The sequence below is a fragment of the Nyctereutes procyonoides genome, unplaced genomic scaffold, assembly GCF_905146905.1.
Source record: "Nyctereutes procyonoides isolate TBG_1078 unplaced genomic scaffold, NYPRO_anot_genome, whole genome shotgun sequence".
NCBI classification, from domain to species: domain Eukaryota; kingdom Metazoa; phylum Chordata; class Mammalia; order Carnivora; family Canidae; genus Nyctereutes; species Nyctereutes procyonoides.
This window is the reverse complement of record NW_026575040.1, coordinates 23,763,117-23,820,836: the sequence shown is the minus strand read 5'-3', so window position 1 is coordinate 23,820,836 and position 57,720 is coordinate 23,763,117. Positions and strand designations below refer to the sequence as shown.

The following is a 57,720-nucleotide window of genomic DNA, read 5'->3' as shown; positions in this document are numbered from 1 at the left end:
TCTGTGGGGTGTGTGTGTGTGTGTCTCTCATGAATAAATAAAATCTTAAAAAAAAAATCACATAAGCAGAATTGTTTTTCTTGTAACATATTCACATTTCTTAGCTATTTCTGTGCTCAAAACATGTCATAGGTGTTTTTCTGAAGAATGCATGAAAAGATATAGCTTACCAACTTTTTTCTTAAAAGTGGCTGCGATCATCAGAGTTACATTTTATAGTAAGTTTGAAATTGTTGATATTATTCTGTGAAAACTATAATATATTCCTTAGATTTTTGCAGTTTTTAATTGAGATATAATTCACATAACATAAAACCTGTTAATTTTAAAGAGTACAATTCAGTATTTTCTGACATCAACTATGCTGTACGATCATCATCTCTATATAATTCCCATCAACCCAAAAGGACACCCTGTGTCTACTAGCACTTAGTCCCAATTTCCCCTCTTCCTAGCCTCTGCAACCAGTAATGTTCTTTCTGTGTCTATGGATTTACCATTCCTTTATGTTTATTTATTTTTATTTTCTAAAATTTTATTTATTTATTTATTTATTTATTTATTTAATAATAAATTTATTTTTTATTGGTGTTCAATTTACCAACATACAGAATAACACCCAGTGCTCATCCCGTCAAGTGCCCCCCTCAGTGCCCGTCACCCATTCACCCCCACCCCCCGCCCTCCTCCCCTTCCACCACCCCTAGTTCGTTTCCCAGAGTTAGGAGTCTCTATGTTCTGTCTCCCTTTCTGATATTTCCCACACATTTCTTCTCCCTTCCCTTCTATTCCCTTTCACTATTATTTATATTCCCTGATTTACCATTCTTGAACATTTTATAAAAATGGCATCATACTATCTGTGGCCTTCTGTGTCTGGCTTTTTTACTTAGCATAATGTATTCAAGGTTCTTTCACATTGTAGCATTTAACAACACTTCATTCCTTTTTAAGGCCAGATAGTACTCCTTTGTATGGATATACCAGATTTTGGTTATTCTCTTCAGATGATGGATATTTGGATTGTTTCTACTTTTTTGGCTATTATGTTTTATTTCTATTTTTTTTTGAGAAAGAACAAGCTCGTGGGGAAAGGACAGAGGGAGAGGGGGAGAGAGATGATTTTAAGCAGGTGCCATGCCCAGCACAGAGCCTATCATGGGGCTCAGTCTCACCACCCTGAGATCATGACCTAAGCCAAAATCAAGTCAGATGCTTAACTGAGCCACCCAGGTGCCCCACTTTTTGGCTGTTATGAATCATTAATGCTACTATGAACATTTGTGTACAGATTTTTTTTTAAGATTTTATTTACTTATTCATGAGAGACACACAGAGAGAGGCAGAGACACAGGCAGAGAGAGAAGTAGGCTCCATGCAGGGAGCCCGGTGTGGGACTCGATCCTGGGACACCAGGATCCTGGGACACCAGGATCATGCCCTGGGCTGAAGGCAGATGCTCAACCGCTGAGCCACCCAGGTGTCCCTGTGTACTGATTTTTATGAGAATATGTTTTCAGTTCTCCTGGGTATATATCTGGGAGTGGGATTGCTGGGTCACATGGTAACTCCATGAACTTTTTGAGGAACTACCACACTGTTTCCTGTAGTGGCCACACCATTTTACATTCCCACCGGCAATGTGTGAGAGTCAAGGCAGCCCAAGATGGAACATGCTACAACCTAAGAAACCATTCTTTACCCAGGTGAATGACAGTGAACTCACCCCAGGTCGCTGTCACACTTATATACAGCCCTGGCCACCTCCCTCCAGGGTCAGCCTCCTCTTAAACAGCCACCCAGAAATTCCCCAGAAGAAAGAATAATGCCAAACAAAGTGACTACAGTGAACAACTCTTCCAAAGCCCTAAAAGCTGTCGTTACCCAAAATAGCCATCCAACATGTTCATTTATGACTTGCCATAAATACCAGCTCTAGCAATATTATCTTCATATGATGGGTTGACTTCATAGCACTTTAGAAAGTTACAACATCATAAATAATCTATGAATATGTTATTTCATCTGCTCTCATAATTTGTCTGCTCTAACAGAGTTCTGGCCAATTTTAGAAGTTTCCATGTAAATATATAAATATAATGGCAAGAAAAACTTGAAAATTGAACAAAATGAGGTCAAGTAGCACATTTAATCTACAAATATTATGATAGAATATGAAATTGTTTTATGGGTGGCTAAAGTAAATCTGTTTGGGTGGGAGGAGAGGAGATGACATGTGTGTTGCCACAGTCCAAAAAGAAAGGATGCCTAATAGGGAAGCAAGCAGCAGGCCTCTTTAGAACGTCTTTTTCTCTAGTTAATGATGTACATCATTATAAATGATTTGGGGCTGTCCTAACATACTAGGACTTTTATGTACATACGAATTTATACTGACACTCTAAGAATAAGAAAAAATATTATTTTACAACACGTAATGCCCTGTGACACATCTGGAAATGTGCCATAAAAGAAAATTAATTCTGAAATGGAGTTGGTTCCTGTCAATTGTCACTAAAAGTCATTCAGGTGAAAATGAACAGCTTGGACCTGACTCTATGAAGGTGTTAATTAAGGGCACAATTATGAAAATGGGTTAACAATTATTGCTCTCTCTAGTTTTATTAAAAAATATGCGTAGGGTATGATCTGTGGTTCTTCTTTCCTTGAGTCTGAAATCCTTTCCTGCTGTCCTTTTCCAGCTACTTGGGATTTTCTGGGGGAACTTTCTTGATGTCTTTGATTCCCAGATGTGCTGTGAGTTTGGTGCAGGTAGGTTTCAGGTTAAGGAGGTTCAAGACTAGTACTTGGGACACAGTGGGGAGGGTTCGGCTGCTGTTGGAATGTCCATGTTATGTAGGTAAATTGGTGATAGAGTAGGTTAAGAAATCACTGCTTAGTGGTTTGCTGGTAACTCACTTCCTCTCCAAGGCTCCAGGTGGACTCAGTATTATTTCCAGGAAGGTATGGAAGTGGAGGTAGTAAGAGTATTGGTTTGGAGGACACATGGGACTGAGAGGAATTGCTTGGTTCTCTTTCCTCCTGAGACTTCTGTTTATAAGGGCAGGAGATTTGGCTTTGGAGGGCAGATACCTGCCATGTTATCTGCTGTGGAAGTAAGAAGCAACAAAGGGGGAATGGAATGAAAAAATCTGGGCACCTGGGTAACTTTGTGGTAGAGCATCTGCCCCGCATTGGGCTCCCTGTGGGGAGCTTGCTTCTCCCTCTGCCTGTCTCTCTGCCTGTCTCTCTCTGTCTCTCATGAATAAAAAAAAAAAAAGAAAAAAATCAAATGCGTAATTCATCATAAAAGAAACACACATCTTAATATCTCACTGATTCTTTAAATTTACTTTTTTGTAACAGTGGTAGTTCCAGGACCACTTTGGATAGTGAATACCAGTGACCAAAACCTTTTATTTATTTTTAAAAGGTTTATTTATTTATTTATTTTAAGAGTGGGCAGGGGGTGGGCAGGCTAAAGGAGAGGGAGAGAACGAATCTTAAGCTGACTCCTTGCTGATTGTGACCTGAGCCAAAACCAAGAGTCAGACACTTAACCAATTGAGCCACCCAGGCGCCTTGACCAAGACCTTTTAAATACCTCCTGCTGGAGAGTTTTTCTCTCATCCTGGTTTCAGTGGAAATTCAACAACCTCTGGGCCCCTTTATAAAGCACAACAAAGGGCTTACAAGAAAGAGGACAGGGTTAGGAATTCCCACAGGTAGATATATCGGACAGGTAAGGGATGGAGGGAAACACACCAAATAGGAAGGTTTGAACACTGAAAGTGAGGCATAGTGAGCTTTTTATAGAACTTGGTGGAACTCAAGGAACCATCTCTGAGATAAACACCCTTATTCAAATGCCACAGACACACTGTTTCCCTAAACACAGAGGCTTGAGGCCTAGCAGTTTTTATGCTGCAGCAAAAGATTTGGGTCAGAACCAAAGTTTTAAAGACTTTTTATTGAAGAAGTTCAAAGATTCATTGGCCAGCGGCCAAGTGTGGTCTGATTTGTTTGCATTTCCTCTGGGAACTCTCAGGCAAGTGAGGAATTGGCCAGCCACGACTGTGAGGGTCACCCACTCCCCTGTGGGTCCGTCCTTCCTGGCATTTACAATGTAGGGGAGGAGAGTCAGGAGGAACCCATTTCCTACAAAGGCTTGGTTTCAAAAGCCCAGTCAAGCTGCAGTTTTCTCCTGGGTAAAGGGGCTACAGTCTCCCCTCACATCAGCTTGGCATTAATTAGTCCACAAATGAGACCAATATCACTCAGGGTGAGAGACCTAGAGAGGAGAGGTGGGAAGTGAAATGTCACCACTGCTTCCCTCCGATAGTGGTGGTCAGAGGACGTGCGTCTGTCTGGGAGGAATATCCCATAATATCCACGAATGTGTGCTCACGGGACTGGTTTTTCTTGTTTATGTTCTTGGAAAGCCTAATGTCTACCAAGAATCTTTCAACCATTCCTGAATTTGTCAACTGAATTTGATTTCAAAAAATGAAAAAAAAATTTTTTTCTGTTGTTTTGGGAATTTGAAAAGAAGGTGCTTGTGTCCCACCCTTGGATATACATATACATACAGCATGAAGACCCCTCTCCTTCTCTTGGCATTTTGAGCACATTGGTAGGGAACTGGGCAAAAAAATGTGAAAAAGATACCTGATTGCAAAAGAGGAGGAGGAAGATTTAAAGAGGTGGGTCTTTGGTTCTCCTGGACTGATGAATCCAGGAGATTCACTGCTGAGCAGAATTCATAACCTCGTCAGTGGTCTTAACATCCATCCAGGTGGTGAAGCCTGAAATCTGGAGGTCATACATACTGAGGCATGATAGGGCATGGGGTGAGACAGGGCAGGAGACCTAGAGTGAATGTGCCGTTGAGGATTCTAGGAAGATTGTGGAACAAGGAAGCACCAGGAATGTGTCTCCCCAGCTAAACAGAAGTTGAACTGGAAGGATCTGTCTCATGTAAGTATTTTAGAGCCCTGGAGTCTATTGAATAAGACCATCTTGCAACTTCCAGAGGAAGACTTGGATGGTTAATTTTCGCTCTTAGTACAGTAGCAGTTGCCCCAAAGATTCCACAAAAACCCTGTTAGAACTTGTATATGAATTCAGCAAAGTAGCGAGATACAAAGTCAACATGCAAAAGTCAGTTGCATATCTATATGCTAACAATGAACAATCTGAAAAGGAAATTATGGAAACAATTCCATTTATAGTAGCATCAAAAATAGGAATTAACAAGGAGGTGAAAGACTACAATGAAAACTACAATGAAGTGCTAAGAAAATTAACACCAAATGGCTCAAAGACCTAAATATAAGACCTAAAACTATAAAATTCTTAAAAGAAACAGAGGGCAAAAACTTTATGACATTGGATTTGGCGATGATGTCTTGCATATGACACCAGAGGCACAGGCAACAAAAGAAGATATAAACAACTGGATTTCACAAAAATTACCAAAAAAAAAATGTACATCAAAAAACACTAGCAACAGGGTAAAAAGACAAACCTACAGAATGGGAGAAAATATTTGCAAATCATGTCTGGTAAGAGATTAATATCCAGAATAGAGAGAGAGAATTCCTAAAAACAACAAAATCAATTCAAAAATGGGCAAAGGACTTAAATAGATATTTCTTCAAAGATATACAAATGGCTAATAAGCTCATGAAAGATGCTCAACATCACTAATCAGTAAGGAAATGTGAGTTAAAACCACTAAGACATAATATTTCACACCCATTCAAATGGTTATTATCAAGAAAAACCCCAGAAAATGACAAATGTTGGTAGGGCTATGGAGCAATTAGAACCCTCATGTTCTGTTGGTGGGAATATAAATGGTACAGCTGCTGTGGAAGACAGAATTGTGGTTCCTCAAAAAATTAAAAATAGAATTACTATATGATCCAACAATTCCACTTTGGGGTGGAATAATTGAAAGTAGGTCTCAAAGAGGTATTTGTATACCCATGTTCATAGCAGTATTCTTCACAATAGCTAAAATGTGGAAACAACCCAAGTGCATGTGGATGGATGAACAGATAAGCAATATGTGATACATACACGATGAAATATTATTCAGCCTTGACAGAGAAGAAAGTTCTAATACTACAACATGGGTGAATCTTGAGGACACTATGCTAAGTGAAAGAAATCACAAATAGACAAATACTGAATGATTCCACTTATATGAGGTACTCAGAGTAGTCAACATCATAGAGACAAAGTAGAATGGTGGTTGCCAAGGGCCAGGGAGAGGGGTACTGGGGAGCTATTGTTTAGTGGTCATAAAGTGTCAGTTTTACAAGATGAAAAGAGATGGATGGTGGTAATGGCTGTATGACAATGTGAATGTATTTAATACACTGAGCTGTACATTTAAAAATGATAGAGATGGTAAATTTTGTGCTATGTGTATTTTACTATGGTAAAAAATTTGGGGAAAGAAAGTGAATGTGGTTGTCATGGTGTGGAGAAGCAAGACAGAAACACTCTGAATTCCCTGCCCCTGATAAATAAATGATGAGGGAAGAGGCCTCCATCTACACAGAATGGAGGCAAGCAGCCCATTGATTTCAATTAACTCAATTTCATTGATTGAATTTGAGGAATAATCAGCGTATGGCTTCACAATCTGAACCACCGCTTGACTGGTTGGCAGCAGAAATGAGCTGCCATTGTCAGATCAGGGGCAAGAGGTCATAAGCCCTAACTTTTGTAGGGCCTTCCTCCGCCCCCGCCAGTAGGGGCCTACTACACCGGCACGTTAGTCCTATCCTGTGCTAGTGGACCCAGAGGGTACTTGGCTCTTTGGGGGAACCTGTGAGCACTCACCCCCACAAAATGGCTGAAGCTCCCTCATTCCTTTCTTGCTTCATTGGCTGTAAGGTCCCTTTCTGAAAGGAAGCCTCCATTGTTCTTCCTCTGGCAAAAAGCCATCTCCCCTTTGCTGCAAGAGAGCTTGGATGGGGGCCACTGGAGGGGCTGGATAATCCTGATCAACTTGGAATCAGGTGGGACCAAACGTCCCATGCCTGGGAGCCTCACTCTTGTGTCTGTGTGTGCCCTGGCTCCTCTCTTCCTGTCTGGGAGTCCCATGGATGGCTAGTTTGAGCCCATGTTTGACTTTAAGATCATTTTGCCATGACCTAAGAGAAAGGCAGGTCTTTCTGCTCCCTTTACCTCCAGGTTCCAGAAGAACCCTGCCCTTCACCCACATTTCCCAAGGGGGCCTTGGAAAGAAAGGGCCCAAGAGGGGCTGAGCAGAGCATGCCATCTTTAATGTGCCCGTGAGGCACTCTTCCTCTTCTTGGAGCAACTTGGACCAAATATGATTCTGGAAATTACATTTCCAGATCAGCATCCCAAGTCATTTTCCTTAGAAGAAAATCTTCAGAAAGCTGCCTTAGAAGATAATTCATTAATTCAGAGTTGAGAAATAGAAAAAAAAAATGACAAATGTGAGACTCAGAGCATGGTCCAGACAGCATGGGTCGCCTCATGCCACCTTCCCCACAGTTCCCGTGGCTCTTGGCATTGGAGGTCATTGAAGGTGTCTGCTGCAGTGAAGACAGCTGTCCTTCAGGCCCTTGCAGCCGGTGAAGACAGGGCTTGTGAAAGCCCCAGGTAATGGCATAAGTGAGAACAGCCAGTGTCCCTCGTGGACACAAAGGGAAAATGAGAGGGACTCAGTCTCAAAGCTGGTGGAAGAGGTGGGAGGAGAAAACACATCCCCTGAGAAGCATAGAGATGCAAAGGATTGCAAGTCGAGCCCTCTCAGCAAACTTTCTGTGTCTAAAAATCACCAGGCAGTCTGTTCATAATACAGATTCCCAAGCCCCATCTCCAGAGATTTGGCTTAGGTGGTTTTGGGGGTGGACCCCAGGACTGTGCATTTTGAAAGGAACCATTCCCTGTCCCTGGGAATTCTGATGCAGGTGGTTCAGAGTCCACATGTGATACCTGGGCTCCTTCTGCAGCACCCCCAGCACATGGCCACTGACTGCATCCAGGGCTGGGGCAGCAAAATGACGGGGAGCTGCCAACTGCAAGCATCTTGTCAGCCTGCCATCCTTCCACTTAGCTGGATCTACCTCCTCAGGGAGGCCACCCATGAGGAGGCTGCCGAGGCATGTTCTCACTGGAACCGCACCCGTGATGCTGGAGGTTCAACCTGGTTCAGCATGAGTCCTAGCCACACAGGCCACTGGGATGTGCTTGCTCTCAATCCATGACCATAGTGCACTTCCAATATTGAGAAATTATTATTGTGATATTGGGCAGGGGAAGAGCAGCTTCGATATTGCTAGTAAGGCCGGAGTGGGGGAGTAACATGATAGCTAAAGTACCAGGTTCCCTTCTGAGGGGTTTCTAAAGTTGTGTCCTTGAGGTTACACACATCTGTGAATATAGCCCAATCCACTGAATTGTGCATTTTAAATGGGTGGATTATATCTCAATAAAACTGGTTAAAGAAAAAGTTCAGTACACCAGGGTGCATGAAACACATTCTAAAGACACATTAAAAATGTTTTGAAGAGTGCTGTTTGTATATACAAATATAGGGTTATTTTAGTGACACAATGTGTTTACCACATAGAGGGAAATAAAGTTTTACCAGCTGAGGGAAAAAAAAGGTCTGAGAACTCCATAAAATCTCATTTGTTGGGGGAATGGCTTTATTAATATACTCTAAAATAATTCTGATAATTTCTTATGGTACTTGACTCAAATCAGTAATGACATGTTTACAACTTTGCTTATTAACCTGTTATCTCTACAGAGATACATTACCGAGTCTGACACATCTCAATTTGAAACGTATGTCTCTGTAGACAGTTGGTCCTGACATTGACTCCCAGTGGGCCCCAGCTACGCTGGTGACTGACTGGCCTTCGTGAGCCAACGTGTGTGGGCTCACATTCCATTCTCTGGTCCTTTGGAATCCTAAATTTTTAAAAAGATTTTATTTATTTGAGAGAGATAGAGGGAGATTGAGGGATTGGGACAGTAGGAGTGGAAGGGGCAGAGGGAGAGGGAGATAGAGAATCTCAAGCAGACTCCATGCTAAGTGTGGAGCCTGGTGCGAGCCGGTTCCCTGGCCCCTGAGATCATGACTTGAGCCAAAACCAAGGGTCAGACGCCTAACCAACTGTGCCACCCCAGCACCCCTGGAGTCCAAATTTTAGCCTGCATTTTTTAGCTTAAAGCTTTCCCCCTCTAAAATCATGAACTTCTATCTATGATCCAGAGTTCTTTTTTTAATTTTTTTTTTATTATTATTTATTTATGATAGTCACACACAGAGAGAGAGAGAGAGAGAGGCAGAGACACAGGCAGAGGGAGAAGCAGGCTCCATGCACCGGGAGCCCGACGTGGGATTCGATCCCGGGTCTCCAGGATCGCGCCCCGGGCCAAAGGCAGGCGCCAAACCGCTGCGCCACCCAGGGATCCCTATGATCCAGAGTTCTAAAGGGGATCATTGAGGAGTCATTTCTCAGTCTTCTTGGAGCTATTGCTTCATTTAACTAATGAATAGTTTCCATTCTAAGAACCATAGAAGGAAAAAAAATGCCTAGAGCTTCTCTCCTACGATGCTCAGAACACAGAACTCCGAGCTAGAAGGATTCTTAGAGATCTTGGGTGGCTCTGTCTGTGTTCACAGCCTGAGGGAGGTGACGTGCAAGGAAATCACAGGTAGCAGGTGAACTGAGACTAAACCTTCTGACTCATGGCTTGTCCCCTGTTCTATGCTTTGCACTGCCTATGAAAGCCACAGAGAAAAACCTCCAAGTACCTGTCTACCCAAAGCCAAACCCGCAGTCTATTTTTTCTTTTTTTTTTAAAGATTTTATTTATTTATTTATTTATTTATTTATTTATTTATTTATTTATTTATTTATTTGAGATAGAGCATGAGCGAGCTCAAGCAGGGGGTTAGGGGCAGAGGGAGAGGTAGAAGCTGACTCCCCACTGAGCAGGAAGCCCAGATGCCGGGGCTGGATCCTAGGACCCTGGGGTCATGACCCGAGCCCAGGGCAGATGCTTAACGGACTGAGTCACCCAGGCGCCCCCTACCATCTAGTTCTTCTTCTTTTCTTTTTTTCTTCTACCATCTAGTTCTAAAATCAAGTTGTAGCTGTGTCTGATCCACAAAGCACCCATGCCCCATGCCACCACTGAAGGAGTAAGACCCTTTTATTGGGGAAACGCAGCTCTGGGAGGTGGAAGGAGCTCAGTCACACAGAGGGAACCAGCCCCCAGGCCCCTCCTTCCCAGTGACAGAGCCTGGAAGAGTTGCTTTTCTCCCTCCACAACATAACGAATTGCCGCTCCCCGGCTAGCCTCCAGCATTCGCTCCGTGCCAAGCGCTGGCTTCCATCCAGCCCCTCCTTGGGAGCCAAACCCCAGACTCTCTTGTCCTAGGAACTGGTCCAGAAGGGCTTTGGCAGTCGGCAAGGAGGAGCTTTATACCATGGCCTGGGGGGCCTGGCTGCCCACGCCCTGGCTGCCTGGGTGGGTGGCCGGGACCCCTACTCTGTAGAGATCTGCCCCAGTGCTGCAAAAGAAGGATGGGGAGGGGAAATGACAGGTTAGTAGCAGCGCTGAGGGGCTGTTGGGGTGGGCTGTGAGAGATCACTTACTCTGGCTGGTTCTTCCTTCTGGGTGTGGAGGAATTCAGTGACACCAGTACCTGAGTGCCATGTGCCTTATTCTTAAGTTCAGCCAAGGAATTAGCTCCTGGGTTCCCAGAACCACACATCCTCTTCATGCCTGGGATTCTGTACTCTAGTAAAACTGGCACTGGGATAGAATGTGAGTGGGTACAGGCAACTTCTCTTCTCTGCAAGGTTTTTCCTGTTCCCTTCCTCAGAGGGAACAGTACCCGGAGTCTCTCTAGTGATGGCTTCTCTTGTACCTTTGAGTTTCATTATTAGGATTGCCAGGAGATGTAGGAGTCTGCCTCTTTCTGCAGGAGGCCTGTGTGTCCCTCAACTGTTGAAAGTCACCATCAAGGGCAAGGTGACATTAGTTCTCTGCAAGCCTACACTTTCATATGTTTACATTTCTCAAAATTGGAAACCCATGGACCCCAAAGACCTACAGACCCAACCTATTGCAAAAATACATCCAGTTAAATTCTTTCACTTGAGTTGATCATTCAGCATGAACAATGCTGGAAACAAAAAGAGAAGCTCAGACCCTGAGTTGAGGTGGGATCATCCAGCTATAAAGTCTCATCCCCACAAGATTCAGAAGGTACTTATATTGATGCTATTTAAAAAAAAAAAAAAGATGCAAGAATGAAACAAAAATCCAAACCTCCCTTTAGAACTCATGGTCTCTTCCCTCTCCCCTGCTACCACCCCATCTTTCCCTGCCACACCCCCACACCCCTACCAGAAATCTTGGGGATTTCTAGATGCCATTTTGAGGAATGAGTTGAAGAAGAATCTTCCCCCCTAACAAAAAAGACCTCCCTCTAAGGAAAGAGCAGGAAGTGGGTCTGCTCTGTGCCCCCGCAGACTAACTAGGGAAAACTGGCCACACAGTTTGGAGTTGAGATTCATCTGATTCATGACTCTGTTGTCAATGTCCTTGTCCATTATTGGACAACTCCTGCTAATGCAATGTCTTCATAGCTAAAGTTAGCTGACCTGGAATTTTCAACAATTGGTTATGCTCTTGACACCTGAGACTATGTTGAATTAAAAAACACCCCCCCCCTGCAGGATAATAAAGCTGAGGGCATGCAGGCCTGGTTTGAGATTTTTAAGATTTTTTAAGCTTATGAAAGAGAACACAAAGCAGGGTGGGGGCTGGGCAGAGGGAGAAGTAGACTCCCTGCTAAGCAGGGGCTCAATCAATTAGGGCTCGATGCCAGGAACCCAAGATCATGACCTGAGCTAAAAGCAGGCGTTCCACCAACTGAGCTACCCAGGCACCCCAAGTTTCTTTTTTAAAAAATATAGATATAAGAAGTTCATTGAGTAGCCAGTGAATGTACTGATTTGCTTCTGAAAAATGTACAGATGGGGGAGATGGGAGTTCAGAGAAGAAGCACAGATGGAGAAGTCTTTTCATTTTGATTTGTCACTGAGAAGGGACCTGGAGTTGCTGAGGGTGTCAAGACTCACAGATGCAAACACGGGGAGGAAGGGTGACACAAACTCACGGCAGGCACAGCCGGCAGGAAATGTGTTTCTGCAGGGCTCAGATGCCTGAGGAAGGACACATAACCAGGGATGGGGTAGGGATTTCAGCACAAGTCTGCTGTCCTCCCAGGGGACCGACCTGAGTGCTCACAGATGGCTGAAGACCTAGGGATGTTTCCAGATGACTAAGGCAGACTGCTCCTGCCAGCCCCACTCTTAAAGAATGAGTGCTGTCTGTCTGTGACTGCTGAGGCAGGCATTACTCTCTGTAGTGCATGTGGGGCTGGATCAATTGAGCGATTCTGCACTGTTGCTTCTCTTGGGATCGGTTTTCTTTTTGGTGCCACCTGAATGTAGATATTCTAACTTTGCTTTTATGGGTTCTCAGTTTCGAAAATTTTGTAGCGGTCTGAGCACAAATGCACATCTAGAGTCCTATTTTGGAAAGCATCTAGCATCTGCTGGTCATTTTTTTTTTTCCAGGCAAAACAGTCTTTCAGTGGTTGTTTGCCTTTAGCTCAGGTCATGATCCCAGGGTCCTAGGATCAAGTCCCACATTGGGATCCCCGCAGGGAGTCTGCTTCTCCCTTCACCTGTGTCTCTGCCTCTGTGTCTTTCATGAATAGATAAATATTTTAAAAAAAAACAACTTAAAAAACAAAACAGCCTTTCAGGGCCATGGAGTGATATGGTTAGAGTCCTTAGGATAAACCAATAATGCATTTTTTTTTGGTTCACTAGTTTGTTATGTAAAGTGTTTGAAATTTGTAAGCTTTTCATTGGTTGATGAAACTTGGTAATCACTTGAGTTTATATGCCAATGCTATGTTTAAAACATACACATGGGATTGGTTTGGGCTATTTTTAGAGTTGTGTGTGGGTTATTTTTGCCTAGGTAGCCCAGTTCCCCTTGGCTACTGTTGATAAGCTTGAGATACACCCAACTGGCCATGCAGTAGAGAGCCCCTTGGCCACCTCAGTAGGGAGGTCTAGGGCAGTAGAACATATTTTGGTCTATGCTCTGCTTTTACACTTGCTGTGGTAAAAGTGCTTGTCCTTCTCTGACAAGAACAAGGAGGACCCAGTTTCCTTAGGGACTCACGGACCATCAGAAACTGATGTGTGTGGTGGCCTGCAGAGTGGGGAGCACCTGGGGACCCTGCCTTCTTCCCTACTGTGTCTCAGATGAACAGAACACAGTGCCATCCATTCCTGGTAGGTCTGAATTCTCTCGGTAGGTGAAAAAAAGTGAAAAAAAGACCTGCTGCTTCTAGAACTATCCCTGAAACTAGAAAGCAGTCCTTAATCAGACGACTATACCAAGGCAGGCATCAAAGGCTCTATGTGAAAATTCAGCTATTGCTGGGCTGCTTGCTGCCTGGTCAGCAATTGGGAAGGAAGAAGCCTGCCACCTGAGCTTCCATTGCCATAACGACCACCCCAGCCCATATGTGCACAGGGCATCAAGATTCAGGCCTCAGGTCTGCAAGGAGATGCTGCAGCTCACTTACCTGTTCCCTATTCCTTACTGGATATCCTTCCTAGTAACTAATTTTTATTTTATGTTTTAAAACTTATTTATTTGAGAGAGACAGCATGAGTAAGCATTTTTTTTTGTGGGGGGGGGGGAGAGGGAGGAGCAGACTCCCCTCCGAACAGTAAGCCTAATCCCAAGACCCTGGGATCATGACCTGAGCCAAAGGCAGATGCTCAACCATAGAGCTACCAAGGCGCCCCTCCTATTAACTACTTTTGAGTGCTGGAAGCTGAAGAACTTGGTGGTTTACACTGCACTGATGTTAACATAGGAGCCAGCTGTGGCTGAATGGCAACCGGAGGCTCACAGGATGTCATTCCACAGCCTCCCACAAACTGTCTTCTAATGGGATGAGCCATGGGCCGAGCTAATCTGGTATTTTGCCATTATCATCAGCTATAAGCAGCAGAGTAGGATGGGAGGTGATGCAGGAAGAGTAAGTCTTCTAACGCCATGTCCTACAGACAACATGAGAAAGCAGTAAATACCCTGTCCTGATGTTTGTTGAGAGTTGGTAAAAATATGTCAGAAGTCACAGTGTGAAAGCGAGGCTGGGAGCCAGTGGGACTGAAGGCGGCCACATGTCCTTGAGCCAGCAGCCTGCGCCCACCCTTCCTGCCCCCCAGGGTCTGAGTGTGCAGCTCTTGCTTGTCACTGTCTGCCTTTCCATCCCATTGTTCTTAATACTGTATCTAATTCCCAGGTATTTGACTTTGGAATCACAACTCCAAAACCTCTTGTTTGAAGGGTAGTTTTCAATTTATTAATGAACCAAAGAAATTAGCGCAAAGTGACTGTGAACGGCCAGGTGAGATGGAGAGGGGTCCATTCTGTGTGCCCTCCTGCACCTCGAGGATGGCGCCCCTCAGAGGAGGAGGCCAGGTCTAAAGGCAGCATAGTTTTCTGCCCCTGCGTCAGGAGGGGGCAACTCTCTCCGCACCCCCAACCCACTGGAAAGCCTCCCTCTGCAGGATCATAAACCTGCATCTAGGGCCTAAAAAATACAGCTCTTGGAAAACATCTTTCCAATTTGCAGCTATGCTTTTTCACACTTTTGTATTCATTTGTGTTTGAAACAGCACGTCTAGAGACAGACTGTAAACCCAGCCCACTAGATGCTATTATTCTTTTCTTCTCTGCTGCTTAGTAGTCTAGATCCAGGTTGATCCCTCTCACACTCCAGAGAGAAAATAACAAGACCTTATGTTAGAGTTTTCAAAAGCATTGAACCTCACAGCAGCCCTGGGAGGTGGGCAGGTGGACATCGTGGTTCTGGGATCCCGAGGATGGCTCTACTGGTGAGGCTGGGAACCAAATCCATGCCCTTCAACTTCTGGTCCAGGGCTCCTTCTGCTCCACTAGATGAACTGAGCTCACGTAGATGAGCACAACAGCCTTCCACTTAGAATAGATGAAATGTCCTTTGGGCTGGCAAACCAAGGAGATTCAAAGTACAGACCTGGTCAGTGAGCTCAGGGGATAAGCACACCTGAGTGAAATCTGGCATCAGTATCAGACAGGTAAATAGGGCAGAACATGGGCATCTTCGACAAGGTGTCCTGTTGTCTTGATTCTAACCTGGACCACACTGGCTGCTAGAACCGGAACTCAGCAAAGTCCAGGAGGAGAGAAGGCATTCAGAGGACTTTCTCATCTAGCAATTTGTTGATTCCTTCGCAAATCCTCTTGAGGTTGGGCCTACAGTCTCCGTCCAGACTATAAAGGGTGGAGAGGAACTCCACATCGGCAAAGTGGTTGAAGACGTGGTTGATGCGCCCGTGGGTTCTGGGCGTCAGGTGTCGCTGCACCAGTTCATGCACCAGGTCCTTGCACTCATGCAGGAGCTTGGACAGCACGTTCCTATCAAAAGTGTATTCCACCTCATAGAAGCTGACGATGGTCATGGCGGTCTGGTTTAGCTTCTTCCTGAGCTTCTCCACGATAACAACCTCCTCCTGGCTGAACTGGTTGTGCCGGTAGAGGATTCCAATTTTGACTGCCACCTTGATCAAGTCTTTCATGATCTTGTGGGCTTCCTTCTTGTTGTGGGTGTGCTCTTTGGTGACTTTGTAGAGCTCATCAAAGATCTCGCTGCTGGTGTCATCAATCAACATGTTTGCCATGGTTTTGCTGGCTATTTTGCTCAAGATCTTCTTCTGGGCTTGAAGAGCAAGGTTCTTGGAACTAAAAACATCAGGACCTACAGTAAGGAAAGAAAGAAATGTTATAGGAAGATGAGAACCATTTGTTATGTTTCTATAAGTGAGAAACACTAATTTGAACCTACGTTCCTAGAGCAGAAACGCAGGCCTTTATATTCCACAACCCCTTAACCAAACTCCACCAAAGCCTGGGACTCCACTGTCCTCTCCACATAATCTGTTTACCCTCCTAAACCTCTTAAATTGCACGCTTCTCTCTCTGGAACTCGTCTCCTCTTCTCTGAGCATCTCACCTTTTGAGACCTACTTCATGCATGATACTCTCCTGACCCTATTAGCTCACAAGGAACACCACCATTCGGTTGTGCAAATTGCCACTTAATGACAAGAATGTGGTAGCAGTGCCAATGCCATACACAGGCAGCTGATCATGGCAGTCTTCTTAGTCTCAGAATCCACATTTTGAGTCTAAGGTGTATTTTTTTTTCATGTTTCTTATCTTGGAAATTGCTATGTGTCTTATAGTCACCATTGCCAGGTGGCATTGTGCTGTGGTTGTCGTTAACTATATGTACATCAATTTGCACAAGAGCCAGAGACTTGGGAGAAAGGTCAAGAGCACTCGAAGAAATATTGCCTCACCAACGCTTTCAATTGGCAATACGGAAGGGCACTGTGTGCGAAACACAAACATCAACAAGTCCTAGGCAAACATGCTTCAGATAGTAGTACCCTGAATGTGAAGAAGCTTAGAAAAACCAAAGTCTATCTATTTATTTATTTATTAGATTTTATTTATTTGAGAGCACAAGAATGAGAACAAGCAGGGGGAAGGGCAGATGGAGAGGGAGAAGCAGGCTCCCAGCTCAGCAGGGAGCCCAATGTGGGCTCTATTCCAGGACCCTGAGATGATGACCAGAGTTGAAGGCAGATACTTAAACCAACTGAGCACCCAGGTACCCCCCAAAGTCAATTCATTTCTCTTGTTTTCCACCGGCCATCACTCTACAGTATGTATGTGTATTATTCTTCCAAAGGAGATTTGGGCTGCCCAGGACTGAGACGATGTCTCCCACAGCACCCAGTTCAGTTCTGGGCACAGGGATGAAATGGTGTCTGCTAAGTAAAATACCAGAGAAACACTGCAGAAGAATAAGAAAGTAGTAAAATACAGCGCAAATTTCTATGAAAAAAATAGTTTTCCTTTGAGGACTGAAGACCTTTCTAGGATCCAGGGAGACTCTATCCAGTGCTGCATGGCCACAGGGAAGTGACAGATTGGACAGGCAGAGGGGCCACACGGCCATGCATGCCAGGTTCTGCAATCCTCACCTGGCTGCCCCACCTCCTATCCCACGAGCTCTGCCCACCCTGGACTCATTTTTTCAGTGGACAGTGACTAATACCTGGATGCTTGGGTCTCACAGACAGACCCAATGGACACTCCAACATAATTTAAACAAGGCATATATGCACTTCCTCCACCCACATGACCCCTCACGACTGGCCTAGCCTTTCTCCCTCAGCCCTAGGCCCCTGCAAGACAGCTACTTCAGCTCTCAGCCTTCTGGCTATAGGCTCTAGGGGCCACAGCCTGGAGTGGGGTTGCTGTGGCAGGATCAGCAGCAGTAAGGCAGCTGGGGCCATGGGCATCTTACAGCGCAGGGAGCTCTCTCTCTCAAGACTGAATCCATACAATCATCAAGCAAGGTCACAGTGAAGTGACCCTGACATAGGCAGGATTTTCCCTTCAGTCGAGGCGCAAAGAGAACAAACAGTATCTCCTGACTCTTCTTTACCACGAGAAAGCCCCAACCGTCTGATTTATGCCCTCCCCGAGTTTGTAACAAAAAACATTTCTGCCCAGTCTGACCATCTACTATGGTCATCAGACTTCTGTGTGAATTACCTTTGTTCCCAAAACATCAAATGCATATTCCAAAGACAAATATTTACAAGTATTTTTAAATTTATTTATTTATTTATTTATTCATGAGAGACAGAGAGAGAAGCAGAGACACAAGCAGAGGGAGAATCAGGCTCCCTATAGGGAGCCTGATGCAGGAGTTGATCCCAGGACCCCAGGATCACAACCTGAGCCAAAGGCAGATGCTCAACCATTGAGCCACCCAGGTGTTCCAAATATTTACAGGTATTAAGGATTTCAGAAGACTGTGCTGTGTGCTTTGTTCATGGAGACAGAGAGAGAGAGGCAGAGACACAGGCAGAGAGGAAGCAGGCTCCGTGCAGGGAGTCCGACATGGGACTCGATCCTGGGTCTCCAGGATCACGCCCTGGGCTGAAGGCAGGCGCTTAACCGCTGAGCCACCCGGGTGCCCCTGTGCTGTATGCCTTGAAGTTAACTCCACAGAAGCAGCTTAAAGACTTTTGAATAGTGGCCCTGCACTAAAATAGGTGTATGCCTACTCAGGTTATTATTCTGATGGGAACAATGGCATCTAGATGGATCCTTTCTAGAATATTAAAAAAAATGAGTCATTTCTTTGTAGATATACCTCCTAACAACTGCCTGAGAATAAGGTACATTAAGAGGCTCTCTAGAAATGCACCCAGCACATACTGACCCAGAAGTGGGGCATCAAATACGCACGCGCCCGCTGGGAGGTAGGCTCTGCGGGAGCAAGGACCTGTGTGCAAGCCCTCCTGGACGCCCAGCGCCTCACACACCGGGCACACGGGGTAGGTGCGCTGGGCGGAAGGAGTGCTGGCGGCCTCTGCACCAGGCGCTTCGTGGTTTTAACTCTAACTGTTGGGTGAAGCTGGCATTTTTATCCAGGCTTCCTTGCTAGCCCGATTCCAAATGCCGCTCATTTCCCTTCCAGCACTCCCAACACTTTTCTCTAAGACCCATAGCTCCACACCTTTCACTCATATATTCCCATAAGATTTTTGAAAACCATGTACCTCCTTGTGCACTTAACTTGCCAGCAAGTATTATAATGTTAAATAGTAACAATTTGTTAATAGATATGATTTCTAGATATAAAATGAGTATTTAAAAATTAGCCTGTTAAATCATTTTTTAAATATGTCCAATATAACATAGCACTACAGTGATGTAACACCTGTTACTGTCCATTTTAAGATGATACGAGTCAAGCTCTTCTTTAAAAATTAAAATGCTATGCTCTTTTTTCTCCCTTGAAATTGCATCTCTATTCCATGACACCCAGAGACTTTTAACATATGTTTTTATGCTTGAAAATGTTTTATCAGATCAATTCATCATAATTCTCTACAGCCTCCAGGATCATGCCCTGGACTGAAGGCGGCGCTAAACCGCTGGGCCACCGGGGCTGCCCACAAGTGGAAATTTAAATTAAAATAGGATTCCAGTGGTCATAAATCTCCAAGCCTTAAAACATTTCTTTTGGAGTTATTTTATTTCAGGGTACAATATAAAATATTAACTGTTGATAAGTACTAAACATAAAAAGTAAATATTTATTGGAAATGCACCTCCAAATGAAATGTGTAGGGGTGGGTTATGGTACCTTGATTCAAAGAGGCATCATCAATACCAGAGTTTTGCGTCATTCCTGTGTTTGACCAGGGAGGTTCTGCACCCCAGGGTAATATATTTGTCTTCATGGGCAAGAACTCTGGCTACAACAGTGGAAAGGAGAAGGGACCACCATGTTTTGACCTCACGTTGTGTCTCAGGCAGGGAAGTGTAGAAAAGACTATGAATTGAGGTGAGAAAGAGGAATTGGATCCCAAAGTCAGTTCCCTCAAAATCATCCTCGTCTGCACATCACACAGGAAGTCTATGGACTCTCAAGGTGTGTACCCTATATGGAACTCTCCTCTTCCATGACAGCAGCAGTGTTTCAAGAGGGGATAAGAAGTGCTCTTCAGGGGCATAGAGTTTCGTGACCAAATAAGTTTGGAAAATACTGGGTTAAGTAATTAAACAGATTCTTTTCCTGTGAGACTTTGAAATATTCCTTTAATACATCCAGGTGTCCTAGCAGCTCTCTGAGGGGGCTGGGTGTGGTAGGCGGAATAATACCTCCCCGCCTCATAGATGTCCACATCTTAGTCCCTGAAACCTGTGAATGTGACCCAGCAAAAGAGACTTTGCAGGTGTGATTAAATTCAGTATTTGAGGATGGAGAGATTATCCTGGATCATCAGTGAGCCTGATATAATCACGAGGGTCTTTCAAAGTAAAAGAGGGAGGCAGGAGAGAGTGGGCCAGTGAAGGGGACGTGATATTGGGAGCAGAGGATCAGAGTGACATGATCGCTGGCTTTGAAGACAGAGGAAGGAGCCACAAGCCATTGGAGCATGGCTGGTTTCTAGAAGCTGGAAAAGGGAAGGGAACACAATCTGCTCTAGAGCCTCTGGGAAAAATGCAGCCCTGCCGATACACTGATTTTTAGCCCTGTGAAACCCATTTAGGAGTTCTGATCTCTAGAGGTGTAAGAGGATACATTTGTGAGTCTGAAGTGTCTAAGTTTGTGGTAATTTGCTCCATTACAGCAGCAGTAATTCAGGTGAATAGAATATAGTCCGATGCAGCACTTCCCAATTTTATTTGGTCAGGGAGTTCTTTTTGTTTTTTGAGTAGAGTGCCCAATGCCCTGGTTTGCCAGGATTGAGGGGTTTCTCATAGAGCTGACTTTCTGTGCTGGAACTAAGGGACAGGCATGTTGGGACAAGTCCGTCACCCTATTCCGAAACCACCAGTAATATATGTGTGTGTTATGTATCTCGTTGAGTTAAAAATTGAAAAACAGAGAAGTAACAAAGAAAAACTTCAGAGGGTGGTGGAATATAATATATACTTGCCATCTGAGATGCTTTAATCTCAGCAGGTAAGTTGTACACTCATGTTGCTACATTTACCAATTTACCACCCCTCTACTTGCTTTTCCCTTCTGTAGTCAATCTTAACCGTTTATGGTTCATTCTGGGCAAAAATCCCTTTTGTCCTTTGATTGCTCTGCACTTATCGAGCACTTACTATTAGTTTTGGCTCTATATGAATTGCTATGGGGAAAATCACTCCAAAATATTCTTGTGGGTCCCACTCTGAATATGGTCCTGCAGGGACAGGAGAGACAGACAAATGAAACAAAACGGAGAAACATGCGAAATAACACAAAATGGCAAGAGTGAGAACAGCTAAGGGTGGACTTGAATGTGGATGGATAGGGATGGCTACAGTGTTATAAAGTGGTTTCTAAAGTCAAAGATACTGGCCAGGGCAGCCCGGGTGGCTCAGCGGTTTAGCGCCTCCTTCAGCCCAGGAGGGATCCTGGAGACCCGGGATCGAGTCCCATGTCGGGCTCCCTGCATGAAGCCTGCTTCTCTCCCTGCCTCTCTGTGTGTGTGTGTGTCTCTCATGAATAAATAAATAAAATCTTAAAAAAAAAAAGATACAGGCCAATAGTTTCTCCTAGTCACAAAGGCTGGTTTTCCTGGTAAGTTTGCAGTCATCGCAGTTGTTCAAAAATGTGTTATTTACCTGTAAGGCAATTTAGGGTACAAACTTCCAGGGTGAAGGTTCAGGAGGGCCAAGGTGTAACATCTCTGAAGCCTGAAAGACCAAGAGTCTAGGGTGGAGGAACCTAACTGCTGTGTATGGATCAACAAGCACCAAGAAAGCTTTAAGATAAAGAAAAACAAATAAGTAGATTCCCCAACAACCCCTTTCTACCGCCCAGCCCTAGACAGCCAGTGTGAAAATCTTCAGGGAGAGGGCTAGTAATCACAAGCCCCTTAAGCGACTCTGACATGCCTAAGACCCCCTGGTAAGGACATGCCCCAACATATATCTGATAGAACACTAGTCCTGATAGGTGATTTGGGAGAGAAGGGTGTGTGGTCAGTTATGATAAGTTTGTAGATGACCATATATTATGGTTGGCTCTTGAGGATTTGCCATACCAGGTAGCTTATTCAAGGCTTTGAGAAGTCCCACAGTAAAGACACCTGTGTGGTTTTGTTTAGTCTACCCAGTTCTCAAACTTCCTGAACCTTACAAAACTTGTACACAACACACACACACACACACACACACACACACACAATCATCTTGTGGTATTATATTATAAGAAATAAAAAAAAAGAAATTCTGGGACAGGATTGAGAGAAATAAAATCGAGACACTCTGGTCAACTTTTACAGCTCCCAGGGCTCTGCTGGGGAGGGGTGAGGAGACACCACTGTTACCAGCACGCATGCATGATTTCCATGTACATGGAAATCTTGAGCTTGCTTTCTTCCATTCATTCTTCTATTCAAACCTTCTACAGGGGGTACTATATTGATGATCTATCACGGAGAAACACTGGAGGCTGAGAGGAAGAATGTGAGTTTTGGGAGCCAAGGTCAGGAGTACACTTGGATATTTGGGGAAACAGGCCTAACCCGTGGATACATATTTGTTTTGGGAGAACACCAAGGGACCCAGGTTAGATCTTGGTGAAAACTGTCCTCTTATTGCTGTGTACAAGCCTTCAGAAGGCTGTTGTGGCCAGGGACAATTCTCTTAGCCATGTTTGTACAAAAGGTCCCATTCCCCAGCCATGAAAGCTAATGAGTTGTTTACAATACCTCAGAATCTCTGAGAATGGAGAGAAAAATGTGATTATGCAGCTATTATATATAGCTCACCTGACCAGCACGATGGAACAAGATGGAGGAAGCCGTGAAACTGACCCCCGTAGAATAAACAGGAGCTTCCTTAAACCACAGTTGAGGGGCACCTGGGTGGCTCAGTGGTTGAGTGTCTGCTTTTGGCTCAGGTCGTGATCCCGGGTCCTGGAATCAAGTCCTGCACCAGGCTCCCCAAGGGGAGCCTGCTTCTCCCTATGTCTCTGCCTCTCTCTGTGTGTCTCTCATGAATAAATAAAATCTTAAAAAAAAAAACACACAAGATTGATGAAGAAGCTCAAGTGAAAGCAATGTGAGGTCAGTGCTCTGACAATAAGAAACCTTAGAATATTTACAAGGAAAAGAAAATTACCAAGAACTATGTTGGGAGATTGTTGTGACAATGGTAGCGAGCTAGTTTGGAGACAGAAGGCAAAAGATAACTTAAGTGGGTCCTTCACTAAACAGAACAGTGTTGGGGCCAGTCTGAGTTGATGCTTCTGTAAATGATGTTCAGCTGTAGTACAAGTGATGTTTCCACATTTCTAGACGACACTAAGCTCTCCCAGATGGTGAAATGCCAAACTGGTGGTGATAAACAGCAGGAAGATCTTACCAAGCCGGGTGAGTGGGCAGGGAAGAGGCAGATGAGCTTTCGCATGGTAAGAATAGGTAGTACGTTTGGGGAAAAATAAAGCAAATGAGGGTTGTGAGGGATGAAGAGCTCTGAGCATCAGCCCAAGATGCACTGAGGTACAGAGGGGCTGGGGGACAGACTCAACTCTTCTCTTCTTACTCTTGGGACTCTGTAACTTCTCTGCTTCCAGTTAAGGACGGTGTGGAAAACTTGAATACGAGTATGGAGAGCTGTGTCAAAATAATAAAACTGGAAATTTTGTCACAGCCAGTGCACACACAGTATCACTTCTGTAAACAGCCTAAGATGATGATGGCAAGGAAGAGGGTTAGCTAAAAGTGTTAAGTAGAAGTTAGGAGTGGAGATGGTACCCAGAGCAAAACAATCTGTGGTGTTTAATAAGCACCAGCTGTCAAAGCAGGAGACCCAGAGTATAAGGAAAGTGGGAGCGGAGTCCCCAGGGCCTATGGAGGGGTAAGACCCTGAGCAAAGGGTGATTAGTGGTAGTCCAAGTTTCTGGCATTCAATCACTTATATTTAACTGTTGGGAAAAAGTTCAAGCAAGCCTCCTTCAGATCCAGCAGCCTCACAAACTACCTGAACTTCCATGACGAGCACCTGCCTGTTTACCTGTGCACGCACCCAGAAAAGCTGATTGGACCGGTCATGTCCCTCTTGTTCTATCCTTCACTGCTGCCAAAGGGCCAGGAGCCAGTGGAGAGAATGGCACCCTCTCCCTTCCCTGCCTGTTCTCCTGTCTGTTCTCTGTGTGAATGATGAGGAAGGGGTTGCTTTGGGGGTGAGAGGGTGGGCAGAATGGGCTATCCACGACAATGCCAAAACACCTTCTAGAGAAGACCCTGCCTCTGCTTCAGTTCTTGGTTGTCCCTATGTAGTCACGAGGCCAAAACTATTAAGCAACCTTAAGTACTGTTTTGAAGTGTGAACCCAACAGAGTTATGGTTTCCAGGAAGACTACTAAAGGAGTCGTTGCATCTCCAGTGGAGTCAAACTAGAGAACATTTTCTTTCCCTTGTATAAAACTGTGGCTTGTATACTGCTGGAATATTAAAAACACAGCACAGGAGGAAGTGCCATGAAACGAGATCATTGACTAATGGTGGGGCCTTTGAGTTAAGGACCAGCAAAAACCTGGATCCTCCCCTCTCTCCACAGAGAAATGATCAAAGCTCAGAAGCCCATGGAAAAAAAAAGCCTTTTTTGGTCTAATCCCTTTCATACTTGAATGAGATGGCAGTTTTGAGGCTTAAAAAAGATATTTTGGGATATTTTAAAAGGCATCACAGTAAAACTTGGATGGCCTGGGAGGGTGAGGAATGCATTTTTCTGACTGCACGTCAGTCCAGCACACCCTCAAGCCTCCTTTGGGTCTGGGCCTTCCCCTCCCCCCCAAGAGAGCCACTCCCTTGAGCGCGTATTTCCTGGGCTCACCTCTGCAGCTGAGACCTGAGGTCCCCAACTTTCCACTCCCTGCAGTAAGAAGCAAGCAGTTTATGGGTCCTACAGGTGGGATCACCACGACGTGGGGGGCACCAGCCTCTGCCAGGTAACACTTCACCTTGTCCAAGATGAAAATATCAGAACCTCTGTTTCTGTCTCTTTGTTTTCTTAGGAGATATGTTAAGCTTTACTAACAGTTAACATGCAGGCTGACTGGGGGACCCACAGCATGTGGCATTCTAAGCAAAGTGGGGAAAGTCCCCCACTCAGAGTTTGGGGGTATTTAGTGAACCCCTTACTTGTTTATTCCCTTTCAACAGTTTTGATTTATTTTAGCATTTGTTTATGTGTGCTTGGTTAAACAGACTCAGTGATTATATTATTTAGTTTTAACTAAATCCTCACAGAATGGACCAATGATTTCAAGAGATTCCTGCAAGCAACAAAACTGAAGACAATACACTAATCATGCCAGCATAAGTGAACAGCAAGGAAATGGCAGGGCTGACGATTATCCTCCTCATCATAAGAGCTTTTCCGCAGCCAAATTATAAGGTAAAAGTAATGATCTAATCAGATCTGACAAAAAAATGGGCCATAAAAATTTCAAAAATTCTAATAAGATGATTTGAAATATGGATTTGAAACACTTTTACTTACCTTGAGCTACTCCCCAAGGTAGTAGGAAGCCATGGCAATTAGTAAGACAGTTACTGTGATTTTGATTTTAGCTTGTCCTATGGGTGATGGGGATGGGCGATCAGGAATGACTGCTGGGGGGGCAGGGATGAGTTGAGGATGATGTTGAGTGCCTCTTCTAGTATGGGAAATTGGAGGGTGGTGGAGGGGGCCGCGGGGCAATTAAGAAGCATCTAGGAGCCTGTGGAATGGATGAATTCAGGCCTTAGCATGCTGAATTCTTGGTGCCTTAGGGGAATCTGTGTGGAGATGGTCATGGGACCTGCCCAGTAGGCACCTCACACCAACCTGTCCCACCTCAAGCTTACCCCTTTCCTACCCAAACTCTACCAGTTTTCACAAAGCAAGGGAAGGGAAGACCAACCTTCCCTAAAGAATTTGTCAACTGGGGATCCTGAGGGATTAAAAAGGTTCTTCCTTAAAAATGCACATATATAAAATTAGCTAATTAAAGTATGGTCTCTACTCACGGCTTGTTGGGAATCTCTTGAGTCAGAGCTACACTGTATCCCTCCTAGGGAATTCTCTCTCCCCTCTCTGGGCCCGCCACCAAACTGCCCTTCCTATTCAATGAAAACTGAGGTTAGGAAGTGAGAGGCAGGCTTGGGTATGGCACAGTTGGGAGGGAGGGTAGAAGGAAGAAGGACTGAGCTGCCAACAAGCAAATGCAGAGGAGCAGGTGTCGCCAGTAGCCAGTCATTCTACCTCGAGCTCGGGCTTGTTTGGAAATCTTGCCTTTGGCTCAGGCCTGAGAACAGGTGCAGAGTTTTGGCTTTGCACTTCATGGCTGCTCAGTCCAGAGAGAGTCATTCATCCAGCCATTAGAAATGATGTGTTTTTAGGGGACCAGGCATGATGAATCTTCCCAGCTATACTGGACATTTCAGGATGTTGTGCAAAGATGTACAAAAGTGATGGTAGTCAAAAAGGGACACTTCTTACAGGAAAGCTGGTTCTGATTGTTGCAATACCTTGCACTCTTTAAAAGCAGCACTTGATTGAACATCTTTAAGAAGAAGACCAAGTTTTTTTCATTTAAAAAAATTTCTGGGCCTTGAAATAACTTATTGTTCTAAGTAAGGTGAAGAGAGATGGGTCTGCTGTAAGCAAGACATACCAGCTCATTATCTCATTTTTGTCTTAGACCCTCTCCAATCGGCCCATCCATCAGCACTGAGTAACTAATTAATTAATAATCATGTCACAGAGACTATTAACTACTGAGCACAGATTATGTACCTGGGGTGATAGACACCATGTATTTGGTCTTCACAAGAGTTCTGCAAGAGAGGGACGGTGAGTTCCATTTTACAGATGAGGAATCTGAGCCACAGCAGATTTAAGTAATTCACTCAATGCTCTAGGGCTGATAAGCAGCAGAACTGCGATTTGGCCCAAGTTCAAACCAACTCCAGACAAAGCCTGCAATCTCTGCGTCCCAGCATCTGCTTTCTGAAAATCATCCTTGGCTCCCTAATGTTTGTGATTTCTCACTTATTTGTGACATTACATAGGCTTCAGTTTAAATCCCCATCTAGCAAGGAGATTTACATTTCATCATTTTTTTCCTTAAATACAAAAAAAGTCATTCTCATTATGTGATAAAACAATACCATGTATTCACCAAAACTTGAAGATAGATGTCGCTCTCATTTTTAGAGGGAATTCTATATATTTCAACAGAGTGACATGTTGATTTTACAGCTAGCTCTGAAAAGTGAATGAGTGATGATTTTACTTACCAGAGCTAGCTGAGGCAGATACGTGTGAAGTCACTGGGGGGCTGAATCATCTCCAACTCCACAGGTTAATTTTGGAGATCGGAGAGATATTTTTGTCTTACTGCAGTAGAAGAGCAACCATCACCAAACACAACATCTACTTAACATGATTTCTTTAAACAAAGCTTATTCATCCCCTCCCCCACTCTCCCTTGCATCTATTTAATAAGTAACTGGTGTCTCTCTGAATGGTACATCATATTCAAGCATAATAATAGAGTCCACTTCCGTAGGGCTTTATGCACACGAACTCATCATACCCCTGTGACAACTCTATGAGCACACACTAATCATCATCATTATCATCAACAGCAGCAATGGCATTTTGCGTCTCACATCCAAGGAATCCAAGGCACAGAGATTAAACAGCTTGTGTGCAGCCACCATCCACGCAGCAGAGCTGGGTTCAGGCCCGCAAGGCTGCCCCACAGTCCCATGCTTCACCCCGCCACACTACACTGCCATTCATGAGTGACAAATATCAATTAGTTTAAATGTTTTTTTGAACTACTGCCCACTGGAAAATGGAAATGAAGGGTCCTTTTTTTCCTCAGAAGAATTAATTTTTTAAAAACCACGACAGATCTCAAGTATGTAGACAAAACAGAAGATAATATAACAAACTCTACTTGTGTGGCCACTGCCCAGATGGAACAGATCTCAGTATTTTGTCCTCGGAGACAGAGCGAGGTAAAAAGGCCTCTTTGTTTTCAGCTCCCTCTTTTCCCTATCTCCCCAGATCTAACTGCACTTCAGAAGCTGATGAGTCTTTGTCTCATCCATGTCTTTATAGTTTTGCCTCACAAGTAAGCACGCATCATCAGTATATTGTTTAGAGTATTTTTAAACTTCAGATAAGGGTGTCGGACTACACAGGTTTTTCTGCAACTCTTCACTCAACATCAAGCTTTCAAAATTTATCAAATTTCGTCACTTAGTTGCTTATGTGAATATACTATGCATTCACATTTCCTGATGATGGACATTTGAGTTCTTTCCCCTTTCTGCAAGCAAGAGTCCACAGACCTGTCTCTGTGCCCACATACAACAGTCTCCTGGGTTCTACACTAGAATGAGACTGCCAGCTCCTGGGCCAGAGGCTGCCGGTTGCTACCCAGCAAGACAGCACTAATTTTCACTCTCAGCAGCAGCATATGAGTGCCTGCCGTTCCATTTTCTCATCAACACTTCAAATAGTCCTCCTTTTAATTTTCTGCAATCTGATAAGTACAAAATAGTAACCTGTTTTAATATATCTCTGCTAGTGAAATTCAATGTATTTTTGTGTATACTGAGCATTCACATCTTTCCTCTGTGAATGTGAATTGCTTATTCATAGAATTTACTAATTCCTGCCCCTGCCTCCACCCCACCTTGGATTGTATGTCTTTTTCTCGCTAATTCATGGGAGTTTTTTGGTTTTTAAAAAATATTTATTTGAGAGAGAGAGACAGAGATAGGGAGCACAAGCGGGGGGGGGGGAGCAGAGGGCCAGGGGCAAGCAGACTCTCTGCTGAGCAGCGAGTCTGATGCAGGCTGATCCCAGGACCCTGAGACCATGACCTGAGCCAAAGGCAGATGCTTAACCCACTGAGCCACCCAGGTGCCCCTACAGGAGCTTTTAATATGCTATGGATTCTAATCCTCTGCTGATCACATGAGTTGCAACTATCTCCTTCCAGTCTGTAGGAATGCCTTTTCACTTTATTTGTTGTGCCTTTAGTCATACAGAAGCTAAAAATTTTAACATAGTCAAATTTATCAATGTTTTCTTTTGTATCGCATTTTAAGAAACCCTTTCCTACCAGGAGGTGAGAAGTGAGTCTCATATATCTTCCAGAAGTTTGAAGGTTTTGCTTCCCACATTTAGGTCTTTAATCCATTTGGCATTTATTTGTGCTTATTGCATGAGGTACATTTTTCTCCTCACAATTTATTCAGTTTATTGAATAATTCACCCTTGTCCCACTGACCTGTTAGGCTACCTTTTTCTTATCAAGTTTCCAAACTGCACGGGTCTGTGTCTTTTACTCTGTACTACTGAACCATTTCAGTACTGGCACTATACCATATTAACTACTATAACTCATAATAAGTCTTGATAGGCCATAGGGAAGGTACCCCCCCACCATTTTATCCTTCGTAGAAATTGTCTTGACTGGGGGCACCTGGGTGGCTCAGTTGGTTAAGCGTCTGCCTCTGGCTCAGGCACGATCCTAGAATGCTGGGATTGAGTCCCATATCAGGCTCCCTGCTCAGTGGGAATCTACTTCTTCCTCTATCCCTCCCCACTACTTGTGCTCTCACACTCTCTCAAATAAATAAATAAAATCTTAAAAAAAAGAGAAATTATCTTGACTGTTCTTGCCTTTACTCTTCCATATGAATTTTAGGATCATTTGGCCAAATGCCACGACACCCTGTATTAATCTAGAACAGGTATCCTTATGATATTAAGCCTCCCATCCACTAGCATGATATATCTCTCCACTTAGATCTTCTTTGTACTTGGATAATGCTTTAAGAGTCACTTCCATGAAACTCTTGCATATCTTTCATTAGATTTACTTCTAGGTACCACATAGTTTTGGTTGCTACTACAAGTGTCATTTTTTTCTATTATAGTTTCTAAATGGTTATTGGTGATATACAGAAACCCAACTGATTCCTATATAGTGATCTCCAATTGAGAAAATTTGTTGAGTTCTGTAATTAGTTCTAATTGATTTTATGTAGCATTTCAGATTTTTTTATATGGACAACTAAATTGCCCACACAAGATGATTTTCTTCTACCTATTTCTTTTTCTTGCCTTGTTGCACCAGTGGGAGCCTCCAGTGCAATGCTGAATTGTAAGGGTGCTATTTGGTATCTCTGTCTTGTTTCCTACCAACAGAACTGCCTCTAAAATCTGCTCCCCCCATATGATCTCTGCTGTGAGTTTTTGATGGATACCACTTATCAAGTTAAGGAATTTTCCTTACGTTCCTGTTTGCTAATAGGCTTTGTCTGAAGATAGAAATGTGTATCTAATTTTATCAAACACTTTGTACCTATTGAGATCACCGTATGGTTTATCCCTTTTAATATGTGAATTTAACCAATTATTAAATGGCTTCCTGATTTAAATCATTGCTTTCCCACAATAAGCCCCACGTCATGATAATGCATATTATACATGTACATTATATATATTATAGTGTATATGCATGTAATATACACTTATACAATATACTGAAGAATTCCATAGTAAGTTTTGTATTTAGCATTTTGCAACTATGCTCAAAGGTGAGACTGGCCTATAACGTTTTCCTAGAAAAGTCTCTGTCTGATTTTAGTGACCAAATAAACTACCCTCATAAAATGGATTATGTAGCTTTCTTGTTTTTTTAAAGATTTTATTTATTTATTCATGAGACAGAGAGGCAGAGACATAGGCAGAAGGAGAAGCAGGCTCCCTGCTGGGAGCCTGATGCAGGACTCTGGGGATCTCAGGATCATGCTCTGAGTGTGAAGGCAGATGCTCAACCACTGAGCCATCCAGGTGTCCTGCCGCCTTGTTTTTTGAAGGTTTAGTAATACTCATCCATAAAGCCACCTGTGACAAGTGTTATGTTTTGATACCGGGGATGAGTGGAGAATCAATTTCTTTAATGTTTATTCATTATTCATGTAGAAGAGCAATAATCCCCTAAATCAACACATACTTATGATTTTTTAAACTATTTTAAGCTCTTTAGATTTTTCTTTTCTTTCCCTAGAGCACCCACAAAGTTGGTAGCCACTCTGAATGGTAGATCACTCTCAGGAATAAAGGGATAAACACCATCCACTGGTGTAATTTTTAATACTGTTCTCTTTGTTTTATTTTTTTTCTTTGTTTTATTTTTAAGAGGGGAGACCAAGTATCTATTTCTCAAGATATTTTAACAATTTTAGTACAAAAAATGATTAATGGGTATTGAGAGAAGTCAGAAAAGACACACTAAAGGAAGAGAAAGAGTCCCCCACAACCCCACCATGCATCACATTTAACACGTATATACTCTACCACACAATCTCCCAGGCATATGTGCTTTAATATTCACAAACACATGGTCAACAGACACTATAATCTACTGAAAGTAACAAATAACCTAGCAGCAGGCTGCATGATGGGGGTAAGGGTGTCCATAGGTCTCTACTGGTACATAACAGGATTCCCTTCTACTGCCCTTTCCTAAGCCAGGAGGTGGCAGGAGACACCGAGGAGGAGCTCGGTACACAGACCCCCGGCTCTGCCCACCTCATCTCATCTCAGCCCTCCCATCAGATGCCTGCTCTTTGGATGTCAGAGGACATGCTGAAATCACAAGCCAAAGGGCAGCTTCATCCCTTCACATGTATGGCTCTGCCCTAGCCCAAATGGGTGAAGATAGGCAGGTGACAGCCGAACAGTACCAGAAATTCAGGGCGGCTCTCCCTGGGAGTGGTGCTCTAAGCCTGGCTGCCCTGGCCCCCTGTGCCCACAGCTGGATCCAATGGATCCCTGACCAGGTGGCAGAGGCACAGCTGACGGATTGTTCTTGCTGCAGGCTCCTCTCACCTTGAGCCCCGGGCCAGCACTCACATCCTTCCAGCAAGGGTGGCCCTCGCACCCAAGTCCAGTGTAGTCCTTTTCCAGTGCTGCACTGTGATCAGCACTGAGTTATTCTAGGACTGATGCTCAGAGGACCTGTGTATCCTCACAACGGGGGCAGCATCTGCCATGTAGAAGTTGTTCAATCAATGTCTGTAAATGAATAACTGAATGAATGATTTCGAGTGCTCTTTCTCGTTCTTTGAGGCCCACATTCTATCTGTTCAGGATATACACTGGCACGATGTGAGGATTCACGAAGTACGTGCTGAACTGAGTGCACTCGAGCACCTTCTGAACTCAGCACGAGGTCCACGCGTTGCCTTTCACATGGAGTCGCCTGCCCGGCCCAGCTGGGTCCTGCCTGTCTGTACCCCTACAAGCAACAGCATCCCCTGGGGGGCCAGAGGTGCCGCCCACCACGCCCTCAGTGTTCAATTCCAGCAGGAGCCCTCTCTCCATGGCAGCAGCACCCACCCTCCTGCCATCCCAGAGCCTCCCCACTCACGTCCCTTCACGCTCACCCGCTATTTTAACACTCGGGAGCTGCTGGGGATCAGAATAGCACAGGCCACATCTGTCTCTCTGGGTGATCCCCTCTCTCTGTTGACAGCTCCCAGACTGTTCTCCGCGGCAGGTGCTGAAAATCCAGGCTCAGGCCATCAGCCTGCTAACAAGGACACCAGTAGGATGCTGCATTCAGAGCCATGGGAGGATGCCAATTTGGTAATATGTAAAATTAGTAAACAGACTGATGTCATAAAAATGTCAGCCTTTGGAATTCTTCAATTTTTGGAGTGTAGATATAAAACCTAAAACGTCAAAAAAAAATCAGGCAGTAAAATGGAACTCCTTTCCAGGCTCTACTGGAAAAAATAAAGACAAAATGTGGCCTGGGATAGTGGGCACGTAAGGAATGAGGTCTTGGAAGGTGCCATGATTAGATTAATACAGTTTAGTGAGTTAAAAAAAAATGGTAGCTGTACTAGACAGGTCGGAACACACGAAGGAGAAGAAACCAGAAGGTACTTCTGGATGGGAGATGATTTGGCAGACAGCATTATGCCTTGCTCAATGTTCTACTTAATTATTTTTTTAGTGAAATATAAATTTTGTTCAATGATATTTTTGGATTTCAGTCAATTTGAAAGTGGAACAGGAAAGGGGCGCACATAATATATCACTTATTTTTTTAATATGGAGTTTTTTATTAGTACATCAAAATATAAGATCTTCTATTATTCAAAGTAGTGACAAATGTGAACAGCATGTCAAGATGTCTGCAAAAACTATAACGTCACATAAAAAATAACTTATTTGTATTGGGGGAAGGTAACAGGCACTGCTTTTACTAATGTGATTTATTGTCAGCATTTGTATTTAGGAGTAAAGCTAATTTCAGCTGTATTAGTGAAATTTCTGCTATATTAGTGAAAATGAAGATGCAATATTTTTCTCCAGGTTTACAGATACTCCTGATTTCAATCCAGTTTAAGTGAAGAGCCTCTGTTTGGGGGCTAAATTCTAGACATAGTCAGGGCACCCCTGGAAAGATTTAGAGAAGAGGCAGGAGCTCACTCAGGAATCCTCTCTGCAATGCAGATAGGTGTCTGTGCTGTTGCTTTCCATGCTGTGTTCATGGTGGTTGTTGCAGATTCCCACTCAGGAATTGGACGTTCAGGACCCAATGATGAGATACTTGAGAACAAGTTCATCAATGCAAGTTTTTGTTTTCCTGACAGCAGCGCCCCTTCCATATATCCTGTAGTAACTGGTTTTGTCCACGGATTTGAGATCTGAGATTCAGTCAGGCTGAATTCTGGATAATGCCATGGTCATTCCTGGCTCAGGGCAATGGCAGTGTTGCAGGAGGTAGTTTGCAGATGGGAGGTGAGATGGCAGTTTTCTCACTCACCTACAAGGTCCCTGAGGTTGCTCCCCTGAGCTCCGCTGGGACCACTACTCAGAACTACTGTGAGCTGAGAGAGTCCCACTCACATCACTCAAGGATCAAACAAGCTGGGGAGACTCATGTTCCTGGAAGTCACACCTAAATGTGTCTTTCTCTGAGACTTCCTTTCTAAATTAAACTTTCTCCATTCATGTCTCAACGTAGTAAATGTCTCTAAATTATTTATAGGTCATGGTCATAGAGGAAAGCGCCACCAAAAGGTGTCACTATTTCAAAGTGAGTCATCTGGTGCGGTCACCCCAAGATGCTGATAATGGCTGTCCTGTGGACTCGGCATGCCAGAGCTGCAGCCACGGCATTGCTCCCCAAACACAGGGAAAACTGTTCCTGTCCCCAGCCACTGTGCAGGCAGCAGGGTGTGGAGGAGAGAGCCCTGCCCCAAGGCTGCCCCATCGTCTCCAGTGTGCTGCTCACTGTGGGCTATGGGCCCGAGTCTTTATCTTCCTGGTTCCTTGGTTTGTCAAATGGGGGAGCTGGACTAGATGAGTCTGCTCATTTGCTTTATATTCCCAATTTAATGGTAACTTCTTCAGAATCAGAAATTGAGTTTTTATTAAAGATTTATTTATTTGAGAGAGCGAGCACACGAGCAGGGGGAGTGGCAGTGGGAGAGGGAGAAGCAGCCTCCCCACGGAGTTGGGAGCCAGACATGGGGCTCAGTCCCAGGACCCTGGGACCATGACCTGAGCTGAAGGCACTTAACTGACTGAGCCACCCGGGTGCCCCCAGAAATCGAATTTTTAAGTCCATAAAAGAACAGCACTGGGCATACACGAGATATGAGCTGATACCTGTAGGATGGATTATCAGGCTTCCTTTTCACACTCTGATTCCCCTCCATCCGTCAAGCTCTCTCCGAGCTCTGCAATTGTCCACTTCAGCAATAAAATGCCTCCTCTCTTCCCTCCTTGAAAAACCTGAGGCAGTGACCTTGGAGCCTCTAGCTTTCCTTTTCTGTGGCTTCTCTCCAAAATGCCCCTTCCACCAATTTCCTGGGGCCCTTGCCTTCTCCATCAGGCTATAACCTGTGCTCACCACAGGGCAGGCAGTCAGCAAACTCTGCCCAGGGCTTCGGCCTGTGCTGGCCTCAGCACCCACAGACCAAGCTGCAGGCTGCCAGCCCCAGCAGGCCGCCCCATGCTGACACAGCTGCATACAGGAGCTGTGCCCCAACCCCCAGGGCCGGTTCTTCCTGTGGGGCCTCACATCCCTGTCATCCCATTTTTTCTGCTCAAAGAGAAAGTGGTTCATCCTTGCCCCAGTCCCATGTTTTACTCTATGCATCTTCTACCTGGATGCAAACATGGCCTTCTGCTCTCCCTTCCAGCCCTTCCCTGAACACTCCTTCTATCCAGAACAAAACCCCCACACCAGGCCTATTTAAGGACCTCCCACCTGGCTTCACTGGTTTGTTCATTGCAAATTCCAGGAGAGGGGACCTGCACTGCTGTGTCCACAGAGGTGTCTCTGGCACATAGTAGGAGCTCAGTAATGAATTTCAGCCTCCAAAAACCAATAGTGACTAGTCAGTCTGGGAAGCGATGCTGTGGGGACGACAGGGGCAGGCCCTTTATTGTAGCATGCCACCTTGTTGAGCTGAGGATCTATCTGCTGTTCCTCTCCAGCTTTATCCTCTCCAAACTCCGAGTTCCTGACTCCAAGCCACACACACGTCTCATCTGTACCTGGCTCCATCATTCCCAGGCCCTCCCTGTGCCTCTGCACATTTTGTTCCGTGGACATCGGTTTCTCCCTTGCCCCATCTCCCTCGATTCCTAGTCAAACTCCCAGGCACCAGTGGACTTCTGACCTCTGAGCACTTGTCCTGGCAATCACATTTCCCTCTAGTATACTCTCATCACAGCGCAGAGCCATCATACACCACCTGGATGAATGACTTTATCTAGCACCTGTTTGTGAACTGCTTGAGGGCAGGAATCATGTATTCATCCCAATAGCTCCAGCTAGGGATAGAAATGCAGAGAATGTTCAGTACATGAATGAATGGCTATCAGTCATGACATTTTATTGAAATGTATTCACACTTAGTCGGGAACAATCATGATATTCAGAACTAGCATGGCCTCAGGACACTGAAGCCTGCTTCCTTCAGCCAGGGGTCTGGGTCACTCCCACTGTGCCTCTTTCCCACCTGGGCATGGTTGCCAGGACACCACTCCTTCAGCTGACCACTTTTCCTTTTTGTTATTTTAAAAACCTGTTTTCAAAGTGATATGGTGCATTATTTTAAAAGTCAAGTCATTCTAGGGCTTATACAAAATGCTGCATCCTCTGGCTCACTTCTGATGCTGGCTCTTCATGCAAAATACTTCAAATTCTTTTAGCTGTTTCAACTAATAATTACCTCTTTATATTTAAATTACATGCTTATACTGTTAGTCCTCGACTTTATGTGCTTTTAACTTCCTATTATGGAAGGCAAGAAATTAGCTCTCTTCTCCATTCATTTCTCCTTCCACCTTCCCATTTAGTTCTATTATAATACTTGGTTAAATCAGACGTCAGTGATTTACATTACCCTGACTTGGATACCATTCATAGCTGAGTCATGTATGTTCTATCACTTCCATGACTGCATTTCCTTTCTTATTCATCTTGTTTTCTTAGGAGTCAAACACTGCCTTGTTTTTCTTTTGGTTAGTTTTCTATCTACCTAGCATTAATTCACTCCCAAAGCTCCTAGCAGAATACAAAGTTCTCAATAGGCTCAGACTAATCAACTCATCTTTCACTTTAATTTTCTTTTGTGGAGGCTCCTGGGCAGGGGCAGCTTTCTGTGCCCTGGCTCAAATCTGGGCACCTTTTCCCCCCTCTAAGCCTGCTCCAGGCTGCCACCGTGGTTCTCCCTCTATCTTTCATTCCTTCTCTCCTGTGTCTGTCTCATGGCTTCCTCTTTCTTATACCCCATTTCAGTGGAACACTTTGTCTAGTACAGGCATCAGCAAACCACCTGAAAAAGCCAGAGAATAAAGGGCCGAAAGGCAAAATATATCTAGGTACTTATATAACCATTTAAATGTAACCATTAAAAAAATGTAAAAGTGCCGTGGGCCATCCAAGAAAGGTGGCAGGCCAGACTTGGCCTGGGACGTCAGCTGGCTGATTCCTGTTCTAGCAGCTCCCTAAGGAAGGGAACATGGTAGGGTAATTTTCTGGAGACCTAACGTGTCCTATAATTACCTTATTCTACCCACACACTCCACTGATGGCTTCACGGGGTTCAGAACTCTATCAGGGAAATCCCTCACCTTGAGAACTCAAAGGCATTGTATCACTGTTATTTGGTTCTCGGTGCCGCTATTTAGATAGCTAGTCCATTGGTAAAAGGGCCTTGTTTTTCTCTCTGGAAGCTTTAAGATCTTTGCTTCATGACCAGTCACGGCTCCAGGTTTGAGTTTCCCCTGCCCTAGTCCATCTATTGCCCAGGAGGGCTTGTGAAGTGGGGGTGGGGGGCCCTGGCAGAGGAAATGGAGAGAAGCACTCTGGTGGGAGAGGCTGCAGGGAAGGGAAGCATCAAGGATGAGGCAGAGATCTGGGGCCAGGGGGTGCAGAAGAGGCGATGTCAGGAGGAGGATTTGCTTCTGGGCAGGAGGTAGGAGGTCAGGAGGACCAAGCTGGGGAGCCAGCTTTTCTCAAAATTTTGGACTTTTTAAGAGGGACTGCCCTCCAGGGGAAGAGGCCTAAGAAGGCTGAGCAGCCATGACTGGCAGACCCACTGTAGGCCGAGTGACTCAAGAGAAATGTCCCTTCTTGCGGCCCCTGCCCCTGTGGCCTCCCTGTCACCTGACCCAACTTCCTGATGACCTGACCAGCTGTCACTAGTCCTTGCCAAACTCCATCCCGCCTTAAGACAGCCTTGGCCCCTAATTATCAACAATCTTCAGACTTTGTGCAGACTCCAGTTACTCTCACTGGATTATGACAATTTGGCAGAGCTATTTTTATGTGGAGTTTTTTTTTTTTTAAGATTTTATTTATTCATGAGAGACATACAGAGAGAGAGAGAGACAGAGAGAGAGACAGAGAGACAGAGAGAGGCCAAGACACAGGCAGAGGGAGGAGCAGGCTCCATGCAGGGAGCCTGACGTGGGATTCAATCCCGGGTCTCCAGGATCAGGCCCAGGGCCGAAGGCAGACGCTCAACCGCTGAGCCATCGGGGCTGCCCCTGAAATTTTTTTTTTTTTAAACAAAAATGAAACAAACAAAATCCAAGGATGGCTGGAACCAGGTATCTTCATCCCACCCATAAGCCCATCACTGACCCCTCTCCTGGGGTGAATGGAAAGCCTGGGGTGGGGGTATTTGGTAACAGCTTCTTTCTGGAGATAACACCTGGGTGCTTACTACAAATGCTGGTCTTACCATCTATCATTCTTGGCATAAAGGCCTATTTCCTCAGAATTCACTCCTATCTTGATTATTCTGCCTTTCATATTCTCTGAGCTCTTTTAAAAATCACAGTGGTCATATGCACTCACTTGCAATTGATAAGAAGGAGATATAGCTGCTTAATAAAGAACTGATAATTGCTTTCCACTTGAAGATTAAGTCTTTTTTTTTTTTAATGAGAGGAGGAACTTTTCTGGAAGGGTGAAAATGCATAATCAATATATATATATATTTTTATCTCTGAAAAGAGATAAAAATAATCATTTTGTATAACATAAACCAAGAAAGTAAAGATAGACAAAATCCTGGCTGATGGGGAATACTATTAATTTAAAACTAAGTTAAAAATTCTGATAAACGTGAAACAGCACTTCTGTTTCCTATAAACTTCCTGACTGGGTTACCCTAATTTGGTTGACTAGAGTAGAATAAGGTGGAGATAGGGAGGCAGTAAAGAATATTAGGGCCATGATGTCTCAGCTCCAAGATGCACAAGAAATCCTCAATTAAATTTCTAATTTCTTCAGAAATAGATACACATTATATTTAGTATCATACAGCTCCTCAATAATAATTTTTTGGGGGATAGTAGACCAATGCTGGTGGCAGACCAATACCTCCTGAAAGTTAATAATCCTGCTCTAATCCTCACCTCTCTTTTTTCTAATTATAAAAGTAATAAAGACACAAAATCAATGTGTAAATGAAAAAGTGGAACATGAAACTCACTCATATTTGGGATAGAGGTCAGGGACAGAGATAGGGTCATGGAAGGAATGAGGGTCAGGGCTGCCAGCTACATACACTGCCAGTCAGCAAATGACAGTGAGGCCGTGTTCAAGGGCCAAGATGGCTGAGTCAGCAAGCTCATCCAGCATTCCATTTGGCTGGAGAGGCTCTGGTGCCCTGTGCCAGACTCTGAGCCCCAAATCAATGAGCTCATTACCCACTCTGGTGGTCTACGCTTTCTCTACATGGCAGGAGGGGCCACAAGGCCTATCCCCTCTGGGTGAGGAGGTACCAGGGAGAGAGGAGAACCAAAGCCTGGGCAATGCGTGAGCAGGAAGAGAGCTGAGGAGAGAAGCCTGGAACATGCCCCTACCAGGAGGAGCCATGAGAGGACTGGTCTGGGGGAAAGATCACAGAGAAGTGAGAGAAGAACTAGTTTCAAGGAAGAAGATGGGAGGACGTGGGACAAAACTGTAAAAAAGCCCAAAGAATGAGCAGTGGACTAGGCCACGGGATCTCACTTGATTGTTGCTTTTAAAAACCACATTACGTGCTGAAAGTTATACACACCTATTGCAGAAATACCTAGAAGAGAAGTACAAAGAAGGAAATTACAATTACCCACAAACTCATCATATAGAATGGTTCTGTTCCAGCATTAAAAAGTTAAAATTTATGTGTATGAATGAAAGGAGGTCTCTTCCCCTTTTCTCTATAAAAAGGAGTGTATGTATATGTATGGAGATGTGTGTGTATATATATCCGTACATATAATATGTATGTATACACGTATGGAGCACAATTTGGATCATAGATTATCAAGCTTTCTTTATACATTATAATGCAAACTCTTCCCTATATTATTATATGTTCTTCAAATTAAATTTTTAAAAGATTTTATTTGACAGAGAGAGTGTATGTGCATGAGTAGGGGGAGTAGCAGAGGGAGAGGGAGAAGCAGGCTCCTCACTGACCAGGGAGCCCAATGCAGGGCTCCATCCCAGGACCCTCGGATCATGACGAGCTGTAGGCAGACACTTAACCGACTGAGCCACCCAGGCACTCCTAATTAATTTTTCTTAACAACTGAGTAATACTACACCATGTGGAAAAGTCATTATGCACTTAATCGTTCAATAGCTATTTGACTGAATATTGTTTGTTTAGGTTCGGTATGTGGGTTTGTTGCTGTCCCCAATTCAGGGAGTACAGTTTTTAATAGTGAAAATTTACCACTTGCTTTGATTTGGGGTAATCTCTGATTCTGTTTCTTCATCTGTAAATTGAGAATAATAATACCTGCTTTATCCATGTCCTGGTTTTGCCATGGATCAAGTGTACAGGACATTTCATTGTTGTTACAACTTTACAGCTGTTTCAGTCTGAATGACTTGGTGGCTGAGGAGGCCACAGAAATGCTGGGCAAAGCTGAGGGAGAGGTAATGGTCTGGGTGTGGAGGTGCTGAGCCAAGAGGCCTCCTGGCCAGTGAGGAAGAGATGCCCAGATGCCTCGCAAGGCAGCATTCTTGCTTGGGAGAGAGGACTGCACTAGACTGCAGCTTTGGGAATCTTTGACTCTGTGCCATGAGATCGGATGGTCTCTCCCAAATGAGAGTGTATTGCCAGAAAAGACCAGGCTGACGGCTCAGCCTGAGGAGACATGGGCAGGAAAAAAGCATTAATAATGGGCACAGGAAGAGCAGTGGAGTAAGGGTGCAGGAAACTCAGGATTATACATAGTGGGAGAAATTAAAGGAAAAAATAAGTTAAGTTGCTTTTTTTTTTTTTTTTTAGATTTTATTTATTTATTTGAGAGAGAAAGTACAAGCCCAGGAAGAGGAAGAAGCCAACTCACCACCAAGCAGGGAGCCTGACACAGGGCTCGATCCCAGGACTCTGAGATCATGAGATCATGATATTATGATCTGAGCCGAAGGCAGATGCTAAACCCACTGAGCCACCCAGGTGCCTCCAAGAAATTATTGTTGAATCCCATCAGATACTGCTCTGGGCTCTCTAAAAGTTGACTCCGTATTAAATGAACTCTGCCTGCCTTGTTTCATCGAGATGGAATCACTGAATTATGAAGGTAAATCTTAGGGGTAGAAAGGCTAACACAGTTGAACAAATTTCCCTGTTTCCTTACAAAAATAGTCAATCTCCAACAAAGATAAAAAACATAATTGGAGAACTAGATGTCAATAAATCTATCCCTGAAGCTGGTAGATAATTAAACTCAAAAGTGAATTAACCTTTGCAATTGCCACTGGGCATCCGTAAAACCTTTTTTATAAGTAAATACCTAAGTAAATATCTTTTGGCTATTAAAAAATACAAAATCTTGTAAGGGCTCTGTGTAGGGCTCTCCTGACTATGGGGGAGGAGTGGGCCAGGCAGAAGGATAAGGCCTGGTGTGGGCCGGTGGTGGCCTAACTCTTGGGCAGAGGTACCTGGTGGGGAGGAGGTGGCAAGAACACCGTACAAGGTGTCAGAAGGAAACAGAGCAGGGGTCCCTCTGCTATCCCAACATCCAGAACAACTCTTATCCTTTTAAAAAAAAATTACCCATGTTTTCAGGGAAGGACAGACGAGCCAGAGGATCTGGCCTCCAGTTCTGGTTCTGATGCTGCCTGGCAGTGTAGCCAGATGTATTTTGTGTCCCCACGAAAACGTTGCAGAAGGGGGACTTTTGTTCTCTTAAAAGGCCCGCTCCCTCCCCAAATAAAGCTCCCTTGCATCTTTTCACTGCTTTTTGGCTTTGGGAAAGCACATCTATTCTTAGGGCTCAATCTAATCTAATTTTCTTTGTACTGTCTTTACATGTTCTACCATGAGCCTGCATTCCTTTGGTCAGAAACTAGTGTTACTAAAAAGCAGTAAATAAGAGAGAATGCTGGACACCCAAAACCCAGTCAGCTAGCTCTGAATCTCAACATCTCTTCCCTGTGAAGCAGGCTCGTCCTTAAGTTTCTGCTCCTCCTCGAATCCAACTAGTCAGCATGCCCAGGGAATTCTATAGCTGAGATGATTCTTAATGCTGAAGTGCAATAAAAAAAAAGGCCTTAGGACCCAGCGTAAGCACACTCTGATAAAAGGAATGTGTGTCTTCAGCACCTCTCCTGACTCTGCTTTTCAATCCCTTCTCTCCTCTGTTTGCCACATTCACCACCTGCCAGGTCCCATGACTCTGGGGATGTGCATGGCTGCAGGGTCCTTCCACGACCTTCTCTCCCTGGCCAGAGCGCTGTGCCCTTCTCCCCATCTTCCCTCCCAAATCACTCTTCACCAGCTCCAGGACAGGAACTTGTGCCAGCCAATCCTAGCCCATGTGCTAACGAGCCAATGCAGATAACGTCTGCTGCTTAAAACAGGGCCTTCTGGATATGTAATGTCCTAACAGAAGGGGTCTCGTGAGGGAACCTAATGGTCAGGGTGTTCTGGGCCCTGGGGAGCTGATGGCATCCATTTACTTAAGTTCCTTAATCTACCTTGAACAAGAGCACTATTTTTGGAGTTCGAGTGACTTCATATCCACTGACAAGCTGCACCTCCCTGAGCAAGTTACTTAACCTCTCTGTGCCTCAGTTTCCTGGTTTATAAAATGAGGCTACTTATGATACCTATCCTGGAAGGCTGGCATAAGGGCTAAATGTCATATAAACAATAAAAAAAGTCATATAAACAATCAATCCAGTCTCAGCTACATCGTATGTTCTTAGTTAACATGAAATAAGTAAAATTCAAAACATCACTATAATTTTGTATTCAGTACTGGCCCTCTGGGGCTGGACTCTGGCTGCCAAAGACTATCCTTACAGTTTCTCATCTTGTTTGATATTTTACACTTTTTTAAAGACTTTATTTATTCATGAGAGACACACAGAGAGAGGCAGAGACACAGGTAGAGGGAGAAGCAGGCTCCCTGCGGGGAGCCTGATGCAGGACTTGATCCCAGGACCCCAGGATCATGCCCTGAGCCGAAGGCAGATGCTCAACCACTGAGCCACTGAGGCATCCCATCTGTCACAACTTTTTAAACCCCACTTCCTCTACTCTATAACCCCAACCTCAGTTTTTTCTCCTTGACGATCTCAGTGTTATCTTAAGGAAACCAAGGAACCAACTAGAACGTGGTAGAGGCCTGCCCTGCAGACGGCCCCATTATCTTCCTCCCATGTTCTACGCCAAAATCTCTGTTTACCTTCTCAGCATAACACACAGGCCCCAAATCAGGAACGGCGGACGTGCGTGCTCACTAGAACAGCCCTTGACAGAATTTCCTCCTGCGCATGAAATTGGATGCCTCCACTATAAAAATATCAACTGGGAATCTCCATAAAACTACGGATCACCAAAATGTTTCCTTTCAGGGTTAGAACAGTTTCACAGAGAGCATATTTTACTTTTGAGAAGAGAATCTACAAGTTAGTGGCTGCTCCTGTGGTTTTTCAAACAGTTTAAACCAGTATTTAGACACCACCAGTGTCTCTTTTTTTTTTTTTTTTTCTGGAGAACTGAGCTACAAAATACTGGTTTCTATTAGGGTGTGTCTAGCACTTTCTGTGCCGCCAAGTTTTCCATTTTTATAGACTGCACGCTAGTAGATTTTCCATGAACAGGCTCAAATTTATTCCCAGGCCATAATGTTTAAGAAACCCAATATGAACGTGAAGACTGTTCTAAAGCAGCATCAGAATTTGGACCATGCAACTGCCTTAAAAACATCATCTCTGATGTGTAAAAAAAGTAATCTATTTTTTGACATGCCTTAATATATGTGGGGGACAAGGGTACTCACTCTCCCTATATGTTTTCTTGGACTAGGCTGTTACGGGAAATACGTTTTTTACATTCTTGTGTATCGTTTATTTCTATGCTTGCACGGAATACAGCCCAAACACCCACCTACACAGACATTTTACATAAAGAGTTGGAAGCCAAGTGACTGAAAAAAACAAAACCAAATTTTGTATACAGTGTCTTTACAGAGATCGGCATGTGAATTCAAGTGGGAGCCAATGGTAACTCTTGAGGAAAAGGAACCAGTTAGAGGACAGTGCTAATGGGAAAGTGTGACTATAATTTGGTTTTGCTGACAAATAAAAAAGCAAGTGCCATATTTTTTAAGAGAAAAATAACATAGGAAATAGGACTTTATATTTACCCAGTCACACACATTCTCATTCCAGCTCTAGAAACTTACATGTTGGCTACAACCATCACCACAACGTCCAGTTTTACTTTTTAAGTAGGACAGATCTCTTCTCCCACTGGTCCTCTAAGGAGAGCCCCACTGGGGGGTCAGGCCAGGCTCTTCACAGGCTCCTGGCCTGGCCACCTGCTCTTTCTTCTTCCCCCATTTAAATCTTTCACTATTTCAAGGGTACCCTCAAGGCACATCTCCCCAATGAAGCCTCCCCACCAGAATTCCAAATGCCCCATGCTCCATGCTCCAAATCCTACACTATTAATTGCTGATGCCACTCAGTCTTGCAGATTCAGTTTTTCTGGGTGGGTGTTTTCTCTCCCTAACATGGCTGCAAGTTTCTAGAGGGCAGGGTCCCATCTAATCCCATTTCTCTATGCACCCTGTACACTCTGAACACAAAACAGATGATCAGCTGATATCTCTTGGATTGAGTGGCTTGAACAACTGGGTGCAGAGCTATGAGGCCTAGAATGGCTAATTTCATCTGGCAATCTAAATTGTCCTAGTGAGGTCTAGACAAAATTTACAGCTCAATGACTATCCCCCGAGCTTTGCCAGGAGACAGGGTCACCATCCCTAATGAAACATTCCTGAAGAATTCTGGGGACCACCTACAGGGGATGTTGCAGTGTATTGCCCAGGTTCGTCCCAGAGAATCAAGAGTCAAGCATGCCACAGGCTGCCAGGGGCCTGCAGATAGCACTCAGCTGTGGGGGACTGCTTCACCCAAGCTCACATCCTGTTCCTTGGGATGGCCTGCATCTATGACTGGTCACTGTGTAAGAGGACATGAAGGCCTGGCCCCTTACCCCTACTCAGAATAGTTCTGAAGGGTTATTCTAGCTCCGGAGCTGGAGGCTATTGTTGGGTGTGCACTGCAGCTCAGCTTCTCACTCTGCCTAGTCCAGTGTCCCTCCCCTCTCCTTTCCTTCCCCAACTAAACCCACTGCATGCAAACCTCTATCACAGAGTCATCCATCACTCTATCCATAGACAGGCATAGCTCATTTTGTTGCATTTCACTTAATGCACTTTGCAGATTTTTTTTTTTTCAAACAAACTGAAGGCTTGTGGCAACCCTAGTGGGGCAAGTCTAGCCGTGCCATTTTCCTAACAGCATCTGCTCACTTCATGTCCATGTCTCACACTTTGGTAAGTTTTGCAATACTTCAAACTTTTAAATTATTATTAACATTTGTTATGGTGAGCTTTAATCAGTAATTACGGCTTACTGAAAGCTCAGATGATGGTTAGCATTTTTTAGCAATAAAATATTTTTGTTTTTATTTTTTTCTTTTTTTAGAGAGGGGAGAAAGATGGGGGGAGGGGCAAAGAGAATCTTAAGCAGGCTCCACACCCAGTGAGAAGCCCCATGTGGGGCTCGATCTCACCACTCTGAGATCATGACCTGAGCTGAAATCAAGAGTCAGATGCTTAACTGACTGAGCCATCCAGGGGCCCCATCAATAAAGTATTTTTAAATTAGGGTATGTAAATTGTTTTTAAAAAAAGATATGAAATAATTGCACACTTAGGAGAATATGATAGAGTGTAAACATGACTTTCATATGCATTGGGGAACCTAAAAATTCATTTGACCATCTTTATTGCAATATTTGCTTTACTGCAGTGGTCTGGAACTGAACTTGCAGTATCTCTGAGCTATGCCTGTATCCATCTATCCATGCAGGCATGCAGCCAGCCAGCCACCTGCCAGTGTGTTTAGCATCCATGGTGTCGGTGGGACCATAAAGCACACAATGGAAAGGGCTGTTATTAAGACAAAATGTATAAACAGAGACTTGTCTGGGGTATATCCAGGGCAAGATGGGTCAGGAATCTTCATGCACTGGTATAAGCTGTGGCCATCAGCATATGTGGTCCTATCTCCCCCTCTGATTTGAAGCTCTGGAAGGCAGAATGGACTGCATTCTTAACTCTGCGTTCCCAACACAGGGTCCCAGGTAGTACAAAAAAAAATATTAAAATACTGAAGCAAAACAAAACACTGAAGGAAAGGTTTGGCAGTTCCACCATATAGGAAAGGTTTCTGGCTGTCTGGTCTTTTGGAGCAGAGTTCCCAGGAGTCTCCTCAAGATGCTCGTTCATTTATTACGCCCATAAAAATCTCAAGAACATGAAAGCAAAAGACAAGGTCCTGACCCTTAAAGCAGTTACAGCCCACTGTGTGGACAAGGCAGAGTCCCCTAAAAATGTCCACAAACAGGAACAAGACGCAGGACTATGACTAACAGGCAAGTGGTACAGCATCCCCGGGTGGTCTCTGTCCCAGGTCGGCCAGCACATTGTCAATGTCAATCTGTCAGGCAACAAAGGTTACTTGACAGTCTCCAAGAGGAACCTAACAATGAGAATCAACAAACTCCAGAACCTCACAACCCCCTGAAACCAATGCCCTATTACGGTTTACTGTCTACAAGGGGTAAGTGCCTTTAAGCAAAACATCACTGCTAAGTGCCTGATGGAAGGGGTGGTGGTGCTGGGAAGCCTGGGTGGGGGAGTTCAGCTCCCCCATCTCCCTGTCCTCACCCAAACTCACCACACCAGTCTCCTTCCACTCTCCATCGCCCTTCACTGCTTTTTTTTTTTTAAATTTTTATTTATTTATGATAGGCACACAGTGAGAGACACAGGCAGAGGGAGAAGCAGGCTCCATGCACCGGGAGCCCGATGTGGGACTCTATCCCGGGTCTCCAGGATCGCGCCCTGGGCCAAAGGCAGGCGCCAAACCGCTGCGCCACCCAGGGATCCCCCTTCACTGCTTTTATACCATCTGTCAGCAACTACTGCTGTTTGCTTCTCCAAAATGGCACTTGCATCCTTCCCCTCCTGCCTTGCCTTACCGCTACCATGTCCTCTGATACCATGGCCATGCCTGGTTGCTGAGGCTCCAAGCCTTTGTCCGATGTGGCTCCTGCAAACCCAGCTCTCAGTCACATCTCTGTGCAACAAGGATCAATGGGGAGGGGCTTCTTGGGCACCATCAGGACCAGTAATTAAGACCTTCTTCTGTGTGGCCCTCCCTGCACTCATATAACCTTACTTCTCAGTACTCCCTAGTATATGCTCTCCACAACAGTCATCTCCCTGCTTATTTGTGCCTTTGCTCAAGTAGTGTCTGACTTTTGGAATATCTTTCTTCTTCTTGGCCACCTATTGAATCCTATCCAGGCTTCTTGCAACTTTTTTTTTTTTTAAGGTTCACTGATTTGTTTGAGAGAATGAGAGAGAGAGAGAGAGAGAGAGAGAGAGAGAGAGAGAGAGAGCATGAGCACACAAGGGGGGTGGAGAGGGGGAGAGAGGGGGGGGAGAGTGGGGGGAGGGAGCGGGAAATGGGGAGAGAGGGAGAGAGAGAGAGAATTAATCTCTAGCAGACTCTCCACTGAGCAGGATCTCGATGCAGGGCTTCATCCTAGGACCCCAAGATCATGGAGCCAAAGACAGAAGCTTAGTTGACCTAGCCATGCAGGCATCCCTCCTTGCCACTTTGTTCACAAGGACCAAGGCTAGGACCTAGGCGATGGCAAAGGCAAGGTTAGGGGCCTGCTGTCTCCCCCCCCCCCCTTTTTTTTTTTTTTTACTGTTTTGAAACTCCCCTGCCATATCTCAACTCCATTGCATGGAAATGCTTTTCTGTAGCATCTGTCCACCTGCACAGAAGCCCCACCAGCTAGACTGCCCTGGACCACCAAGCTGTGGGTGGAAGGAGCTTGTCTGCCCTCAGCTGGGTAGACTATCTTGGCTTACAAGCCAAAAAGGGAAAAAGCTGACACCGCTAACGTTTACTCTCTTGTTGCTTCTTAGGAAAGACTCAATCACTGTCGAGTTAATACACCAAGTGCTAGGATTTCTGAGAGATGGATGGTGGGTTTGCCAAACGATAGACTGCCAAGTTGGGTCTCTGGAATGAATCCAGTGTTCCATAAACCCTGCCTCTTTCCTAATCATAGAAAGAACCCAAAACGACAGAAAGGCAGAGTAGAGTTTCAGGCAGAATGACACAAAAGCATCCTCCTGTGCTTCCTGAAAAACAGAAAATGCAACTTGGGACAAATCTCATCTCCTCTCTTCACTCTCTTATGCAGAGTATTGTATTGCTTAATGAGTACTTCGCAGGCACTGGGGGGATCTCTGGAAAAAGTCTCTTCAAAGGGGGACAGTAAAGAGTAGGTGGTCCTCAGAAGACTTTCTCACTCTTCTGCCAATTTATAACTGGGAAGGTGACTCAGATGGATAAAAATGAAACGGGGAATGGGGAGGACCTCTTGGGCTTTCTGCTACTTTGAAGGAAAAAGGTTCACTGGTTGGGAAGGGTTATGGCCTCTTCTTCTATTTGAAATGGCATGGAAAAAAAAAAAAAAGAAATGGCATGAAAAGTGGCTATCTCCAAGTTAGCTGGTGGGTTGGGTAAGGGATTCTCTGCCTTGTACAATCTTACCTAGCACTAGAGGAAAAAGGGGAGTCAGAGCAGTAGTTTTGAATATCCCCATCTTCATGCCTTGAGTTGGAAGATGAGGAGGAGAAGAGGTAAGATAACCTCCCCCAAACAAGCAAACAAACACATACAAACATACTCCCCAACTTCACCCCAGAGAGAAGGAGAGTAAAAAGGAGAAAATTCAAAACAAACCTGCTCAGGCAACTACCTTAATGTGATAATAATGACAACAATACTAATTGTCTTACACATGCCTACTGGTTTACATTTTATAAAGCACTGGGGCACATTATTTAACAGAATTCTCACAACAAACAACCCAGTCAGGGGACGCCTGGGTGGCTCAGCGGATGAGTGTCTGCTGTCTGCCTTCAGCTCAGGGCATGATCCTGGGGTCTGGGATCAAGTCCCACATCAGGCTCCCTGCAGGGAGCCTGCTTCTCCCTCTGCCTGTGTCTCTGCCTCTGTCTCTCATGAATAAATAAATAAAATCTTAAAAAAAATACAGTCAGGTGATGATCAACATAGCAGCTACCATGTACTGAATGATCACCAGGAACACTTCTCACATGGTATTTTATTTAATCCTCACAACCTCTTTGTGGTACTACTGTTATCTCCATTTTACAGAGGGTGGGGAAACAGGTTTAGAGAGGTTAAGAAACTTGCTCAATAGGTAGAGAATGAAACCCAGGTTGTTCTGATTCCAGAGTCCAGGCTCTTTTTAAAATTTATTTATTCATGAGAGACACAGGTAGAGGGAGAAGCAGGCTCCTCACAGGGAGCCCGATGCAGGGCTCGATCCCAGGATCATGACCTGAGCTGAAGGCGACGCTCAACCACTGAGCCACCCAGGTGCCCCCAAAGTCCAGGCTCTTGACCTTAATGGGGTCCATCTCACAGCAGGGCTTTTTTGCATTTTTGACAAAGTACCACTTGAGAGGAAGCAGCCCTTACATCCCAACTCCTTAAGAGATAGGTGAACGAACACACGAACACACACACACACACACACACACACACACACACACACACACGATGAATACTCCAAGAAGTCCCACTTCCTCTGTTGTCCTTGGTGACAAACCCATCCAGCTTGCACGGATACAAGTCCATGGATACAGATGAATGCCTCATTCCTTATGGAGACCAAGGTCAAACCCTAAGGATAACATACCTGTCATTCAACTGATATCTGAAGCTGCAACAAGGCTTTCCATTCGACAGGATGCAGATACAGCAAGGCAATGAATTAACATCTAGTTTTGAGGCTTTGTCACGAATAGCAGCTTAAGGTTGAGAATAATGAGATGGAATGCCATTTAGCAGAATGGCTTGTGATATTCCATTAAACATTCAGCTTGGGAGATTCAAACACATACAGAAAAGAAGAAATGACTGTAGAAAACAGCAAGGCTCAAATAAATGGTGACAGCTCACAGAGTTGCCTGCCCTGTTCTTCATGGGACCTATCTGGCCTAAGGTTTGCTGTTAGCAGTGCAGAGGTCTGACATAAACCAACATGCACGCATCAGGGATATTCCAGGCTGGGCATGCTTTCGGGAGAAGAACCAGGCCCCCTGAGAACTCCTTCACTCTGCTATCACCCAAGGATTAACTCTTCTGGAGTGTCTCCTCCCTGTTCTTTCTCTAAGTTTCCTTCTCTCCTTTGAATATCAACCTGCATAAGAGATCTGAGGGTGGGGTGGTGACAGCATGATAGTTCCTGGGATTTTGAGACAGTAAAGTGTCAAGGTCAGTGGCCTCTCACCCCTGCTGGGCCCAGCCCAGCTCTCCGGATATACTTAGATACACACACAAACACCCACTGGAACTTTAAAAAGATGTGAGGAGATCCACAAGCCCCTTGTGAAACAAAATCTTGGTGCTTCATAGCTACAGAAACATACGGGTAGGCAAAGGGGCTCAGGTTAATTCGTTATAGTCACACATACCAGCACAAAGGAGGTGGCCCTTGCACAGACACGGGCATCCTCAACACAGGTATCCTGGTAATGCCACCTTTCCTCCTTGCCAGGCTCATCTCTTCCCAGGCACCCAAAGGTGTTGACCAGAGCTGCCCTGTGAGAGGCTGAGGGGTACCATGTAGGGGATAGGGAATCACTCTGCTCTTGGCTACTCCCTGCTGTGAGACGTGGGCAAGCCACTTAGCCTCTCCGGCTTCTGTAAAATGGAGATAATGATCACCTGGCTAGATGCTGTGAGGATGAAGGGGAATCATCTACATAGGGCCTCTGGCACAGCGCCTGGAGCTGTCCTGCCTGGTTCCCGAGCCTGCCTTTCTGACACCCACGCCTGGGCTCATAGTGCCTTCTGGCACTTGGTCCCTACTCGCAGGATGCTGGTCTGCCGTAGGGAAGAGTGGGGACTAGACTGGAACGTCGGGTCTGTAACAGGAGGGTCCCGGCGCTCAGGTCACAGGGCTGCGGGGCTGCGGGGAGCCGCGGGCAGGTGCGGGGGCGATCGGGTCTCCGGGACGTGGGCCCGTGGGCGGAGGGTGGAGCCCGCGAAGGAGGCGGGCAGAGCCCAGCCGTAGGCCGACCCAGGGCTGTGGGTGGCTTCCTCCTGTTGCTCAGTATCAGGGAGAGGCGGGGGAGGACGTTCATTTTTTTCCAAAGTAAGCATCCACCCATTGCTTCGACAACTATCGATTGTGAAAAGCCGGCGGCGCCTCCTAAAGGCGCAGCCCCCCGCCCCCCGCGGCAGCGTCCCCGCTCCTCGGCCCGCCCCGCCGCGCGGCACCGCTCGTGCAGCAGCAGCCTGGGAACCGCAGCCGTCCGCGCGCGGGTCCTCTCCTCCCCGGAGTCCCCTGCCAGCCTTCGGGCCGGTCACCTGTGCCGCAGCGCCCCGGGTCCAGGGCGGGGTCGGCGCTCGGAAAGTTATTTCAAGGGGCAGAGGTGTGGCGTCCCGAGCCCTTCCCCACCCCCGCGCAGCCCGGGCGGCCCGAGCCGCCGCAGGACGCAGCTGCGCCGGAGCCGCCCGCACAGGCACCTCTTCGCCCTCCCGCGCGCCCAAGTGCGGCCACGGCGGAAGCCTCCCGGCAGACTCACGGCGCGGAGCCAGCCCCGGCCCTGGCCTGGAAGGGACCGGCCTCCCGCCGCCGCTCCGCGGAGCACTCGGGATCCCCCGCCCCGGCCTCCCCTCCGCCCGGCCCCGGCCCTCCGCGCGGGCCAGCCGCGGCCCGTCCGTACCTGCGGCGGTCACGGGCTCGCCCTCGCTCTGCTCGCCGGAATCCGAATCCATGCTGCGGGCTGCTGGCCGGACGGTCACAGCCGCCCGCCCGTCTGCGGGGCGCTCGGGGCCGGCGTCCGGGCTCCGGCTGCCGCGGCGCGCTCGGGGCGGGGGGCGGGCGGCGGGCGGCGGCGGGGCGGGCTGGGCAGTGCGCGGCGGCGGCCGGGGGGCGGCTCCGCAGACGCGAGCGCCGCCCGCGCCCCGCTCCCCGCTCCGGCTCCCCGCGCCCGCCGGCCGGTGCCTGCGCGCCTGGCGAGCGCGGGGCGGAGGGTGGGGACGCGCGGGGAGAGCGCGGGGCGGGGGAAGGGAGGCGCGAGCTGGGAGGAGCGGGAGCGGCCGGCCCCGCGGGCGCCAGACGCGGCTTAAATACCCCGGGGGCGGTGCCGCTCCTCCCCCCGCGCCCGGCTCCCCGCGCCCCGCGCCCCGCTCCCCGCGCCCGGCTCCCCGCGCCCCGCTCCCCGCTCCCCGCGCCCGGCTCCCCGGCTCCCCGCGCCCGGCTCCCCGGCTCCCCGCGCCCCGCTCCCCGCGCGCGGTCCTGGAGGCGTGCGGCGAGGCCGAGCGCAGTCTCGGGCGGGTGGCCGAGTCGGGAGGATCTGGAGGCGAAAGAGCGCCTCTACCCAGCAAGGAAGAGGAGAGGTTCCGTGCGGGGGTCCCGGGGCTGCCCGCCCGCCCGGGCCGGAGCCCGAGCCCGCCGCTCCGAGACCCGGGGCGAGAGCCTCAGACCTCTCCGGGGTGTTTCCGCACTAGGCAGATGGAGGGAGAAGTGCCAGGTGCCTTTTGCCGGTAATGTTGTGGGGGAGTAAATAGGGATAAAGCACGTGAGGAGCCGAGGGCAGGCCCCCACCTGGCGAGCAAGCGAGCAGCGCCGGGCAGGGACGCTCGCTCAGGCTGCGCTGCTTCCCCGCGTGCGCGGCGCCTGCGGAGCGGGGTCCCCCCGACCCCCGACCCGGCCACGGACCGAGTCTCCGACCGGGTCTTTCTCTTTAACACAGAGCGCTCGACACGCTTCACAGCCCCTACCCTCTGGCTTTCCAAAAAGAGGTATTTGTGAGTTTACTTAGTAATGAAGCGACAAAACTGCGGGGGAAACGCCCGGAGCAGGAGCGGTAAGGCCTCGGGGGACCCTGGGTTGCTAATTCCCCGCGATCCGTGCAGTCTCACTGTCTCCCTGAATTATCAGCTCCAATACTTATGTAACCTCACGCCAGCTTCTCCGTATACAAAGCGCCACAGGAAATGCAAACTAACTTTGTGAGCAAAATGAAATCAGGAGGAGAAAGTCGGCTAAGAAGCGCCCGTTTAATTGTTTCCTGCATGCACTTGTTTAATCTGCACGGTGACCCAGTGAAGGATTTGGGTAGCACCGTGTGCAGATGCTTTTTTTGGAGTTCAGAAATAGCTGAAAGTTGGCAGTTTCATAGAATTCGACTTACATTGTTATCTTCATTTAATACACGTGGAGACCATTTCAGGGAGAGTAGATAGTTTTCTTGGGGTCGCAGGTCCAGTAAGTGAGGGAGCTGGGACTTGAAATCAGGTTTATCTCATGTCCACACCTGCTCCTAACGGGTAGGGTACAGTGCCACAGTGAGTTTGGCCTCTTGGCTACCTGAGGGCTGCCTTCTTTAGTGAAGGTATGGGCTTCACAGAATACAAATGCCGTTCTACTTTGTGTCCTCAGGAAACATTTTCTAGATGGCCAAACTCACAGACTTAAGTTGACAAAAAGTTGGATGGCTTTCCGTGGAACAGTCAAAAGAGTCCCCTATACTAGATGTGTGATCTTGGGCAAATGGCTTAACCTCCCTCAGTTTCCTCATTGTTGGCATCTCCTTCATAGGGTGGCTGTAATGAAATAATGAGTGTGGAAGCTATTACTTGAGGCCTGGCACACAGTTAATATTTGCTAAGTGGAAAGAACATTACTTCTTAGATCTAATGGATCTCATTTAGGAAAAATATTTTAAAGTCACATTTTTAAATAAAAGAAAAAAGTAACAGCAACATTTGTATAAAAGTTGATACTCGAAAAATAAATAGCTGAGATCCTTTAAAAAGTTTGCCATCATAGTTTTGCATTTTTTAAAAAGATTTTATTTATTTGTTCATGAGAGACACACAGAGAGAGGCAAAGACATAGGCAGAGGGAGAAGCAGGCTCCCTGTAAGGAGCCTGATGCGGGACTCCATCCCAGGACCCTGGCACCAGGACCTGAGCCAAAAAGAGATAAAATTAAGAGTTGAATGCTTAACGGACTGAACCACCCAAGTGCCCTACAGCTTTGCATTCTTAAGGAAAAACAATGATGGTAGCATTAGAGAACAGAGTATATAGGACAGAAAAGACATCCAGCTTCCTCTGAAAGCCAAGCCTAGATTCAACAACAGGAAATGTGAAACTTTCTCTGTTCCCTTAGGCCTCCTTTCCTGGCACTTGGTAGAAGCTTTCTTGTGATTGTTTATTGAAATGGACAGGTGGTCTAGGTTGAAGGGTAAGAGATATAGACTCCCACTGAGGTATCTGTACATCACAGCAATAAAGGAAATAGGGAGGCTCACTATGGAACTTGGTTAACAGTAAATGAAGTATGGAGAGCACACACATGACATATATAGGCCTATTAGTCATGGATCTTTACTGAATAACTAGTACATTCAGCCCAGAGATAAAATGCTGGGGGTGGGGGATGCTGGTCAAAGTGCTTCTGAAAAGTGTATGATGTGAGTGTTCAGAAAAATAATGCCTATTCATTTATCTGTTCCTATATTCAATCATAGTATATTTCTGCCAAAAAAAAAGGCAGACCTAGAATGAAAAATTGAATGTGGAATTAAACAATGAAGAAGAGAGATCCAAACCAAATAAGGTCTCCATTCCAATTTCCTATGATATGCAATCTGTTGTCATGGGTTAGCAAGACAAAGGGAAATGACTGCTGGCACGCATGTGTGTTTAATGAGGAACATTAGTGGAACATACCTTATCTGTCCTCCCAGTGTGGAAAAATCTGTATAAGAGAAGGAAGTCCCTAAAATAGTATCTCACGACCAATACCCCCACGAAAACAGTGAAATCTGAGGTGGTGAATCTCCTTTACAAGCCAATTCTAGTATTTTTCTTTAAAAAGAAAAAGAAGGAAAGGAAAAGCTCTTAGAAAAGAGGAAAGGATTTCCGTAGTTCCTCTGTGTATTTTTAGAAGAATGGCATCACTTTGCAGACTTGAATCTAGAATCTGAGGGTTATAAACCACTTTCCTCAGTGTTTCCACTACATCTTTTCAGCCTGGCTGCTTTTCAGACACATGAGTTTCTAACTTTCATTGGTCATTCCTTAGTTTTAGCTGAAAAAGTCCTTGGCTTTTCAAGGAACTTTGCCTGTCTGGTGGGAAAAGCCTATTTGTAAGGTGTCAAGAAGCAGATAATAAAATAGATCCATTTCTGCAAACACAATAATACTCCTTTAATCTAAGTCAGTGCTATGACTCATCTGCCTGTCTCCTCTTGTGGGATGGAAAGGGAGCTGTCTGTAAACCTTCGGGCAAGCAGCCTAGAGAGGGGAGGGTGGTTCCTCTCATGTGCTAGGGCTGCTGCTCTGCTTCAAAACTCCACAGGGCTCTGGTACTGCCATTTTTTCTAGGCTGAAGTGGCCCTTGGTATTCTGGGATAAGAGGTTGGCCAGGACAGCCTCATTTTAAATAACTTGTCTCAAGGTGGATGCTGGCAGCAAGAAAGCTTTTACCCAGAGCAAGGTGGCTTTCACAGGGCTCTAGGCAAGCTGGATAGTGGGGTTTGAACTGGCTTCATATCCATCTGGCAGAACAAGGTGCCAGAAGACAGCCTTGAAAGAGGGGGCTTTTCCTCTTTCTTTCTGGCTAGCAAAAATAACCTTTTATTGTCTTCCATCCCTTATTCTAAAAGTATCACTGTAGAAAAATTAAAGATCTATTCATAATTCTACTAGTTGCAATTAACACAGCTTTCGAAAAATTTCCCTCTTTGTGTGTGTAGCATTCTGCTTTTTTGTTTGCTTTTTTAAAAAATAATATGAACATCATATTGTGAACATCATTCCATCTACCTTTTGACATGGTATTTAATAGCTGCACAGTATTCTACTGTATGGGTGTACCAGAAGGTAGTAGTTAAACAATCCTCTATTATTGGGCATTTAGGTAGTTTCCAATTTTCTGGTATAACTGACATCGTCAGTAAACATCTTCATGTCTAAATCTTTGCATACATCTTTAATCAATGTCTGTGAACCTTCAGGAGCTTTCATTTATTCTCGGGGGAGAGAAACGACAAAAATTGTAGCTAACAAATTAATTGCTGTCTATATCTCAAGACTTTAAGGTTATCAAGAATTTTCATGGGCATGATCCCCTCTCAGCAGGGACTGAGTTCTTTGAGCTCATTCTTACATTTATTAAGCATTGATTGAGCCCAGAGGGGATTCCTATAGGTCGAGGAGAGAAAAAATTTCCTTCCACATTTTCTTTGTGGGCAGTGTGTCCTTGCACAGCCCTGTCCCAAGTCTAGACACCTCGTGGGGGGTGGGATGTGGGCAACTGGGCAATTTGGACATCAAGCTGTTCTACATTCTTAGCTTTTGCCCTCATGAATTGCCTACAAGATAGGAGCAGCTAATGCAGTTACAGTGACTCTAAAGTACTGATTCAGTGGTGCCTGGGTGGCTCAATCGGTTAAGTGTCTGGCTCTTGATTTCGGCTCAGGTCATGATCTCAGGGTCAGGCTCTGTGCTGAGCATGGAACCTGCTTAGAATTCTCCCTCTGCCTCCCACTAAAAATAAGTAAGTAAAAAAAAAAAAAAAAAAAAGGCATTGATTCGGAGGGAAAAGGAAACAGAAAGAGGGAGAAAAAAGAAAACTCTATGGGCCCAATCTCTGTTGTGCTCTGGCCCAGCTTCCTATGGGCTTATTTGTGAGCATTTTAAGCAGCGGGGCCAGGATCATAGGGTTCAGCCCCACTGGGAGTCTCCCTGATTGCATATGGTGTCTAGTCCCACTTATGGCATTCACACTGGGGGCTGTGGGATCTGACTGTGCTGTACTGGAGCTGTTCTTTCAAGGATCCACAGGGCTCCTATGTGGGCACCCTAAGTGACTATTTCAGCTGTACCCATGCCTTCCCATCATCCTGGATGCTTATGCGGCTCTGTGGAATGGAAAGGGTCAAAAATTATTTCCCCTGAGGGGAAAACAGTTAAGACCCACAAGGCATAAGCAGGAACAGAGTCTTTACAGTTTTCAGGAAAAAAGAGTACTCAGAGACTGGATGGGGCAGTATTGCCTCAGTTTTCAAAAGGGATAGAAAGGAATAGATGCCAAGAATAACAGACTGGTGACATTTTTGGTGCCCTCTAGCAAAAGCCTGAAACAAACAGGTTTATACATACTTAAAGAAGAAACTGGTGATCACCAGCATCCAACATGGGTACATTCTCATGTCTCATTAAAATGACGATGCTGATTTCCTTTAAACAGAGTCATTAGGTGTCTAAGTGTATAAATCAAGATAATTCTATTCAACTTCAAAGTAGCGAATATTAATTGAGTACCCCGTGTGCTTCAGGTGCAAAGTGAAGGGAACTGATTGCCACAGATACCATAAGTTGTTATTTAAATAAAGACTTTGATGAAGTCTTGCACAATTCTCTTGTTGTTAGGTGGATCTGGAGCCGGTTGAGCAATCCTACCCAGTGAGCCTTGATTCATCGTTCTGAGTTAATTTGGACAGAAGTCTCAAGCAGAGTGACACAGTCACTTGGGTAACTGTGTCTTTGGTCTATTCTACTTTTTTTTTAATCAGTGATTTAAACACAGGATTTAGTTGTGTTTATCAAATATGTAGATTACCCTGCTAGGACAAGTCAGAGAAGACTTGGAGTCACATGGAAGAGATATATAGTCTTGGTTGTCCATAAACTCAAGATGAGTCAACAGTGGGATAAAGTTCTGTTGCCTCAAGAAAGGC

The 57,720-nt window shown here is 45.5% G+C and overlaps 1 protein-coding gene across 1 annotated transcript; it reads right to left on the bottom strand.

Moving 5' to 3' along the window:
• Nucleotides 1-14,429: 14,429 nt before the first annotated feature.
• TNFAIP8L3 (TNF alpha induced protein 8 like 3) lies at nt 14,430-52,082 on the bottom strand. The gene is made up of 2 exons (XM_055319988.1): nt 51,688-52,082; nt 14,430-15,913 (listed from the first exon to the last, which is right to left on the bottom strand). The coding sequence occupies exons 1-2, from the start codon at nt 51,737-51,739 to the stop codon at nt 15,351-15,353; spliced, it is 615 nt and encodes a 204-aa protein (XP_055175963.1). The 5' UTR covers nt 51,740-52,082; the 3' UTR covers nt 14,430-15,350.
• Between the last annotated feature and the right edge of the window lie 5,638 nt (nt 52,083-57,720).

What these genes read in the sequence shown, in the direction of transcription:
- TNFAIP8L3 (XM_055319988.1), bottom strand. Translation starts at nt 51,739, where the DNA reads ATGGATTCGGATTCCGGCGAGCAGAGCGAGGGCGAGCCCGTGACCGCC. An exon ending in CGAGCCCGTGACCGCCGCAG is followed by an intron (nt 15,914 to 51,687) that starts GTACGGACGGGC and finishes TCCTTACTGTAG; the next exon opens with GTCCTGATGTTTTTAGTTCC.